At 37.2% G+C, this 72,089-nt stretch overlaps 1 pseudogene; it reads left to right on the forward strand.

Annotated features, from left to right (window-relative positions):
- The first annotated feature begins 19,491 nt into the window (after positions 1–19,491).
- Positions 19,492–21,049, forward strand: LOC148818557 (E3 SUMO-protein ligase ZBED1-like; annotated as a pseudogene).
- The last annotated feature ends 51,040 nt before the right edge of the window (positions 21,050–72,089 follow it).

Consider the following 72,089-nt stretch of genomic DNA (forward strand, 5'->3'; position numbering starts at 1 on the left):
ATGGGTTGGAGGAAGTGATGTAAAGAAGTAAGCAAGAAGCAAGATATGTATATACAGTATATACATTAGGTACAGGTAGATGTAGATGGAAGAGATTAGGCATAGACTTTCTTCTGAATTTTTAACTCTTTAGTGTGACATTATGCACTGTTAAAATATTAATTACAAAACAGAAGACTGTAGTGGAACATTCAATCTGGAAGTAAATAAACTACAAAATGAATAAAATAGGCTATTAATAAATTGCTGCACACCTCAATGAACACCAGCACTGTGCCGTTAACAACAAAGGACTCTCAAGTCACATCTCAGATACCAAAAAAACAGAACACCTACTGTACTGTACACTTACATTACTTGTTGGCTACACACGTGGCAAAACTTTTAATTTTATATTATTTAAATGATTCTTTACTACAGAAATATAAACAGGGATATTTCAGGGATGGAGTGGAGGTTAAAGATTATATTTCAAGGCAGTCTGAACTCTATGGATCAGAGGAACAATAATTTCATATTTCATTCAGTAATATCTCTAAGTTATCACTAAAACCTAATATGTAAGTTGACAGTGGTTTCTCATTAGAAGAATATAATTCAATGTCTACTTAACACAGTGATTTAAATTACAGGGATGCTTTCAATTATATAGCCAATATCATAAAAGTAAAAAATATGAAATAACAGAAGACATATTATGTTTTTATATTAAAACATTATTATATATACAAACTAATATAACAATAAATAACATATCTGCATTCCAATATCTAATTTCTACATGCATTTGATTTACAAGTCATTATTCTAATCCTAACAAGGAAAATGAGGTGGCAGTATTACAAAATAAAATAACAAAGACAAGGTTCAAGCACTTGGTCTTTGGTTTAATTTATCTTGACAGTAATCACAATAAACTTACAGTATTGTGCATTTGGAAATTATGGATGGGGGAAGGAACTGTTGTCATGAACTCAGGGTTGTGCATCTGTTCCTTGGAGGAATGCAAGGGAGCAAAGATTTATTTGAATGGTGATAATTGAGGAACTCATTTTATTCCAGTAAGGTTCTTTCAACCACAATCAATTTCACTTGCCATCATAAATAACGGAGGTCGGTGAAGTAATATGGGGACTCATGTGAGCTCTGCCAAGAAAGTGGGAATTGCAACACTGGGCAGGAAATGTCACTTTCCCTGTGTTTGGGTGCACATTAAACTTATTTAAAGAGAAGTACTGTAGTTCAAGTCATGCAGGACTTCCACATTCCACCACCAAAAAGAACAGCGCCCTCCAAAATCATTGGCACCATTGATGAGAAAAAAATGTCTTTGTTGTTTATCTGCTTGATCTTACACTGAAAGAATGAAAGAAATCTAACCTTTCAGTGAGGTAAAACTATTCAAGGAAAAAAAATCCTTATAAAAAACATTTTTCTCAGAAACATGTGTCACAATTATTGGCACCCCTACAAATTCCTATGAACAAAATCTAATTGACATTCCTATTCATATTCTACCTTTTTTAAGGTAGACTTCAGACTTCACACCTGAGTCTTTAGGAATTCTTAAGTGGTCCTCCATGACTTCCTGTTTATCTGGGGTATAAATATGAGGTGACATGCAGGCCAAACACCCTTAGTCATCCATCAACATGGGGAAGATCAGAGAATACACAAATCAAATGAGACAAAAGGTTGTTGACCTTCATAAATTAGGCAGTGGCTATAAAAATAGCTTCACACCTGAAAATACCTCCACTATTAGGGCAATAAGAAGTTTCAAACAACTGGAGCTGTGATGAACCTGCCTGGAAGAGGACACAAGTGTACTTTGCCCCCACACACAGTGAGGAAGATGGTTCGAGAGATTAAAGGCTAAACATCACTGGAACTTTGATTGGAACCAGGTTCTATGATCAGATGAGACAAAAATAGAGCTTTTTTGCAACAAACACCAGAGGTGGGTTTGGTGTAAAAAGAGTCAAGGTCATGCAGAAAAGAACCTAATCCCCACTGTGAAGTATGGTGGTGGATCTGTGATGTTGTGGGACTGTTTTTCTTCCAAAGGCCCTGGGAATCTTGTTAGTATACATGGCATCGTGGACTCCATCAAATACCAGGAGATTTTAGATCAAAATCTGGCTGCCTCTGCCAGGAGGCTAAGACTGGGTCATGGTTGGATCTTCCAGCAGGACTCTGATCCAAAGCATACCTCCAAATCCACACAAAAATGGTTCACTGACCACAGACTCAAGCTTTTGCAGTTGCCATTCCAGTCCCCTGACCTAAACTCCATTGAAAACCTGTGGGGTGAGCTAAAGAGGAGAGTCCACAAGTGAGGACCAAGGACTCTGAAGTATTTGGAGAGATTTTGTATGCAGGAATGGTCTCAGATCCCTTTATATGTGCTCCCCCAACTCATTCAGCATTATAAGAGAAAACTCAGTGCTGTTATCTTGGCAAAGGGAGGGTGTACAAAGTTCTAAATGCAGAGGTGCCAATAAGTTTGACAAAAGTGTTTTTAAGAAAAAAAAATGTTTTCTATGGATTTCTTTTCTTTGAATAAGTTTACCTCACCAAAAGGTTAGAGTTCTCTCATATTTTCTGTGTCCGATCAAGCCGATAAACAACAAATACATTTTTTAAAGCCTTTTTTGCTCATCTTTACCAAGGGTGCCAATAATTCTGGAGGGCACTGTAACTACAAAATTAAATTAGAACTGTGCTGCTTTTCACACATACAGTACAAGAATTGCTTATAACTCCAACCCCTAAAAGTCCAACTCCTCAGATCATCTGATCATCCCAAGCAAGTTTTCTGAATTTTCATCTCAGGTTGTTATATTTCAAGCCAAATATCATAGTTCTGTATGAAACAAAAGTGAACTATTCTTAGTACATCCTCATACAGTAAGTCTAGAATCCCCTTGCAAGTAAATGTTTTAAAGTTTGATATTTACTCAGACTCCCACAGGAAAGGAATTACACTGCAACATTGAGAAGGTACAGTGCTAAACAAAACAATTAATAGCAGTTTACTAGACAGTCCATTAAGCCTCCAGTCATGCCTCCCAGCATTCAGGGGAAATCAGGTCAAAAACAGCATCTAATATAATCTATTTAAGCAAACAAAGAATACATTGGTCTTCAACCTATCGTGTATGTTTGAGCAATAATTTCCAGTAGTATTGAATAAAATCCTTCTTGTGTTTAAAAGACTCTCCTTAACATTACGGAGTCTTGGGATTTCAGATCAGTATCTATTAAGAACTGGACCAGTCAACAACTGGTAAGAAGATGGAGGAGAGGGTGGTTTTTTACCTTAGCACATTCAAGGCAAAAACAAGGAAGTCCCAACAGTCCCTTTCAAATTCAAAATCTCTCCCTCTCCCTCCATACGGGACCTGCTCCAATAAGAAGACATGATAAGATTGGCCAAAGGAGAAGACCCATACTTGCAGCACAACCACTGGCCTGTCATTATCCAGTAACACAAAGTCAGTAAATATTTTATGTGATAATTAACCACTTCACAGATAAAAGAATAAGAGCTGTAATTAATACATGAACACATTAATAATACTATCAAATAAAAAACACAATAAAACTACAATTGTTTTATAAGCAGATAAGGAAAAATTGAAAAAAAGATTACTATTAAACCAAACAAAAAGCTAACAATACAATTTAATTGTACGAGGACAAGATTGTTGCATTACATTTTATTTTAAAAATGTGAATTCTGAACCATGCACTTCACATTATCCAGCTGTATAAATGGGTACAAATGTAAGCCACTCTGGATAAAAAGATCAACCAAATAAATTAAAAATAATTAATGTATAATTTCCTAAAAAACACTAAATGCAACAATATTCCCAATCTAACTTCTAATTATTTAGTTTTCCTGGGGTATGTGCAGGTGGGCATATAACTCTGCAACTCACAACGGGCAGCCCACTGAAGCTAAGCAGGTGTGAGCCTGGTCAGTACCTGAATGGGAGACCTTCTGGGAAAAACTAAGGTTGCCGCTGGACGAGGTGTTAGTGGGGCCAGCAGGGAGCGCTCACCCTGCGGTCCATGTGGGTCCTAATGCCCCAGTATAGTGATGGGGACACTATACTGTAAACTGGTGTCATCCTTCAGATGAGACGTAAATTTACACTGCTCTCCTCCCCACTGATAACTGATATGTGGTGATGGTTCCGGCGCTTTATGGCTGCTGTCGCATCATTCAGGTGGATGGTACACATTGGTGGTGGTGGAGGGGAGTCCCCATTACCTGTAAAGTGCTTTGAGTGGAGTATCTAGAAAAGCGCTATATAAGTGTAAGCAATTATTAATTATTATTATTATATTACAGTCAGCACTAAAGCAGAATCAAGGTTTCATACAGGAGAGATAAAAGGAGCAATAAACTACATTTAGCAAAAAAAAGATTGCCAGAGAGTGTCTAGGCAAGCTTATGCACAGGGATCAGTCTCAGCTTTTTACAGGTATAACCAAATGCAAATCAGCTGTTCACAGAAAAACACAACAGAGAACTCAACTAGAAAGAATACAACCCTGCTGGGGATAGAAGGACCAGGACTAGGAAGTCTTGGTTAAGACTTTCCTTCAATTCGTGGAATGAGAAATTTATCTCATGGAGCGAAAGGTAAGACCATCCGACCATCTCTGAATTGCAGGCTTTTACACATGAATACAGAAAGATCATTTTTGGCAGAAATCTAATATTGCAGATAAATAACAGCATATTCCATCTAACCTAATGTGGAGCTGTTTTAGTTTTCCTGTCAGAATTATATCTTGGGATCGATGTTCCCACTGACCACCCTTGGTAAGACTCCTTCCACCTGGGATAGTGAAAGCGAGGTGCTAGAACCAAAACTAATTGATTTCTTTTTTATTCAAGAGTATACTTGTCCCATGCAACAGCATTGTGTGCTATTCGAGATTTCAGTTAAGCTCATTGAAAATCCAAACCATTGGTTCAAATGATCTTGGTATCTGAGTAGGCACTGCCATTGCCACAATGAATACAGAGTAGTGCATAAAAGGGGGCTCCCTGTTTAAGTATTCAGGACTGTCCATCTCCCTTGGCCCCTCATAGCATTAAAAGCCATTGAAATAACACTGGAATGAGGTTATCTAAGTCAATCAGAGGCAGAGCAGTTCTTTCCAAAACCTATCACACTGAAGGGAAAAGAATATATATCAGATTGAGGAGCTTTGAAGGATAAATGTAAGACAAAACTGTTTCCTTTGTGAGATATTTCCCTGGGCTAGACCCAGACTTATGTAAGCACATGCTTCATGACTCTTTTGTGAGGTAAAAAGCTGCTACACAATAAAGAATGGAACTGTCAGGAAAAAAAAAAACCTTTAGGACCGATTTAAGGAATCTCATAAAAACATGATCTGGAGAGCAATTGGAGCAGAATACTGCTCCAAACCCTGCCAATGTCAGTGGAGTAGAATGTGAATTAATAGGTCTAAGAAGCCTTTGTCAAGTTGATCTGAAAAAGCCAAGAGTGGATTTGATTACTAAACATTACCTGCAGCACTGGTCAAAGAACCACATCTAAGAACATGAAACTATACACCTGGTAAGAAATAGATGCAACACAGGATACCTTTGTACATACTGTACTGTATCTCAGTGCAACACCCACATGTATTCTGACAATTATATTATATCGAAACATAAAAATAACTCCCATCATAAATAACACTACAACCTACATAATGTACAAGAACTTAGAATGACTAATGTAGCTTAATCAAATAATAATATTTGTTTTATGTCCATCATAGGGGTGTTGGGTGATATCTTGGATGGATAACTGCATGTCTGAACTGGTATCAGTTCTTCACACTGGGCTCTCATTCAGCTTTGAGTCATAATGAAAACTCTTATATATCTCTCTCCGCAGCATGAGCCCTAAATACTGTACCTTCATCTGCTAGATGCTTCTCTTCAAAATTGTAACTGAGATGCCCCCTTCATAGACTGCTTGTAACTTCTCTGCCCAAAGAGACCCCACTTTGGAAACTCTATTTCTGGTGCAACATTCTTTATCTAAAAAAAATCTCTTCCTGGACTCAAATTATCTTTAATGTCAATCACCACCACCTACCCTCCTCCTATTGGAAAATGCCCCAATCACCTAGGGCCTCTGCAGCCTTCTTTCAAAGTGTGAATTTTAAAGCCATCTCATTTTATTTTCTTATTCCATACTTCACTCCCACAATAACTTTATCATCACATGGTGAACTGTGAGCTCAGAGGCACCTGGTAATCTAAGAATACTGTCTTGTGAAGTCCATCAATCAGTGCATTGTTGGTTGGGGAGTCCTGGATAGCTGGCTCAAAATCTTATCTAGACTTGAACCAGATGGACATATGCAGTTCAATCAACACTCCCAAATGACACATTTATTAACAGATAACAAGCCATGATGCATTATTAAATAACTTATATAAATCTTAATAAATCATTGTATGTATTAGTATCCCACACAAATCCTCATATGCAGCACTAATTATAGACATAACTAAACCATACTGAGGGCAATAATGAGAGCTAGTGTAATATATTTTATTTTTTTCTTTTTAGAAACTCATCGTTCATTAAAAAAGCTTGTTTTTATTCATCGTCAATAACAACCAAAACATATTGTCACTAATTTGTTTGCTGTCTTGAAAATATGGAAAGCAAAACAAATTGTTCAGTTGCTTTAAAAGTCATCATCTTATGATAATATGTATTTCCTCATTTAAAATGGAAAACTGCCACTTCCCAATGATTACTTTATAATTATATTTTAAAGATAATTGTTACCTACTGTTCATATGATCTTATTATTCCTAAATATAATTTTGTATTTGTTTTCAGCATAGGACTAGAGTTATGAATTTACTAAATGTGATCCAAACAGCCAGAAACAGTACATATCTACAAACATTTTGTTTATTGTTTCATAGTTACATGTAATCAAAAACAGTTTTTGTTGTAGTATATAGTTTAGAACACTGGTAAAAATTCAAAATTGAAGTGAAGTGAAGGGGAGAAAACAGGGTTTGTCATGGAGAGGCCATACTCCCTATATACTTATTCCCCCGAGTTAACTGTTAAGGAATAAAACAAGCTGTTAGATTAGGTGGACAAATTTAGTTCACCTCTGAACTCCAGTGAGTCTGGTGCAAATTGGGCAGGCTTTGCTTTAATTTTTACGTAAAAAAAAAAGGTAAGAACCATGAAACCTATATGACTTTTCTTGTCTATTTTTTGTATTTTAGCTCTTTGACCACAAAAGAAAACTGAAGCAAATACAATTAATTGATTCATTTTGCTGGACTCCTGCCCACTCTAAATTGATGGTGTCTAAAAATGATGAAAGTGCTGTTTTTACACATGACGTTTCAACAGTGGTGTATTTAATCATCCTGTAGTATTTAGTTTTATATCATCCCCATCTTCAAGAAGTGTCACTTTTGTAGGAAAGTAATCTGGTATCTGAAAAACAACGATAAGAAAAAATAAATTCTTTATTATTCTAATAAATTCTAAAGTTAATAATGTATACCTCTGAAAAAGTATTCATGCTCAGATGGAGACGGAAATCTAAGACTTGTTATAGTTATTTAAACAGCTAAAGAATAACTTAACATTCTGTGATTTCATTGGAATTTCATCAATGAAATGCATTTACTACTAAACTAGTTGTAATAGAAAACTGATACTGTATATATTTTTTATCTACATTACAAAGAGGTTACTACATGATGAGGTTATCTAAGCCCATTCTTTGATTGTGCTTAAGCCCAACACTACACCAGGCAGAAAATCCATTATTTACTTTTTTGGTGGGTGCCGAGTTGATATTGCTCATTGCTTAGGAATGTGAGTTATTTCTTTGATCACTTGGATTTGGAGGGGTGAGGGTGTGATATGTTGTTACTGTACATGCTTAAACTTGGGAGTATTGCGTGATTATGTGATGATCATGTGATCATCACAGAACTGACTGTTGAATTTTCTGAAGCATTTTAATTTTTTAAGCATTTATTTGTGAAATGATTTGTGTTAGATCTCATCTCCCAGTGAGCCCATCAAGATTTCAAATATTTGATGGGAAAAGATGAACCATAAACCTTGGTAGAAAGATATAAACTGATCAGCTACAATTCATGCTCAGGTTTTGGAATTAAATGAGAGTAGAAGGATGTAGTGAGTAATTTTGTTTTATGAATTGTATTAGTGTACTTCACTTCCACTATCAAGAAATGGGATTAATTAGTATGATTAATTAATAAAGATGTCAACTGGCAACTTGACATTCTCGAGAATGTCAAAATACCATAAACCCTCCTGGACTAGCAGTAAAATACAGTACATTGTTCTAAAGAGTGTTAATACCAATAAATTACTTTCTCTGACATTTATTTACTGCTTTCTACCTCTGATTCCTAAAACGTGGGCATGTACACATCTGCCCTCTTTAAACTGAGTTTAAAGACAAATGGCAGATGAGCAATACTAAATTTTCTTCATTTATCTTCACAGAAATCTAAGCATACCTCTGTACAGTAGGTCTAAGATCAATTCATCCATCCATCCAAGTAAGCAAATAATGTAAGCAACTAGTTAGATTTTGGTTGTGGTAAAATGGGATTTATTGCCTTTAACAATGATAGTGGGTTACTGTAACTTCCACATGTAACACAACAGAGTAACTGTTAAGTTACATTTACATATAACATTTCTGTAACTGGATAATAAATATTTAAAGTTCATAATCAAATTTATAGAAATAAAAGTTAACCATATCTGATTACTCCTTTATTCAAGCAAATAATCTAATTTTATGTTAAGCACGCTATGTATGATTTATATTCAAGCTGCAAGCAATTATTAACAACTGTGATAACATTATAATGTGTAGAAAATAAATGCACAATCTGAATGTTATTGGTACATAATATTCTATACTTGAGAAATGCTACTTATAAAGAGATAATAAGAAACAATAAGCTAAATAATTTATTGTCAGATGGCAATGTTTTCCCATGACAATGCTTTTCATACACATTATATTCCTCCAATGGTACTGGGATGACCTTTTGATTTAATTTTTCTTCATTTTTCAGGTGAAACTGCCTAGTCTCATTTGCCCTTGGCCAACTAAAGCTTTAAACTGTCCTAGATACTTGAAAAGTTCTGAAACTATTGAAAGCGGCCATATCAATTATCTTTTCTCTGTGCCTAAATATATTTTGATGTTTTTATTGTATGGTGCCATAAAGATGTGGAACTGTTCCATTTAGATTTCTGAACAAATGTTGTGTGTTTTATAAATGGATTTAATTTCAAACTTTGGAAGCACCCATACCACTGCAGAATGTACTATGACTGCATTTGATTATCTGTACATCATACAGCAAACCACACCTTATGACCTACCAATCCCAGATTCGACCTGTATTTAATATTAAAATAAACTACTGCAATGTCTCAAAATCTCATAAGTCACAGATTTAGGATATGGACATATGTGTATTTTATATAACTTGGGGTCATTGTATTGCTGCCACTCTGTTTGACAGGAATATGGTTCTTATACTGAACAGTAATCTATCGTCTGGCACCATCTCTGAACAGAAGGAAGGAAGCCACTACACCAGGAAGACTTTTTATAGCATTTCACACAAACAAAATACATGTTGCATAATGTATTTACTAAAATACCCAACATGTGATAGATGTGGGCAAGCCTCTGCCACTATGAAACATGATTTGGTCTTTTCCCAGGCTGAATCTTTTCTGGTCTTCCATTTTTTATACTCTCCTATCACTAATCTTGAAATCGAACCCATTACTTTTATTGCCACTTGATAATCTCTGTACTAATCTCAAAAATACATTTTGACAGCCTGGCTTTTACAACTCTTTTTTGTGTTTACCAATGGATATTATATTCCTGTGTTTGTGAGGGGATCTAGTACCTACCTTCTCCTGAAAAAAGAAAACTTTGAAACACATTGTTAATGTAGATTCAAAAGATTTCAAAAGGCTGGGGGATGCCTTAAAATGGTAAACTCTTTTGGATCCTGGGATGTGATACCAGTGTCTCACCTTGAACTACAGACCTGTTACTCTACTTAAAAATGATTAGAAGACAGAATTGACCACTGTGTATTAGGAATAAGTAATAGGTTTATTCCGTGCTGAAAAGAGAAGAAAGAAAACACAATGTTTCAGCCATGGAGCCTTCTATCCTGCCACTGGGTGTTTTCAAGAAAAAGACCCCAGTGATTCATTCTGAAATGTTTTAGTTTGCTAACACAGTGCACTTGGTCAGGTGTGCTATCCATTTTTTTTCTAATCAAGTTTTCTCATAAGTTGTCGTTACTGTTATAATACATACTGTCAGCAATTTGAATTTTAAGAGGCTGGAACAGGTATTATTGCAGCACCCTAACTGTTGCAACAATCCTTTTTACTCTCCTCTCTCGGCTACCTTAACAATTCCCTTTCATCCTGAAGGACTCTAAGATATTAATTTAGAAGCTTCCTAAGCAGCCCAGAACAATGTAGTTGTACAAGATTATTAAAAATAGCCTTCACTTATTAGCATGAGTAGATTAAACCTGTATGAGACTTGAAATGCTAGTGTCGGTCTTTAACAAAACAGAGCACTAGACCAAAATATTTTGTATGAAAACTTTGTAAGTGGTATTGCATTATCAAATTCTTTTGTCTTTAGAGTCAAGCAAATCCTTTTAGGGGTCACAACAGACCATAAAAGCAAAAGTATTAAGTTTGTGGTATTCTTTGTCAAGTTACTTATTTTTAAATTTTTTGTGGGATTAGTAGTAGTAGGAGACGGAGTAGTTTGTACTTGGAGATTGAAAATTCATCATTACCAGGAAGGTCTGTGGCACACTGTAGCTTCAAGGGACATCTTTATTAGGACTTAGTATAGCTTCAGAAGGCAGCTCTTAATTTAACTTAATTCTGTACATTCTGCTACCTACCCATCAGTGCCAGTCTAACCCCCTGATGTTGGTTTTTTTAACAATTTAATTGCTCTTGCAACTTCCATTAACAAAAAACAAATATGAAGAAATAACTGACAGTCACTGTCTTCAGCTTGCTTCAGATGGCTTTTATCACTGAATTCTAAAAGTCTTTTTCAAACTGATCATTTATTTTGAAACTGCTGCTTTCTCAGCTGCTCATATTGTGTGTATTATTTTAATTTGTATCAGGTTTCAGTAGGATACATCAACAGATAGTGTAAATATAGCATTTAAAGCAAAAAGTGAAAAAGATAATATATTTTTTATATTCAATGTAATTACATATTTGTTAGATCAAGATATAAACATAAGGCTATATTAATTACACAACTAATCCCTTTGCTAAAGCCCATAAAAAATATTGTAGTGTTTAGATACAGAAAACTTGTAACTCACATACAGTTTTATGTCACTGATTCAAAACTTAATAAAGCCTAAGCTGACTTAACCAAAAAAGCCTTTTATATTGTTAACAAACGTGCTTGTTGATAATATCGTGGAGTTCGCTGTGTGCTGCTTCCACGCAGGCTTGAGGTTGAATGTAAACGGCTGTGAAAATGGTGGTGGAAACAAATAAAAGGGTCGACATTTTATGGTCAGATGTTCTTGATTCGGTGAGCAGGATTTAGAGATTACCTTCATGTCGGTGCACCATTTGCTGTTGACCAGGAAGCAAACACCTCCTCCTTTGTGTTTGCCGGTTGCTTGGTGGTTTCTGTCCATGCTATAAATGGTGAACCCTTTTGGCTGGATGGCGGTGTCTAGGACGCATGCATTCAGCCAGGTTTCAGTGAAGGCGTATACACAGCATTCCTTCAGGTCTCTTTCCACGTTGATCCGACAATGTAGCTCATCTATCTTATTGTCCAGTGACTGAACATTAGCTAACAAAATAAACGGCAGCGGTGGTCTGTGCAGACGCCTTCGCAGTCGCGCTAGTACGCTGCCTCGTCTCCCCCTGGCGTCTGCCCACCTGTTGTTGTTCGCCGCATCTTTGTCCGATCCAGCAGGTGGGGTCCGGTACGTGAAAAAGTTGTTTGATGACCCTAAGGAGTCTGTCGTTAGGTTTAAAAGTGTTTGTCTGTCATAAGTAATGACAGACATTGAGCGTCCAACACAAAACGAGTATTAACGTATAAACATTAAAACAGTCACACAACAAGAGAGCTTTCTGTGAACCGTCGCCATCTTGCCATCAAAAACAACAACAAGAGCATCAAGTCTCTGAATGTCATATTGTCATAAACGATGTTAATTTAGGAATATAAATATATTATACATATAGTATTTGACTTATAGTGGTAGCTTAAATAAAACTTACACAGTATTCTACTTTCTTCATGAACATTTTATGCATCAAAGTCTTTAACTCAGTCAGTTATTGTGGTTATTTTGGAAAAGTTTTGATGTGCTTGTTCTGACTATATTAAGTGTATATACTTTGTAAAAAAGCTATAATGCTTTAACCTTTTCTATTATTACTTGCTGTTGTTATTGCAGTAAACAAATGTGTATTTTTAGAATCTGCTTAATAGGGAATATATGCGTTCAATTCCTCCTTAGGGTACAAGTTTTTCTTCTAACGAATAAAATAGTAAATATTATGTACACTATATTAACAATTATTTATTGTTTTTTATACATCACAACCTATTCAATGTTAAATGATTTAAATAATTAAATAAAAACGTGAATGAACAAACGTGAATATTGTCAACAGTGGGAGTAAAAACTAGTTCAACCGGTTAAATTTAATTCAATTCAAAATACTTTATGCATCCCAGTGGGGCAATTTAACACAAGCCTTTACACGAAATCATATATATTATAATTATAATCAAGAATAACAAAGTACTAAAAAGACCACCGAAACTATAATAATATATCTGATTATTATGAACAGTATTCATGTATTAATAATAAATAATAATATCAAACTTCTTTTAGAGGGTAAAGACTGTTATGTCAGAATGCTGTACATATACTTTAGTTCAGCATTCAGTACCATCATCCCCCAATAATTGGTACACAAGTTTACCTTACTGGGTCTGAACACTCCACTGTGCAACTGGATCCTGGACTTCCTGAACAACAGTCCACATGGCTGTGAGGATCCATGGTAACACTTGCCAGACCATTGTTCTGAACACTGGTGATCCGCAAGGTTGTGTGCTTAGCCCACTGCTGTAAACTCTGTTGACCCATGACTGGGTTGCCAAATACAGCAGTAATCATATCATCAAGTATGCTGATGACACCACAGTTGTGGGAACAATTAACTACAACTTAAATAAAAGGAGCCATGATAACTAAATTTCAAGGACTGATTCATGTCCTTAGAAACTTTAGAAAGTTCTCGCAGTTTGATTTAGAGTTGGTCTCTAAAAGTCAGTTCCTTTCACATGGCTGCTGTCTTTTTCTGCTTTCTGAAGGAGATGGATTTTGGTAACAGGTCTGTCATCCACCATCAGGACCAGTTCCCCAGGAATGAAGTTTCGCTTCAGCTGGGACCATTTTTGGTGTCTTGAAGCAATGTTAGAAACTCCTTTGTCCATCAACGCCAGAACAGGTCTGACATGTATTAAACCTGTCTCCATCTTCGTCCCAAATACAGGTCTTCCTTACTGAATAATCCAGAAGGTAGCAATGGCTTGGTCTTCAATGACAACAAGTGGTTTGATGTTAAGGCCTCCAAATCGTTGGGGTCTGTGGATACTTTTGTTATTGGTCTGCTGTTAATTATGGATTCCATCTCACACAATGCTGTCTGCAGTGGAATTGAGAATTTTCCTTACAACTCTAATTAATCGCTCTCAAGGTCCACCATGGTCCTATCCAGTAGGAGGATTGAACTTCCAAGAGGTGTTATATTGCAGAAGAGCGTCATGTATCTAGAAATTTTTCCATTCTTGTATGGCTTCTTTTGATTCTCGCTCAGCCCCAATGAAATTCATTCCATTGTCTGAGTAGAAGTCCCTTACCTGACCTCTTCTAGCAATAAATCGAGGCAGGGCATTCACACAAAAGCTAGTGTCCAAAGATGATGGGACTTCAATATGCACAGCACGAATTGCCAAGCATGTGAAAATTACCCCATATCTCTCATATCTCTTTACTGTGCTCCTTCTGAACTTGACCTCAAAGAGTCCAAAGTAGTCCACACCTACTCTGGTGAAAGCAGGATCATCTAGCAAAACTCTGGCTGAGAGTAGGTCTTCCATTCGTTGGTTTTCTGCTGCTCCATGCAATCAACACACTTGGAGAGAATCCTTCTTAATGCAGCATTTGCGCCCAGTATCCAGTACTTTTCACACAGCTTAGAAAGCATATGGTTAATGCCACCATGCCCAACTTTTTCATAAATGTGTTGGAGGATCAAAGTATTAATATGAAGCTCCTTCTACAGGATAATAGGTTTCTTAGATTCTTCTCTACTGAGTCTGCCACCAACTCTTAGAACTCCATTCTGAAGGAAGGGATTGAGCTTGTAAATGGTACTAGTCCTCCTCTGTCCCTTAAGCAGAGTGGAGATTTCCTCAGGGAACGTCTCATTCTGAATGTGGCGGATGATTTCCAGCTCTGCCCTTGTCAGGTCTTCCACAGAAAGGTGACTTTGTCTGGCCTTTGCCCTTTCCCATTCCAGCTGTCTCTGTAGGTTTTCTCCCTTCAACTGATTAGGGATGGCTGCCAACTTTCTTCTTGCTCTACTACGACTCAGGAGCATGTCCCTTTATCTTAGAATCCACGCCACCATACGTTTCAACTTTGTCCAACACGAATAATGATAAATCAATTTCTTGACTGCATCGTTATTCCTAACGGTCACAGTGTTTACTGTTACAGTCCCTTTGGGACTACATTCAGCAACAACCTCTGGGTTGTTGGTTTCGATCCTTCAAGCATTAACTGGGATTTCAGCCCAGTTCTGCCCTGAACTTCTGAGAAAGCTTGGTCCTGAGAACCAGGCTTCGTTCCGCAAACATTTATCCACCTTCTGGCCCCTTGATGCATAATGAGACTCTATTTGCCATGAAGGTGCAGAGCTGGTGTGTTCATTCCCAGGGTATTTCAGTACAGACGTACTGTCCATCCAGAAGACAGAATTCGCCAGTTCTAGATGAAGTTCTTTCCATAACAGTCTATCCATCTGAGTGGTAACCACTGCTGCAGTCAGCTCCAGGCGTGGAATAGTTGGTTGCTTTAAGGGGGAAACCCTGGCCTTTCCAATCATAAAGTCTCCGCTTGCATCTGAAAAATGATGCAACTGGGCAAAGCTCTGTTCTCCAAACCCCTCAGGCTTGATGCATCTCAGCAACTTGAAGTCTTCAAGCCGACTGAGGTCTGACAACCACTGCAATCACTCTGCAGCAAGCTGTTCCTGTAAATGTTGGTCCCAACCAAACTTAATTCTGCTTAACTTTAGCAAAATCCTCTTTGCAGATAGGACAACAGGTGCAAGGATTCCCAAAGGATAGTAAATTGAGCCGATTACGGACAGCAGACATTACGGATAGAGTGTATCCGATTCTATACACCACCTGACACCAAGTGCTCTCTCCATGGGAAGCAAGAGTTCCAAATCTAGATCCTTGATCTCCTTGGCCCTTTCACTTCCTGGGATAGCAGAGATAGGACCTCGCAACTATTACTGACTCATTTAATGAGCCTGAAGCCTCCCTTTGCACATAAGAACATCAGCTCTTGACACAGATATAGCTTCCTCCTTATTGCTTATTTACTTGAGGCAGTCGTCAACATAAAAGTTATGCAGGACTGTGTCCACAACACAGGTCCTGAATTGCGCTCTGTGATCTTCTGCACATTTCCTGAGGGCATAGCTTGCCAAGGTAGAAGATGATGTCGCTCCAAACAGGTGTACAATCATTTTGTACTCCTCCAGTTCCTGGCTTGTGTCCCCATTTGACCACCAGAGAAATCTCAGCAGGTCTGTGTCTTCTGCAGCCACTTTAACCTGGTGGAACATGGTTTCCACATCAGCCATTACTGCCACTCGTTCCTTTCTGAGCCCGGTCAGCACACCCAAAAGGGAGACGATTTGTTCAGGACCCAGTAGGAGCTGATTGTTCAAAGACATCCCTTGGAAGGATGCTGCACAGTTGAACACCACATGGATCTTCTGCTTTACTACAATCTTTATAACCCTGCTTATAAAGATAATATAGAACTTCACTGCGTAGCCCTTGTTGAAGAGATCCTCTGTGAAGACTGTGTAATCTGTACAGAATGAAGGATTTCTGTTGAACCGTCTCCTCAAGTTCGATGCTCGCTGCACAGCAACACTGCGGTTACTTGTCTGTTTCTCAAAGGTAGGCATATGCTGTAATGTCCATCTATAATCTTGGCTGATTGTGATACCATGGCCATAAACTGATGGTCTTCCTGTGACATTTTACATTGCTCATCCTTTCCAGATTCAGGGAAATCATACTTGATTCCACAGATTCTCCAGTTGCGATTTGCAGTGACAGGCAGCACTTCTGTCAAGTGTGTTTGAGCTATGATCAAAACATCTCTCAGAGGCCCATTAATGATCCATCCTAGCTTGGTCTTAACGGCATAGGGACCATCACCGACGCTACTTTTAATCTTCCAGGGCTCCGTTGGTTTTGGTACATTTGCTCCAATTAACAGCCCAACATCTGCTGAGATTTCGGGGAAATATACCTGTTTCAAGTAAGGCCACTTATCTGCGTCTTGCTGCCTTGGTATGTTTTTTCTATTAACGGGAATCTTCTTTTGAGAGAATGCATCAGGAAAGCTTATAAACTCATTATCTACAACAGGGGTTTTCAACCTGTGGGGCACGCCTCGCGGGAGGCGCAAGCACCTCGCAACCTCGCAACCTTGCGAGATTACGAGACATTTAGGCGCAAACATGCAAGTAAAATAAAAAAGATTGAAACAACTGCAGTGAACATGTTGTTTCAGTTGTTAATAGCAATTCATTATTCATCCACTGAAGGGGGGTGTTGTAATCTGGCTCATGTCCCTGGTTCAGCAGACTACCTGCTGTCTATTCTTGTTGGGCTACACTGTTGTGATTGAGACTTTGCATTATACCATGATTACAAACTTAAAAATGGACCGGTGGCTTACTGCTGAAGTTAACAACAGCGGTGAACATGAAACTGTTAAAGCAAATTAATGAAAGGCACTAAAATGCATATTTGTATACATAATGTCAATTATATTGTGTGAGTGAGTGTGACAAGTGTGTTCGCATTGTTTTCTCAATGGGTTTTGGGTTGTGGGGGTGCAAGTTCAAACTTAAACAAACGGGGGGCGCATGTCAAAAAGGTTTTTCAAAGACAGCCTTTCTTTGTCTTCACTTGAATGGGAACCATAGTAGAGAGAATGCATTCACTCTCACTGGCCCCAGTGTGTTCACAAGATCCTCTGTCTGCACTAACAAGTGTGCTCGTAACTGACTGCCTTTCACCATCATCTGTTTTGTCTGTATTGTCAACAGGTTCAGCAGGTCTTTCCTTTCTCTTGATGTGTAACACAGCAGGGTGGCACTGAGAGCACTTCTGACAGCACAACTTCTCATTACACGTCTTGCTCATATGTCCCTGCTTCAAGTAGCTAAAGCAGAATCTTTTGCTTCTCAGGAATTTAAGCTTTTCCTTGTGTGTTTTGTTCCTTAAACATTTACAGACCTCAAGAGCATGCTCTCCCTTACAGAACACACAAGAGTTTGTTGATGCACTTGTGGGAGCCACAGAATCCCTTTTGTCCTTATTAAGAGGTACAGCTGCAGTAGAAAATGCTTTCTTTCCACCTTTCTTCTGAGAGGCTGTGTTTGTGTTGAAATGCGCATGTCCCTTCACAACACTGCTGTCCTTCATATCTCAAACACTGGCTGCATTGCTATGTTAGCTTGCTTACTGATAAAGCTAACAAGATCTTGAAACCTGGCTCTCCTACCCAGTTGTTCATGGACATTGAAAGCTACAGCCCACCACTTCTCTCTCAACTTGTAGGGTAGCTTAGAAATGATAGCTTTTATGTTAGCTGCGCTTTCCATTTGGTCTAGAGAGTCCACCTCAATCATGGCATTGCAGGAACTAGTGAGAAAGAGTGAAAATGAATTCAAAGCTTCTCCATCCTCTGGTTTAACTGGTGACTAGTTTAAAGCCTTGTCCATGTAAGCAGTGGCTATCCTACATTCATTTCGGAAGTTCTCCTGCAACAGCTTCTTTGCCTTATAATAGCCCTTCTCTGGGTCCATAAGAAGACAGCTTCTTACTAAGTCCTTGGGTTGTCCACCAGTGAGTTGTTCTAAAAAGTAAAGCCTGTCCCTGAAACTCTCTGTCCTTTCCTCTACTCCCTGTTCAAAGTCTCTAATGAACAAGATGTAATCCAAAGGATCACCTCTGAAAACGGGAACTTCCAACCATGGTAGTGTAAACGACCTATGTTGCTTCACTAAGATCTCTGTGATATCATTTTGTTTCTGCATTACATCACACAATGCACCAACTAGTCCATCTTCCCTCCGTGCAGGAGTGTTAAACCATTGCACATCACCCTGACTTTCCTGACGTTGCAAATGTGATTCAAATGGACACTCTTCTGTCTGAGAAGTCACTGTCCTGGCTGGGTGACTTAGTTGCTCACTACTGACAGAAGCATCACTGAAGACATCTGATCATGAAATGCGCATGCGCACAAAATACTGCTCGAGTGCGGGTGTGTGTTGCAGACCAGGCAGCTAATGTGCTGTCATTTACCCACACGGTGGTGGCTGACAGGATTGTAGTTAGAGTGGAGAAATGAGCGACACTGAAGCAAATGTAGTGCTGCCAACGACCAGCTCAAAGGATGATGACATCGTCGACAGAAAAGGTCATTCAATTTCGGTAATTTGGAGATATTTTGGCTTTTTACAATCAGACATAAAACAGAGCAGCGTGCACTGCAAACTGTGCCCCAGATCCGTGCCAGCAAAGACAGGCAACACCACGAACCTATTTCACCATTTAAAACAACATCACCCGTTAGAACACGCAGAGAGTAAAAAATTACAGTCACAAACTAGTGTTGTTAGTGGAAGGGGACCATCTATAAGCACCAGGCCAGTATTCAGTGTGACTATACAGCAGCAAACCATAGTAGCATAATTTTCGAGCACCGTGCCTTATGACAAAAAAACGAAAAGACATGAAGACATCACAAATGCAGTTGCATATTGCATTGCAAAAGACATGCTTCCCATTAGCACTGTCGAAAATGAGGGATTCAAGAAGCTTATCAGAGTCCTTGACCCCAGATACAAGCTACCTGGTCGGAAACATTTTGCACTGACTGCACTTCCTCAACTGTATGAGTGTAGGGAGATGGTAGAGCGGCTGCAAACGGAGCCATTCTTCGCCACTACTTCTGATATGTGGTCTAGTCGCACATCTGAGCCTTATATGAGCCTCACTATTCACTTTATAGACAAAGACTGGAATCTTCAGAGAAAATGCCTCCAAACGGCTTACTTTCCTGACAACCATACAGGTGAAGTTATTGCCCCAGGAATGATTGAAGCACTCGCCTCCTGGGGGCTGAGTGAAGACAGACAAGTAAGCATCACAACTGATAGCGGTTCAAACATGATAAAAGCCACTTCAATCAACAAATGGACACGGCTTCAGTGTTTTGGACATCGACTACACTCGGCTATTGATAAGTTTCAGCCCGCGTTCTTGAGGGGAGGGGCATTAGCGTCTAATGTCTGTAAAAAGTAATTGCTGCTTGGTTAGTGTCACGGACGTCCAAAGGGCCTACCCGAGGGCAGCAGGAGAGCGGAAAAAGACCCATATGCGTAGCGGCGAGACGGGAAAAAGGCCCGGGCTCGTAGTGCAAAGAGTTCAGGAATGCCGTAATGAAACCTATGCCCTCAGGTAGCGGACGTGGGGCGACCTGGTGCTAGGCGGGTCTCAAGACATCCGAACGTCAATGCTGAGCCCTGGCAGAGTGCAAGACCCGGAAATATATAGCCTAAGGGAAAGAGAGAGACCGGAAGGACAGCAGACCAGAAACTAGGGACAGGACAGAGAAGGAGCGCCCTCTGGCTACAGAGGGCGTGACAGTTAGATAACACCACTTTTTTGTATTATTAATGCAATGCAATTCCATTAAATGTAGCTTTACTGGTGTAAAGTCCCATACTGCGTTGCTAAAGCTGTAGTAACAACAATAATGATAAAATAATTTTAATATAATCAAATCAATTACTTTCTTTATTGTAGTCCTTTGTGCTTAAAGGTTAGTGATTACAAGCATGATGAAACAATATTTGAAACTGAAATACATGCTAATTTAAGTATTTAATATGATAGTTCATATCTCTGTTGACTCTGTTCAGATTCTTTTAACATATTGTGGATTTAGTAAAATATTTTCTCTCATATTTTGTCTTTGCTCAGAAATATTTATATTTAACATCTCTATTTCTTTTCATTTTCTCTCTCAGAGAGAGAGAGGGGGAGGACAAGAGAGTGGAACGAGCCGTCGGGCTGTGTAAAACAGTTGTGGCTGCCTTCTCCTTCTCCTGGAAAAAGAAGAGAGACCTGGCAACTGCTCAACTTACCCAAGCTTAACTTACCCAAGCACAAGCTGGTGACAGAGTCACCTACCAGGTGGGGCTCACATCAGAAGATGGTGGCAAGGATGTTGGAGCAGCACAAGGCTATTTCTCAGGTACTTACTGCTGACAAGACAACCAGGCACGTGGTGCCCACCTGGCAGGACATTGATGTGCTGGAGTCAATGAACGAGGCCTTAAAGCCACTTCTTGAGTTCACAGATTCACTCTCTGGCAAATCTTATGTGAGTGTGTCCTACCTTAAACCTGTGTTGCACCTCTTCAGAACAGAGATCCTGATACCCTCTGATGATGACACGCAGCTCACAACGGACATAAAGACAATCGTCATGGACTATCTCAATTAGAAGTATGATGACCGGATAACAAATGACCTGCTTGATATGGCATCCTTGGTTGATCCACGCTTCAAGACCCAATACATCAAGCCAGACAAGATTGAGGCCATTAAAACAAGAGCGGTGTCTGAGATTCTGGAGGGAGACCAAGGCCCATCCACTTCACAGGCTTCATACAGAACAGAAGAAGTAGAGGCAGAGGGGGGAGCTGTTGCAGCTCTACCTGCCAAGAAGAAGCAGAAGAGGTCACTGGGCAGTTTTTTTTAAGAAGCCATGCCCCAGCAACACTGGACTCACTTACATGCAGTCAGTGGAGGGGGAGCTGGAGAACTACCTCATGGCTCCAGATGCAGATAGTGAAACTGAACCCCTGGATTGGTGGAAGGTGTATGACAAAAACTTTCCAAGAGTGAGCCAAGAGTGTGCATCCCTGCCACCAGCTCCACCTCTGAGAGGATTTTTAGCACAGGAGGGAACATTGTGACCTGTCATAGGGCAGCTTTAAAACTTGAGACTGTAGACAGACTTGTCTTTCTTGCCCGTAACTTGTAGGGTAATGGCTTTGCTTGTTTAAAACTTGAACAGAAAATACTGACCACACTTGATATTTTTCTTTTGTCTATTTATTTTGTTTACATTGTCAGCTAAAACACCTATAAAATGTTGTAGGTGTTTGTACAGTCTATACAAAAGGTTTGGCATGCTGACCAAAATTAAGATTTCTTTGTCTATTTTTTTATTGATATTATCCTTTAAAGCACTTTAAACTTTGCAGTCTGTCTGAGCCATCTTCTATGTGTGTTTTATCACACTGCAGTATTTAATTTTTCTATTAAGATATTTATTTTGTAAATTTTACTCATGCATATTTTGACATAAAAAAGACTTGAATACTCTCTACCTCAGATTTGTTTAATGTTTCTGCTGTTTGGCAAGTGTTTGTTGTGTTCTTAAAATAAAGAGTTGTTTAATTTACCAATTAACTGTCTGGTTTCTTCAACTTTCACTCAGGAGAAAAAATCTGCCTTTAAACTTGAAAGAAATAATAATTTGACATTTATCGTGATAATTATCGATATCAACTGATATGAAAATTTTTATCGTGATAATGTTTTTGGCCATATCGCCCAGCCCTACTAGCAATATAAATGTGATTGCACTTTGGTGCAATTTTATATTCTATATTTATTAATATAAAAAAACTCTAATATAGAAAACCAGGAACGGTGAAATAAAACTAAGGCTATTACCGAACATGAACTAAATTACTAATCACTAAAACATTCACATTTAACATACCAAATACATGGCCTTTATGCTAACCACGAGGAATCGCGCTACTAACTTTGTTCTAATAACTCGATATAACTTAACAAATACACTCAAATATGACTAGAAAATACTTTTGTCATAATAACAAATCATTGATAACTATTTTCTGCAAGTAACAATCGTGTTTTCTACACTTTTTACCTGAAGAGGGAAATGATTAAATAATCAGTCACTCAACTCGTTGTTTCCTCATCAGTGGCTTTTAGTGTGAATGAGGAAAGGCAACGGGAGCTCCCTCTCGCTGTGTTTCACAGACATACAGTAAGTAGTAAATTATTGATTAAAACTGTAGACTCTACGGGTAGATAACAGATAAAAAGATTGAACAAAATAACATCCCAGTGAAAACTATACGAAATAACAGCGTCCATTACAACCCGTTACATATGCTTCAGGGACTCATTCATAGTATAATGAAAACACCCCCCTCTGCTGCCGGGTCGTACCTCCCGCCGTCCAACACATGTGAATCCCATGAAGATGGGACAGATATACCTAAACAGTAGCGTGCACAGCAATGAACGGCAGTGTTTTTGTATACTGTATAAATATATTGTATATATAGTATGATACCATATGATTTCAAAGCCACTACAGTACAGTATGTGTGAAATATTTTTTTAATCAAAAGTTAAAGTTAAATTTCTCATTTCTGAAATTTGTATAAAGACAAAATATAGATTTTCTTAATGCGGATGTAAACCTCACGTTCGCAACAAGCTATAGTAACAAACTATTTTTATACAGCCGGCTATGTAAAAAATATAGCCAAAAAGGATCACTCTAAAGGTTAATTACAATCTGAAATACAAGACTCAACGTGTCTTCTCTATAACTCTTTACAGCTCATCCATGGTCATTCATTATTAATATTATTAATAATATATTCCGCATTGCATTTAAATTTAAACGTTTTTCCAAATATAAAAAGGTGCGATACACAACGTGTCTCCTCTATAACTCTTCAGTTTACAGAAAAATTCCACCAGAGCCACACAACATTGTCGTGTGGAAGCTCGTTTCCGCCAGGGAGTAAAAATGCTCTATGGTATCTCGCAATTATGACTTAAAAACTCAGAATTACGACTTCATATCTCAGAATTCCGACTTAGAAACTCAGAATTACGACTTTATATCTCGCAATTGCGACTTTTTATCTCACATTTGCGACTTCGAAATAGCCCACATTTTTTTACTCCCTGGCGGAAACGGGGTTCCATATTGTCTTTGCCCTTCTTGTGTCTAATTTGCAGGGAGTAACCCTATTACAAAAAGGGAACAGTGCATCAGTCCTTGTTTGTGGTGAAACAGTACATACGATGTCTGGTGAAGTTTCAGCGTTCACTTTTTTGTGATCTGTACAGAACCGTGATGTCCCATCACAGGGGGCACTCTATGGATCTCCTTGTTTGAACAAAACTGTGCTCCAGCAAATAATGTACAGTATATCACCTTCTGCAACGCTTCTAGTTTAGCAGGATTTACGTGATAAGCATATTTTTTTAATAGGGGTGACATTACCTACGTCTATATTGCTATACGACACAGGTTTAAGTAGGAGTGTCTGTTAATAAAACAGCGCCTTCCAATAAATTTAACTTTTAAATTTAAATTTAACATTAGTACACAACAGAGTGAGTCACTGGCTCACTTAAAGGTGTAACACATCTGTCTTCACTGCCATGGTGCGGTTTCAACATATTGATAAGCTGTTCTGCGGTTACTGGCCCTCCTTTGTTTAACTTAAATAATTTTGTGAAGAAATCCTTAATCACAAAACCATTACTTATAATAATTCATCAAGATATGGACACTAATGCCGGAGCCAATTGTACCAGAAACAACTTCCCAGTAAGTCTTTGGAATGTGCAGTACTGTACAGTACAATGTACAATTTAAAGTTTTATTCAAGTTAATTTATTGGCTGATTACTGGTTGCTGAAATTTGGATTAAGACAAAGTATAGATTTTCTCACTTCAGATGTAAACCTGAAAGAGGCACATCACATTCAAAACAAGCTATAATAGTGAACTATTTTTATATACTTGGCTATGTAAGAAACAAACCAAAAGTAATGTTCTGATCGGGCTTTGAACCATCTGGGTAGGCATGCTACATTACGATCCCTGAGTGTTCCATTGTTCATTACCACTACAAGGACAACAAAAAAAAAATACGAATGTCAAAATGTTTCCAAAACATCCACTTGTGATATTTTTAGCAGCTTAGTTACACAATTCCATATTAGTTTTTACAATCAAGTGATATTAAATCAGTACAATGTTTTGTAGCAATAGCAGCAAGTGCTGTTCTTACTACTTTTTCTTAGAAAAGGATAAAACATTATAACTTTTTATGACGTACAGTATATAAACTTTATAATGTTCGAACAAGCACGTTAAAACTTTTCATAACCCACTGTATGTCACCAAGTTAAAGACTTTGATGCATAAAATATTTATGAAGAAGTTGAAATACTGTTGTGTACTTTTTTATATTTAGCTGCCACTACAATCTGCTTTGTGTACATTAGGTATGTATTACGTTATACTACTGTTTTTATTTTCCCCTACCAAAATTTACCTTTGGATTTTCTCTATGTGGATGTAAACCTGAAAGAGGCACATCATTTTTACAAGCTACAGTAAAATAATAAACTCTTTTTATATATCCAACTGAGCAATCTTGGTTTTATAAAATATAAATACATTTTAATTAGTTTAATACCTAATGTATTGAACTTAATGTATTAAACTTAACTTGCTGTAATACACAGTTGAAAATTAAAAAAGTCTAAACAGTATACAACTTAAAATCTATAACTGGAAAAAGATTGTCCCTCAGCATTGACCAGGATTTGAAACCAGGTGTTTTCTGGCGACAGCCCAAATGCTCCACACGCCACGTTAAGCTTTCATTGTTCCATCTGGTGATTTTACAAAGTAGTGCAGTCCCGCAACTGAGTATTTTAAAAAACTTGAACTGCATGGCATTGTCCCCCGCCCACTCTGAATGCTTGGATCTGTATATTGCATTGGACTGTATATGCAGTAATATTGTCCCATACAAAGTAGCACTGACTTTAACAACAGTAGAATATTGTCACACTTTTCTTTTTGGAAAAAAAATTATCTAGATGAGCACGTGTTCTCTCTTTTGTATACATAAAGTACAACACCATGTCAGTAAACATTCCCAGGTTAAATGTATATTGTTTTAGCCATTTCCATGTAGAAATGACACAGGTTTCCAAATGTATGTTGTTCTTGATTTGAAGCTGCAGAAACATGCCCTGTACATAGGTTTTTGCCTACTCTTTAAACATTTATACATTGTACATTGAGAATACATTCATGATGACTTGATGATAACTGTTATTGCTGGTAACAGGAAACAAGCAACCATTTTTATCGGAAGCAGATTTTTTAATTTATCTGTAACTTTTGAATATGATGCATTGCATAGCATAAAACAACAAGGACTGTTTGCTTGTTTCCTTTCTGGAGATTTTGGCCAAACCCTAATATAGTGAGCAATTTAGCACATAAGCCATTGAGATTCTAATTTGGCATTTATGGAAGTTACAAGTTACTTACAAGTTACAAGTTGTTTTAAGAGGCAACTAATTACTTAACATAATATCTATATGCACACTACATAATGTAGATCATTAATGACTGTTTTAAAGTAGTTTCACCCAAAATTCTTGTTAATTTTAAAAAGCAATAGATCCCTTTTCAAAAGCAGTTTTCTACAGCACTGCCAAAGCAGTAGAGCTAACCAAAGATGAGTGTTTAGGGAGTAACTACAGTTAGTATGACTTTGAGGTATGAAATCAAATAAGAATTCACAACGTAAAATGGGTAGACACATTATAAGGAATGAGACAGGATCATCTCAGCAGAATAATAAAGGGCAGGGGTTAAAAATGTGAGGTCGGGATGGGAATCAAGCATGTGTTTCTTGTTTGAGTAAATGCAAGAATTAGGAAGACACTTAATAGTGGAGGCCTGTTGCCAGTAATGCAATTTGGCTGCTTGCCATTTCAGGGACAGAGATGTATTGAATCATTTCAGAATTACCCTAATGTTCACTGCTGGACTACTGCTTGGAAAAGGAACTGCACTGTGAGTGAGTGCTGTGAAAGTGGGGGGTTAAAAGGGCAAGATTGAACATGTGTATAGTTTCTCAGTAAAATGGAGGAGAAAGGGGCAGTACAGCCACCTAGAGTGCAACATCATGAAGAATGTAGGATAGGGCATGAGATTGGACTGCCTAGAAGTGACTTGGTCAGGATGGCAGGTGTCTTGCATTCGTTTTTGTTTAATATGGAGAAAGGCTAGGCTTTATAATCTGCTATAGAAATTCAAGTAGTGCATCAGCATACGTAGGCTGCAAAGGAACAAGTAAAGGTTTATTCCATGCTGAAAAGAGAAGAAAAGAAACACAATATTTCTGCTATGGAGCCTTCTTCGGTTATGTTTCTTTTCTTCTCTTTTCAGCATGGAATAAACCTTTACTTGTTCCTTTATAATCCTCTGTTTATTAAATGCAAAGTTTTACAGTAGTTACTTCAGTACTGTGATATGTAATAGAGTATTTATGTTCTCCCAATGTTCACATGGGTTTCCTCCAGGTGCTCTGGTTTTCTCAATAGTCCAAAGCCATATTGGTACAGTAGGTTAACTGGCTGCTGAGAAATTGGCTCTGGTGTGATTGTGTGTATTTTTTGTTGGCTGTGTGTACACTGCAGCGGACTGGCAGTCTTTCCAGGATGTATCCTGCCTTACCGAATTAGGCTCCAGGATCCCCTGTAACCCTGTACTGGATAAAGTTGTTAGAAAATGGATGGATATGTCTAATATGTATTCTCATAATGAGAAAAAAAAATCCATCTAACCACAGAAACTGAACCCACGTGAGTTCATAGTTCTTTAGCTTCAAGGAAACATTGATCTTCCATAAAGTTAAACAATCTACCTTTGAAGTACTGCAGAGTAATCCCTTTTTTGCTTGTTTGCGTTTCTTCAACTTTTATTACATCTTTTTGAAGCCTTCCCTGATGGAGTCATTTGTTCATTTACATTTTGTGTACAGTACATCATGTGGATGATTAAACTGACCAGAGATAGATGAGTGACTTTGGGCCTTTGTGGGAATGTCAGACAGAAAAGTTTGACAAACCATGGTGAAGCAAAGTTAAGATCAATGGTGGCAACTCCTTTTTTAATTCATTTCTGATCGGATCACTGAAAAATAGATTAGTGGTTTTTGAAGGCTTTAAAGCTTTCACTTCCCAGCTAAATCCAAACAGATCACTTAATCACCAAAGGGCTGTTTATCTGACTGCATGCCATGCTCAATGTAACTGAGCCAAAGCTGATTGGTTTCCCTGCAGCCCAAGTTAATCATAATGAAAATAAGATCAATGCAAATAAAACAAAAAGCAGTAGAGCAAGCCCTTAAACATGTTATTGGGTTTTGTTAGTGGTCTAAAATTGCTTACAGGACACTGAGTATTGAGCTATGCAAATTGCAGTACAGCAGCAGTACTCAACTCACAGCATGCAGAAGTAAGATATATAGCCTTTGGGACACTTAACGCACCCACTGATACCACTTACTGAATGTTGTTACTATGTTTTTAAATGGACCATTATCATTGCTCTGAACACCATTGGTGTTAATCAAAAGACCATTTTACCATTGTCATTGCAGTACACTCTTTCCCACAAGAAAACAGAAAATATAAAAAATTATTCATAAACGTTATAAAGATTATAACAATGATAATTGTTTATACACAGAACATCTTTACAAAAAGAAAGAGTGCAGGTTACAAAATATTTAAAATCAAATATCTAAATCAATCAATAAATAAATACATAAATAAATAAATTGAATCCCCAAGTCAGCAGCAGCTCTTAAACCTGCAACTTGCAGGAGGCCATCCCAGCATTTTTCAAGATATGTGGAATAGTGGTCTGTGAAACGTCAAGCTTAAAGGTAACTTTTGAGCAATCCTTCATGGTGAAGGCGTGGCAAGAACACTTTCTCATTGTGTTGTCATTTTGGCAAATGGAAAATGCAAACTGAATTCTTAAAAAAATAGCATTGCAGACTGCAGTATAAAACCCCCAATATCCAAGATAAAATAAAATAATAAAATGTTTATTGCCCTGCTGGTGTCATTCACTGCATGTACAGTATAGTTCTATTCTATATTTATCGTCTACAAGACAAAAATGTGCAATTATTTTTCATTATTTTTTTATGAAATTTATTTTATTAATTTCATTAAATAGTTGATCAAATCAACAGCATATTGCATTTTAATATTTTAAAGAGAAAAACACTGAAAGGACAGTTTCATTTACTGGACTATAAAATGCAACCAATTTTCAAGGTCATCATTATAGTTCTAATTTATTACCAAAAATATTTCTGAAATGAAAATTAAACTGCAAAATGTATTTTTCTTCTGTAAACAATTGAGGAATATTCTGAAAACAATATTATGGAAACTATTCTGAGAAGACAAATGTCTCATCAAAAACCAACAACCAGAAACCAACCAGACAGACTTTATGGCAAAAGCATTTACAGTACACTACTGTCAAATAATGTCTGATAACTAAGTTGTAAACAGTAAGAATGGAAATCACTTTTTAATGAAAGAGACTGAAATTCTTAAAGATATTTTTTATTGGCAATGCGGGTAAATAGATGGTTTATTGGACCATTGCAGGTTTTGACTGTGCATTAAAAATTCAAAGCATTATTTCACTAAAAAAAGTACGGTCTTGCTTGCCTTAGAACCTCAGGCTGTCTGCTCAACCCTGCAACCATATGTACATATTAACTATGTGCAGAAATGCATGCAAAACAGTGAAGCAAAAACTGAATTTACATCTCAAGTCTGACAATCCTAATATTAATTATGGCTGGAGAAAATAGTAATAATCTGTATACATCACCTAAATATCTATCTGCTTTTTACAGTGGTTTGCTAATCTTTGCAGACATATTTCTTGTATATATCTTGTCCAATGTACAGTACACAATAATTAGAGAATACCACATTTTTCTTACTACCGGTGTGATTTTGCCATTGTAAGTATATCTAACACAGATCTGTGCTGTCTAACACAGATAAATAGTTCTAGTCACACTTCCTTTCTGAATTAAACTTTGTATTTTGTAATTAAATTGCTTTGATCCATTAGCCTACTTTAAGATACGAATGGTAAATATCAAATATTTAAAAATATGCAATGCAGACTTCCCCGACAGAGTAAGACTGTTGCCTGGCAACACTTCTCCTTTATCATCCTGTTCTTTGTTTTAATAGATGAAAATGTTGTTGTTAGTCTTTGACACATGTAAACAGCAATTAATTTTCTATTCTTTTTAGTCCTCCACAGCAGGAGGCTCTGCTTTTTCACCATTGAGCCATCCGGCTGCACCTCTGAAGCAGAGAGACAGAGATTTAATGGTCACTGCTCTTGTTATTCTGCACTGTTAGGAACTAAGTGTTGTCCAGTTCTGGATGTAGGACAGAGGTTAAACAGTCACAGATTTTACAGTGCAAGTGTCTACTAAGGAAAATACCATACAGTACATACAAAAATGGTACTGGCTTGGTTTCTAGAAGTAAAAAATAGTCTGACTACCAAAATGAGTCCTCTTATAGCTTTTTCCATTAAATAATGGCTGCCTTAAATTATTTTGTTCAGGTGTAGTTTAAAGTTATTCTAATGGCAGTACCTAATTAATTACATTTATATAGCGCTTTTCATTCCAAAGGATCCCAAAACACTTAGGGATGTGGTGTGAGGATAATACTGCCATGGTGCCTTGTGGTAATTATGCATTACTATCAAGTCAATAAAGCTTTAATAATCAATTTAATTTATTTCACTTGAAGCTTTACTTTTAAAAAACATGCCTCAGTCAAACTGCTCAGGAATAACCTAATGTGGCCACTGAGTAATATTAGTAGACTTCATCAGAGATCTGCAAAACATGACAGATTTCTTTCCTCAAATGTGTTTGATACCTTAAGAAATGAGACTTTTATTTTAGAGTATGTCATATTTCTCTATGATTCACTTCATGAAAGTTTAGATACATTATTCATCATTATCAAATTAGGTATTTGATTTGCATATGCAAGATTGTAATTCCATTTAGATCAGTCTTTCTTCTTTTATTTACAGGGAGCAATTGTGAAGCAACAACAACATGATAAATTTGGAACAAACACATTACCAGTTGCATCTGAAGGTAGGGCTTTAAAAATGTCTCTCCATATGGCAGCATCAAGAGCACTGGTAAGACAAGAACTGTGAGAACATGAACAATGTGAGATTGTTCTGTATAGTACTAAGCAGATCCAACCAGGACTAAAACTTCCAATATAGATTACACCTTTAATGTGAAAGAAAAAAAAAGATTATTCAAAAAGATGTGAACATCTAATAGGTGTAGTGTAATGTATTCATATGCTACTGTATACACCAAATAATAATAAAGTGTTTAATTCCGTTTCTCTCATAATTTTATGAAAAACTGACTGTGAAAATTAAAGGATGACCTCAATGGTTTGCCATTGCTTGTTTACAAACCTATTGACTATAAAAATAAAAGTGCACAATATTGAGTTTTTAAATATTACTTTAAGTACTATTAACTCTGTGTTGCAATTGACACTTCTTTTATCCACCATCTTTCTAGATGTAATCCTAAATTTAAATTAGACATTAAAGTGACACAACAGGGGTGAATAGATTATTTGCTCCAAAGCAAGTAATAGCTCTAGTTTGCTTGGCATGAGAATGATGAAAGCAAATTTTGCATTAGAGATAATCGTTTTGAATATTGTCTCACTGCATGACTAAAAACACATTTTGAAACAAATTACATCACAGACTGTCACAAAGAAACATGATAAATGCTAAGGACATGAAACATTATAAAAAAATAAAATTAAAAAGGGAAACATGTACAACTAATTCATTCCAAGACATCTATCCTTGCAGCTACACACTACTCCAATAAATCAAGACTTCTCCAGAATATTAATACTGCAGATGCATGCCTTTATTTACTGGAATGAAAAATTATTAGTACAAACACTGCAATAGAAGGATGCATGCTATTCATTGCAACCAAATAATTTTATTAAATGCTGATGTCAATAGGTATTCAAAGAATTTGAAACGCAGTGAAAGTATTCAAAGGGGGTTATTTATTAAGATTCTCAATCAGTGGTTTCTAAATCTTTTTTTCTTTTGTATGTCTATATAAATCAGAAATTGTTCATTTTTCCTGGAAATCTAAAAAAAATGAATCCAAGTAGAAATAGTCGTGATTTGCATTTTAGACTGATAACATGAGCAAGACCTCACAAAGATTCTTATTATCACACAAAGATCATATTTTCCAGTTGAAGCTGATCTTTACAGGAAATCTGGAAATCATACTGATCATACATGATTCTCATGATCTGAAACCCACAGAAAGTTACAGAGCCTTGCTTCTGGTTTCCAGCTGATGGGTTCCAGCTAATGAGATTAGTTTAGAAGGTGCATGTAAGCAATTTTTAGTCGGTTAATTAAGGAACGTGACATGACAGATGTATACTGTTGTGGGATAACACCACTATTTGAATGTGTTGTGAAGCATGACATGAAGCTAAGTAGTTTATTTTTAACTAATAGCTAATGTACTAAATTATTTCATTCATAAGTTTATTAAGGAACAAATGTACAGCAGTCCCCAGGCAAAAACAGTTTGAAGAGACAGGAGTATTACAGGTAGAATTTCCAAGGCTTGAGCAATATTTTGAGCATTATTTATAGACCATTGACAAAACTCTTTCAACTGTGACTTGACACAGGGGTAATAGTCTTTAACTGAAAAACAGGGTAATTTAGCAAACGAGAGGCCATATGATCAACCCAATGTACTGTATCAGCTTTAGCAACATGGGTAGCTTGTTCCAGGTACCTACTTTCCTATAGGTAAAATAGTGCCTCTTGTTCTGATTTTTTAATTAACTTCCTCATAGTTTCCACTTGTGTCTTCTTAATTAATAAACAAGCAAATTCAATGAATGGCAAAGAAGGGGCTTTTGAGGCTGCCTCAGATACCTCTGCATTTGAATGCCTTTCTTCTACTACCCCCGTGCCTAATGCTATGAGTTGGGGAGTCTAAGATAAAAGGGGATGCAGAGGGAAGGAGCAACACAAAGGACAGGGCCTGATGCAATGTAAGAATGTAATGTGTAGGAAGCACTTATTCACATTAATTCTTCCGACAGAAATACAGCATCTGATGCATTCAATAAAGCTCAAAGATCCCCCCAAAAAGAAAAAATGGTACTTGTAAAGGAAATAAAATTCCCTAAATACTACTGATAACACGTTATCATTAAAGATAAAAAAGATTAAAAATAGGAAAAAACAAAGATGTAGATAATATACAGTGAATACCCAAAGTGATGCAGTGATTGATATTTGAAATGTAAGACCCTCATACGTTTATCATTAATTTAGCAGTAAGCAGTGCTCAATGGAAAGTCTAATCTTATTCTTTGATTAAACGTCAGATAAATTCTTCTTTAAATCTTCACCTTAGTGTTCATGTATTGGGCTAGTCTCAATACGTAATGCCATGGACCTAATAAATGTCATACACTAAAATACAGTAACATAGGGGCTGTTTGAAAATTTACCCACTAAGTACAACATATCAAGCATAATTTAGAAAAGTGGCATGTAGTTAAATATTAAAACTATAGTAGATAGACACACAATGATGGCCAACAATTTTTACTTATACTGTACAGTACAGTATGTGTTGTAAAGGCACATTTTAGATAAAAAACAGTATATTGCCTCTAAAACATTTTGTAAAGGGTTAAAGGGCTAAATGTATACCATGCATACATTACATTTTCATTCTAATTAAAATCCCTAATTAGGTCTTCTAACGAATGTTGCACTGTCAAAGAGCAAATACATAGAGGAACACATACTAATAATGCCCTTCTTTTACCTTGCTTATACTCCAGGGCATACTGTGTTAGCACATGAGATGTAAATTAAGAACTGCTTTTATTTTGGGGCATTTTAAGTCCAGTTGGTTGTGATGGAAAACAGAAATTTTTGGGGGGTCATATTTCATTTTATTGAGAATTACAGGAATTAATTTGCACTTAATTACAATAAAGTCTTAGAAAATGAGCTCTGTCATTGTATTATCTGTAATGGCTTTTGCAGGCATTCTTCAAACAGTCAAGCAGGAAGTAACAAAGCAGATAATTTTTTTAGAACAGCATTGATGTTATCAGACAGAAAGTTTTAACGACGGGCATTATAAAACAGAAGGATTGCTTTATGAACCCCAGGGAATACATGTTATTCATTCCAAATATAAATGAAAAGAAATCATTTATCTAATTCCTTTGCCCTTATTTCTTTAGTTTAGTTTTATGGTTTAAATTTAACACATGCAAGGATGTCAAAGCCAATGTACAAGGTCTTCTGGAATGGGTAGCAATTTAAGTTTCCCAGTCTACATCACTGTTATAAATATAAAAACATAGAGTGCATATGAAGTTAGCTGGTTTAATTAATCAACAGTGTGAAAACTGTGCAATGTGGAGTGGAATTTGGTGTATATAAAATGTTCCTGTGGAAAGCAACAGTTTGAGCTATCACCACTTGGCGCTGTAGTCAGGTGATCGTGTTTGCACATGATGGCTCTGTGCGCAAATATATGGGGCCCACAGCTCCATGAAGTTATTATATATTACATGGTACCCAACAAACTTTAAAATCTTTTTGTTTTTGTTTGTTTAGAGTCAAAACTAATTTGGTTAGTTAAGGCCAGTTTATTTTTTTTTGTTGGCTAGTTGAGGTCAGATTATTTTTACTTGAGATCATGCAGTCATTTAATATAATGGAAATGATCAACTTTAATACCCATCATAAACATAGGAAGGAAAATACATGATTTTCTCTGCTTTTAATATGTGTTTAAGAAGTAGTTTTCACAGCTAAATTGGACCGATAGTAAATTACAGTTGTATTTTGTTTTCTCTTCTAAAATGCACTGGTGTGTTGTCTAACAGTGAACAGAAATGTAGAAAAATAATCTGCAGTTCATATCCTCCAATTTCACTCTTGAACCCTTGCTGTTATACATAAAAACACTTAAAATATTGAATGATAGTGTCGTGTAGTTTAAATCATTTTCATTCTTAGAAATGATCAAACACTCGGTTAAAAGCAAGAGAGATTATGTCTGTTATATTTATAGTGAGAGTTCGCTACGGCGTTATTGGAAACCCAATTTTAATGACAAAGCGCTGGACTGATATCCTGACAGGCACCGAGACCAGCACCAGTGGGAGCACTCCCGCAGTGAAAAAGAAAATGCCTGACAAACTAGGGACTGGACAGTTTTTCAATGCTTGTACGATCAATGGAAATGTTCAAATAAATGTACTGAAGAAATAAAAAACAAGTCATTTATTCCTTTATCATATTGGCTAGCTAATGTCCTCTCTTTGCTAGTTAATGTTGTTTATGGCTGTGTTTCTGCATTGTGTAACAAAAGCGGACTACAGATGCAGCCATTCAAAGTGCGCGGCACAGACACGTACCGGAGTCAATTGGCTACGGCCTCGCGCATCATGACGCGCGTTGACGCAAAATACCGCGGTACGTGATTGGTTGACTGACAGGGGCACTCGTGGTCCGTTGGTCAGTCGTAGAAAGATTTAAATGTCTTTACTGTGCCTGTTTTAGTATTGAATATTTATATGGAATTTTACCACTGAAGGGAAATCTTAGTAGCTGAGCATAAAAAGAATAGGAGCATACTGTAACGCGTGTGAAGGCCATATACGATATTAATTTTGGAACATAACCATACAGTATATGGCTGGTCTCGGTACTTTAAATAAAAAATACACACCAGTATTCCAGTTCTCCCTAAACATTTTAAGCATCGAAGTCTTTAACTAACGTGATACCAGAGTCAACAAGCATACTTTTAGAATTTGATTAAAAGGGAATATAATATGGAATCGCGTATCTAAAGAAATGAAAAACGATATAATTATATTCATTGTCTGTTGATAATGTTTCTGTAGGGCTTTTTCAGCACTCCATATGTGACCTTGCTGGTGGTGCTGTGGGTTAGGTTCCTGACTCCCATGTCACATGGTGAGTGTTTGAATCCAGCTGAAGCCATGACTTTTTTTTTTAACAAACATTTCTTTGAAAAAATAAAACTTTTCCCTGGGTCAGAGATTAAATAAAACCTCACTCGCACCAAACAAATTTATATTTCTAAATATCACAACATGATCGAATTTAAGTCATTTTAATAACAATGAATAGTCACCTATGCGTTACAATATAAACATTTATATTGATTTAAATCGCGTTTTGATTTAAATCGCAAACACGTGTTTAAATATATTTGTTTTTTTATTCACAATCAGACAAATGCAACATAAATTGATATCTTTGTTTTCTAAGTATCTTAATAAACTTTCAGCATAGCCTTTTCCCCGTTTAGATTTATTTTTCTTGGGATCTTGGGATCAAACGTGGAAAGATTAGATTGTAATCGTTTTTATTTTTTAAATTCATTTTAGAAAAGTGTAATCTATACTAAAAAGCTGTACACCACCTGCTATAAAGATACATATTGTAATACTTTCGGGTTCGGATAGGACAGACACAAGAACTCAGACTTGCGGAGTTAAAGCAAGTTAAAGCCTTGATTTTATATATCACCTTTAAAAGTGGCATCTCAAAGCAAAGTAAATACCCAACACTGATTGTACCCATCTGTCATGCTAATAAAGCACCTTGAATTGAATTGAGAGAGAGGGGGGGGGAGGGCGAGCGAGAGAGCACAGCCAGGACAGACAGGCAAATAAGATACACTCCACAGACATTCACAACAGCGACATATCATAAAACGTTTGCACATATAGTTAAATTATTACTTGTTTTTCAGGAAGTTAAAAAAACACTTGAATTACTTATCCAGTCTCTCGAAATAAAATTATTTTTCAAGCAATGCCACTAACGTCGGCCAACGTGTTTTTTTAATCCAACATTGACAGCCACATCTTAAATCTTGTCAGTCAGCTCTTTTTTCTCTATTTGAGTTGTGGCGATTCAAACAACCTGGGATAACAAGTGGTCTCAAAGTCACCGAGCTCACAGAGCTTCAACAACAGATGACAATTCCCTTAGTCCTTCCTTAGTCTTCCTGAAATTGTCAGATTATGAGTGAATAAAAGCATTTTATTAAAAACACGTTTGCGTTTGTTTGGGAGCTATATTATGTATTTTTCATATGTAAGATATAATGATGTGTTCCCGCTTACACATCGCATGACTTTAAAAGCTAGAAAAACAGGTTTTGGACAGCACAAAAAAAACAGACAATATACAGGGGGGGGGAGGGCAAGCGAGAGAGTTTTTTGCCCTCTGTCAAAAAAACCCAAATCACCCGGGGCAGAGACTCTGGGGGGATCATTGTGTGGTACAGAGTGGAGCTCAGTCACTCCAAACAAGTAGTAAAGAGAGAAGAGTCAACAATTGATTTAAGGACGATCTGTCAAAGTGCAATGAAATACAATATTATTGTTGTTGTTGTTATTGTTGTTTTTATCCTGTAAAGCGTTTTGAGAAGCCACCTTTAAAGGCAATATATAAAAGCGCTGATTCTTATGGAATGTGTTTTCTTTCTTCTTTTTTTCAACTGGAATAAACCTATTACTTGATTCTTATGGATGCCCGGTTCCGCCGGGGATTCAAAAAAAATTTTTTTTTTAATCGCATATCTAAGGAAATAGCAGTATAACCTTGTTCATGCACAAACAGTGGCATGTTACATTATTAATTTGGGTGTCTCCTCTTGCCAGAAAGCTCTAAATTGCATTTTGAGTGCGGTTTTTGACTTTTTTTAAATTGCAACCCATAAATAAAGCTGATAATGTTTAGACTTTTAATTATTTTAAACTGTATTACAGCAGCACAATGCACAATGCAACGTAAATTGCAAAAATGCACTTGGAATCTGTCCAAGCCCTACTTTGTCAGGCATTTTCTTTTACTGTAACGGACATAAAAACTCCCTTGCTTTTAACAGAGTGTTTCATAATTTCTAACCACGAAAATTATTTAAACTGCGACACTTATCATTCAACAAGAGCTCGAAATATCAGAAGGATCCTAAAGAGCACAGCAAAGACTGTATTAAAAGAATCGCGTATCTAAAGAAATTAATAAGATATAATTATATTCGTGTACTGCGACAGGGCTGTGTAGGGCTGTTTCACCACTCTCTTCATGTGACTCTATTCAAAAGCCATCTAGCAAAGAGGGGATGAGAAGAGTGACAAACTAGTATACTTTAGATCTTTTTTTCTGAACCGGGGAAAATCTGATCATGTTTCTCTATAACAATAATAAAAAACATTATTTTACATATCACCTTTATGTGATATCACCTTAAGGACAGCACATACAAGGGTTAATTGCACAATTGACCGCGCAAAGAAATTTAAAATAGTCTTCTTTAGGTGTGAGGGCAGGAGTGGATCGCAGCAGGCATAATCAGCAAATTAGGAAAACAAAGAACAGGACAGGTGAGACGTGTATCCAGAGAGAGAGTGATCAGAAAAAGGAACAGCTGTTACGCCCAGGTTTTCACTGAAAGACTATGTTCGGAAAACTGCTAAGCCCATCACAAAGCAGGAACTGATCGATGCGATCTATAAATTCTATGTGGAAGAACTGACCGAACAAAATTGTAACAATTTTATTAACAGGCTGTTTCGTGTTCTTCCTAGGATTGTTGACCGGGGCGGGGGACATTCGGGAATGTGAGTCTGAGAAAGACAGTCTCACGTTTGTGGACAGTCTGTCCACAAACAAAACATTCCTGTTAGACAAGAGGAATGTAAAAAAAACAATTACTTTTTGTCAATGAAAACCGGTGTGTGTGTCTCTCTCTGCTGGATGTCTCTCTCTCTCTGCTGAATGAATAAAAGCATTTTATTAAAAACGCGTTTGCGTTTGTCTGGGTATTTACTTTGTAATCAAAGTTTTTTATTATTGTTATAGAGAAACACGATCAGATTTTCCCTGGTTCAGAAAAAAAGATCTAAAGTATACTAGTACTAATCTGATCAATCTAACTGCCTGTTTCCTGTGCTTTCTCTATCCTTTAAAATAAACTATTATTCCACAATGCAGGGTATTACATAGCCAGTATCACAGGCCAGTTCACAGGTTTGCATGCATAATTTAATTTTGAAAGCCACTGAGACATCAGGTACTACTGTTGTATTTATGAAAAAGAAACAAAACAAAAAGCATACTAATAACTGTGCCATCCTACTCCTTAGTTAATACATTTGATTATTTATAAACAGTTAACATTGTTAGCAAAATATTTTGAATTATATTTTACCCTGTTTTTTCTTTGGTTTTGTATTTAACTTATTATATGATAGTCAGATTTAATGTATATTTGAACAATGAAAATATATTTTTACAAGATCCGGGGGAAAGTGCAACAACTTATTACAGTGCTAAAATCAATATTATTGATTACTAATAGTTTATGCTTACACCTAACTTTCTTAATTAGATGTATTTAAAACAGTGAACTACTGTAAGTGTAACATTACATTCAGAAATACAATCGAGAATAGTTTTGTGGTGTTTGTATAGATGAAACGTTCCTAAAACGTATAACGTAACAAAATTAAAGAAGATTAAAATCTGTAATCTTTCCACTTGTATGTCATCGGAAAATACAAGAAGTTTCTACTTTGTCTAAGGATGGTATCAAAAAGTAATCTAAGTGGTGAGAAAGCTGTGCTTAATGATAATTAAGGGACTTAAAAGTAAAAAGAGATGCTTCATATTGCTTGACTAATTTTAAAAACTAAGTTATAAATGCAGACGCTCTCTTGGTGCCACATCGGGTCTAAATAACTAAATATACATTCGTGGTGTACAGCTTTTTAGTATAGATTACACTTTTCTAAAACATATTTAAAAAATAAAAATGATTACAATCTAATCTTTCCACGTTTGATCCCAAGACCCCAAGAAAAATAAATCTAAACGGGGAGAAAGCTATGCTGAAAGTTTATTAAGATACTTAGAAGACAAAGATACTGTATCAATTTATGTTGCATTTGTCTGATTATGATTCAAGAAACACATATAACTAAACACGTTAACACATATAACACGTGTGTTAACATGTTAACACACTAAACACATATAACTAAACATATAACTAAACACGCGTTTGCGATTTAAATCAAAACGCAATTTAAATAAATTTAAATGTTTATATTGTAACGCATACTGTACAGCCTCCATTTCTCTTATCAAAAATGACTTAAATTCGATAATGTTGTGATATTTAGAAATATAAAAGTCAATTAATTGTCCATAATATTGCTATTCTATTTTTTCGAAGAAATGTTTGTTAAAAGAAAAGTCACGGCACCAGCTGGATTTGAACACACAACCTGCAGGTTAGTAATCAGGCACGTAGACCAGTGGGCTACTAGGGAAGTCACATGAAGAGAGAGGCGAAACAGCCCTACACAGCCCTGTCGCAGTACACAAATATAATCATATCGTTATTAATTTCTTTAGATATGCGATTCCATATTATATTAGCAGAAAAGCTTAAAAGTACCGCTTTTTTACACGCTATTTCACGTTAGTTAAAGACTTCGATGCTTAAAATGTTTAGGGAGAAATGGAATACCGGTGTGTATTTTTTCTTTAAAGTACCAATTCCTGGAATCTGACTGGCTGACACCCTTCTGAAGTGGTTCCATAATATCTGGTATACGGAAAAGAGAGCGTTGATAAAAAAGCCTGGATTCTCATGTATCTGATACAAGTATCTTTTAATACAGTCTTTGCTGTGCTCTTGAGTATCCTTGTGATATTTTGAGCTCTGGTTGAATGATAAGTGTCGCAGTTTAAATAATTTTCGTAGTTAGAAATTATGAAACGCTCTATTAAAAGTAAGGGAGTTTTTATGTCCGTTGCAGTAAAAGAAAATGCCTGACAAAGTAGGGCTTGGACAGATTCCAAGTGCTTGTACAAATGTGCTAAAGAAATTATACTTTGAGTTTACAACTTGTCCAAAGTCATTCATTATTAATACTATTAGTAATATCTTCGGTAAAGGCTTTGATGCATAAATATTTCTGATAAAGGTAGGTTGTGTACTTTTGTCCAACTGAGCAATCTTGCTTTCATAAAATATACCAACTTTTTAATGACTGATGATTAACATGCTGTAATACACAGTTTAAATTTAAAAGCTCAAATGCTGTACATGAGAGGTTAAGCTTTATTGGCTCCTCCTGGAGGTTTTACAAGGTGATGCCGGATACTTTCCGGCATGACGTCAAATGACGCGATATACCGCGTGATACTGCGTTTTGATGCGACACGCCCACCGGGGTATAGCGCGAAATACCCCACCCATTTTGAATGCCTGCATCTGTATATTCTCAGACGGAGGAACGTAAACAGCTTAATTTTCATGTTAAATAATTTTTTTAATTAAAATTTATTCTATACAACAATCGCATATTTGGGGACCGTTTTATAAAAGCAATAAGGCATTTGAGGCCTGTGCTATATCGTGAATATAGTCACAGTTAAAAGGGTTGCCGGCCCTCTGCATCACATCGGGCCTAACAACGCCTTTTAACTGTGACTTTATTCACGATATAGCACAGGCCTCTCGTGCCTTATTGCTTAAATATTTCTACAATAATGTCCCATTATGGGTTTGTCCAGAGAATTCTGTTGTTAATAGATCAGGGCTTTCTACCCAGGGTGTTATGTAATGGGATAGGTCTCAAGAACAAATTTCACCAACCACCGATGGCTGACAAAGTGTGGGTGCTTGAGCAAAAGGTATTCGAAGCCTTCATAAGTCCCAGATGAGAAAGAACAGAGGACTTTTCAAAGAAGGAAGGTCTGTGGCAAAGGTTACAGTATTGGACCCAGGAGAGGACCGAAACACTTGGGACTCTATATGGAGCAGCTGAAGAAGACTCCAGTATCATCTCCCCCACCTGACATTGGACTTGCAGAAAACAATGTGGGGGTGGAATGAAGGAACCACATTGTTCAGGGAAGCCAGGACCAGAGAAGGTGCCTAAGAATTACCGAGGATACTACTACAGTAACACTGGACTACAGTATTTTGCAATATTTGTTTTTTAACTGTGGTTTTGTAACAATTGAGTGGTTGGGGCCTGGTCTGCAATGTTTATTTTTTGGAGTTGGTTTTGTACGATGTGCCCTGCGTGTTCGGTGTTGTGAAAACTGTTGTGATCACTTGAAAATAAAAAGAGCAATGTATATACTAATAAAATCAAAACTAATGTTTGTTTCTGGTCTTTTTGTGGACTGGTGACTCTGGGAAATGAATAGAATCTGTGGCAGGGGGAAAGGATCCTAAAATCCTTTATTATTTCTAGATTGTGTAGTCATCTAAAAAATAAAGTAATTCCTGAATCTGGGGGTCACACACTCCATGACAGTATTCTCTGATATTTGGCATATTTAGTATGCTCTCAGGCACACCGTTTAAATCCAAGGCCTTTCACTCAACAGTCTTCCACTGACAGCTCTCACAGAGAGACAGCACAACACATTACTTGTGGCCTAGCTTTACTTGAGATAATTGGTGTCAAGATTTTATCATTATACAATGGAAGACATGTTGGCCAATTAGTAATGAACTGATCTGACAGCCTGATCTGGGGATCAGTCTGTAATGACAGCCAAGGAGGCTCAAACTCCATGTAGTCTGAATGTATCTCCATCTTTCAATGCCAGACTCTGTCACAGGAATATGCTTTTCTCAGTTCTGTACATCATTTAATTCTGTTTACTTAATTCCTGGTGATCTTTGAATTATATCTGTAATGCAAGTGAGGTTTTAATATATTTATTTTAAAACAAACCTCTTAAGAAATCTAAAAGAGATGTTGATTTTTTTTAGATTGTTGAGAAACTCAAATAATAACATTACATTTTTGCTTTAGCTAATGAGCAAATACTAGAAGAAGTCTTAATTATCTTTTGTGTTTACACTTTGTGTCAGAGGTATCAGAGCATTGTGTAAAGATGGGCAGTTGATGGGTTTACCTGCTTCCCTTTTCTTGTAAAGTGTACTATATTTTTTGTATACTATATTCTTGCTAGTGTACTATACAATAAACCTTTAAATATTAACACTGGTCACTACTTTTATTCTTATTACTGTTAATACGACGTAACACTTTAAACGTTCGCTATAAACGTTTGCTTTATCATGTTGGGGGATCAATATTTTATGATTAAGAAATAAAAAGGTGTTTTAGGTGGAGAGAGCTAGTGCATTCAAATTGTTCATCCAAAGTGAAACACTCAGGATGCTCCACACATTTGCAGCTCTTTCCACTGGAAAGGAAAGGGAGGGTTTTGATTTGTAGAGGTTGGACAGGGTATCAGTGAAATAGACTCTTTTAAAGTATTTGCACTTTTGAACACTTCTTAATAATTGAAAAATTAGCTCAAAACATGTAAAAGCAAACAAGCAGCACAATATACTAATACTGGTAAGAAAAAAAGTTGTTAGTATTAATTCTTTATTAAATATTACAATTGTTTTATGACATATGGTTCAATTTGCCAGCTTCAAAGTTGGTGTCAAACATTTCCATCTATCTCATCCCTACCCGCAACCAGCCATGTTTGTTTTTCAATTTTTACTACACTGAATGTGAAGACACCAGCAGTATTGTGCTTTCACTCTGTTACTGTTTTATTTGATTCTACAACACTTCCATTTAAAAAGCAGTGGAATGTCGCATTACATGCAGACGAAATTCAGTGAGTTCCAGCCTGACACAAGAACCATGTTTGTTATGCTGTCTGTGATAGAACTGCAATAATCCCATAGCAGAGGAATGTGCCACAGACATGTAGCAAGAGTCTTAGAAAGAGTCCTCAAGTATCACTAACCTCAGCAAATGTCCACAGTTATACTGTACCTTACTGTAAGTTAACATACTGAGTTTTTGACTGCAGGTGGACATATTGTGGATATTGTTAGAATTTCTCACATGCATAATTTGCTTCTCATTCTCTCCTGCTAATACACCATAAATAAGTTTTCCCAATGAGACATAACTCCCCCCTTTAACATGCACATTGGAAATGGTATATTTATAGAAATGGCATTTTTCTTTCTTTGGCACAAAGTACATACTGAAGTATTCTGTCTTAGTAAGTCATGTTGTGTTTTAAAAAAATATCTTTGTGTAACCATGAAAACACTTCTGGCAGATCCTCAAGACAATAGGCCATATTGATTAATTGTCTGAGAAACTTAATTGTACCACTTAGTTTTAAAATAGAAAATACAACTCCAAGTGTATGGACTAAATTTACATTCTGTCTTCAGTTATTAAAATGTAAGCATTTTAATCTCAGCATAAACAACACTTCTTGGTACTGCCACAGCATTTTAACTTGGAAGCATTGCAGACGAGAAGATTTCGTCATTATCTCCAGCTATTCTCCTGCTTCACGTGCCACAGTACATGCACAGACTCCCAAATAATTTGCTTAATAGTAGTATAGCAAAGGAAAAAAAATAGTAAAGCACAATACGACATTTAACATGCTTCAAGAGGACTACTATCATGCCACTGCCTAAAGCAACCAAAGTGTCATGTCTGAATTACTACCACCTGGTGGTACTCACCTCAGTAGTCATGAAGTGCATGGAGAAACTGGTGATGGGACACATCAACAGAATTGTCCCAAACTCACTGGACCCCCTGCAGTTTGCCTATAGGAATAATAGGTCAGTGGACGATGCTATCTCACACCACTCTTGAGCACCTGGACAAAAGGAACACCTATGCCAGGATGTTATTTATTGACTTCAGCTCAGCTTTCAACACAATTGTGCCAGGCGGGCAAATGGTCAAATTCAGGGGTCTGGGCCTCAGCAACTCCATCTGCAACTGGGTCCTGGACATTCTGACAGGCAGATCCCAAGTGGTGAGGATTGGAAAGAAAACCTCATCCCCTCTGATCTTCAAGACAGGGGCCCCCCAGGGCTGCTGCCTGAGCCCACAGTTGTATTCTCCATTTACACATGACTGTGTGGCTAGATTTAACAGCAACCACATCATCAAGTTTGCTGATGACACAGTAATCGGTCTTATCATCAACAATGATGAAACTACCTATAGGAGCGAGGTAGCAGAGATGGTGGAGTGGTGCTACAACAGCAGCCTTAACATCGGTAACACAAAAGAGATTATTGTGGACTTCAGGAGGCACGGAGGACGTCACACACCCATCATCATTCATGGGGCTCCAGTCGAAACTGTCGGCACCTTCAGATTCCTCGGCCTCCAGATCACTGAGAGACTGAGCTGGTCAGAGAACACTGCTGCCATCCTCACTAAAGCCCACCAGTACCTTCACTTCCTGAGACAGTTAAGACAACACTCACCAATTTTTATTGTAAAGGAACAAGTAATAGGTTTATTCCATGCTGAAAAAAAGAAGAAAGAGAACACAACGTTTCGGCCATGGAGCCTTCTTCAGGTGTGAGAGAGACAGGGCAGTAGGGAAAGGTAAAGTAGCGGGAGAACAAAGGTTGGGAGGGAGGAGGAGTGAGAGGCGGGAGTAGGGGACAGAAACAGAGGCCAATCAAGAGGTGTGAAGTCAGAATGGGTGCAGAGAGGTGTGAAATGAAACTTCCAATGAATGGAGAAAATTTAAAAGAACAGTAGTCTGTCGTTAAGAGAAGGGAGAATGTGTGATCCTAGCTGCAGAATAATTTTGGTTTCGGTGGTCTTTCTGATGTATGAGTTCAGAAAACCGTCTTTGAGAACACAGACGGAGAGATTAGAGTGGTCGTGGCCGTCAGAGGTGAAATGAGAAACAATGGGCTTGGAGAGATCTTTAATCTTCACAGCCTCTCTGAAGCGGTCTCCGAGTCTCCTTCCTGTTTCTCCAATGTAGATGGCTGGGCATTTACTGCAAGAGATACAGTAAATAAGGTTGCTGGAGGTACAAGATGCTGTCTGGGTGATCCGGAATTGCCCTGTCAATCACACTGCTGGAGTATCCTCTGTTGATGAAAAAGGAGTACATTTCGAGGGCTTGGTTCTCGAAGTCGATGTCGTCGCTGCATAATCGTCGTAGCCTAAGGAACTGTGAAAAAGGAAGAGAGTTTTTAGTGTGGTTGGGGTGGAATGAGCTGTACAGGAGGTAGCAGTGTGAATCCGTGGGTTTGTAATAAACTAAAGTGGACAGTCGGGGGTAGTTGATGGAGAAGTTGATGTCTAGAAACGGAAGAGTAGTGGAAGATACGTTAACCGTATATTTGAGGGACGGGTGGAAGTGGGTGAAATGGTGCAGGAAGAACTCAAGCTGATCGTTGGAGCATGTGGCGGCACCGACGCAGTCATCAATATATCGTTTGTAGAAGTCAGGGACATAGCCAGTGTAGGAAGCGAAGAAGCGTTCTTCTACCCAGCCGACAAAAATATTGGCATAGCTGGGTCCCATTCTGGTGCCCATGGCAACTCCACTGACCTGTTGGTAAAAAAGATTATTGAAAGAGAATGCGTTCAGTGTGAGGACCAATTCTTCAAGGCGTACCAGAGTGTGGGTGGGTGGATCAAGCACTGTGCGTTTGTCCAGCGTGTGCTTGAGGGCTGTAAGGCCGTCATTATGGGGAATGACGGTGTACAGAGATGTGATGTCCATGGTAAAAATGTAGCATTCGGTACCCTGAAATTGGAAATCATTAAAACGTTGGAGCGTGTGGTTGGTGTCTTTGATGTATGAGGAAAAATCTTCAACCAGCGGTCTCATGAGGCTGTCGAGAAAGGCTGAGATGTAAGTAGTTGGACAGTTACATGCTGATACGATGGGGCGTCCAGGGGTGTCCGGTTTGTGGATTTTGGGGAGGAGGTAAAATTGAGATACCTGTGGATGTTCCATGATGAGCCGGTTCGCCTCCTGGGGGAGCTTATTACTGCTGATAAGAAGAGAAATGGTGGATACCACTTCCTTTTGGTAGTCAGTGGTAGGGTCCTGTTGGAGAAGGAGGTAGGCAGAAGTGTCAGTTAGTTGTCTAGAGGCTTCCAAGATATATAGATCCTTACGCCACACCACAACAGCGTCTCCTTTGTCCGCTGGTTTGATGTTGATATCATCCCTGTTGCGGAGAGACTGGAGCGCCTGATTTTCTCCTTGGGTGAGGTTAGACCTGTGTTTACTGGGTATAGAGAGTGCCTTGGGAGCTTGATTAGTGCATTGGTTGATGAAATAATCAACTGGTGGAAAATGGCCAGAGGGGGGAGTCCAACAGCTCTGTTTGGGATTAATGTTGTTAATGACATCAATAACCGGGTTGTTATCAGCTGCCTGTGAAGAGGAATCGTCGGCAAAACGTGCTCTGAGACGGATCCTGCGGTAAAAGCGGTTAAGGTCGACATTGGTCTGAGGGATCTCCAGCTTCCTGGGAACTGGTACAAAACTGAGCCCTTTGCTGAGGAGGGATCGCTCATCCTGTGAAAGGGAAAGGTCACAAGGTATGGTGACAACAAGGTTACGGTTGGTGAGGGTGTTAGGGGTGTTGATGGTTCTCTTCTGTAGAAGATTGTAATACCATTGAGAGTGTTGTGACTGGTGGTATTATGGCGTGGTATGGTGGAGCCACAGTACAGGACAGAAAAGCCATACAGAGGGTTGTGAGGTCCACGCAGAAAATCAGTGGGACAGAGCTACCCTCCATCGACCAGATATATCTTGACCGCTGCCGCAACCGGGCTCGAGCTATATTTCGGGACCCAATTCAACCTGGCCTTGATCTGTTTTCACCCCATGGTTTTGGTAGGAGGTATTGCAGTATTCAGAAACAGTTTCTTCCCCCAAGCAGTCCGCATCATAAACAGCTCAAATTAGCACCTGCACTTTAAGGTACTGCACTATTTGCACTATGTTCTGTCTTAGCTGTATTATAATGTCTATTGTCTAAATTTATTGTACATGTCTGTTTGTCATTTGTGCCTATTTTTTTTCTCTCTACTGTTACTGGGTACAGCTGAACGAGTAAGCATTCCAATACACTTGTTGAATATGGCAAACAAAAAATCTTGAATAAGATGCTACTGATGCCCAAAAATGAATAATGCTCCATTAGATGTGTTCTTTTTGTTAAAATAGATTTTAATTTCTTAAAGTAATGAAACTGAAACTAGAGCTGATGTGTCAGCAAGCAGAAGGAAGGGAGCAGTGTGGATCTTTGATAGACAGCCACAAATATTTTTGTAATGGAAACACCTTTTTTGAATACCAGCGAAGCCTTCCAAGATGCTTAGCAAGCCATTATGAACAGAAAATTAAACTGAACTCGTTATTTCCCCATAAAGATCGTGCTTAAGATACAAAAAAAAAAGTCTGCTGAGGCATTAAATAATAAAATTGCAATGAATCAGTGCTAATCTTGTAGTTTTGCCCATTTCGTAATGGACATTTAACTAGCTGGTTTTCTTTGTTTCCGTTGGCAGTGACAGCTGAAACTGTTTTCTATTACTTTGACTCTACTGCTTAAATTAATGAAAAACCTCAGCATTGAATCCATCCATCCAAATTTAGGGAAGCCAGAGCCTATCCCACTAACCAACAGGTACAAGGTGGGGTACATCCTGTACAGGACACCAGTCCATTGCAGGCCACTCACAGACATAGAAGGAAGCCACAGCACCCCGAGAAAACCCATATAAACAGAGGGAGAACACACAAGCTCCATGAACATAGCACTCTAGGTCAGGGATCAAACCCAGTGTCCCCCAGTGCAAGGCAGTAATGCTTACTGCTGTACCCCTGTGCTGTCCCAACAGTGAATTGTTTTAGAAAATTATATAGATTTATATGTATTTTCTATATAGGGCTCAAAAGAAGTAATTCTATAGGTTGAACTATGAACTGTTATTACTAGCTTCTAACTAACAAATGGATTAGGTGCCTGAATGGCCCTCGCTCCTTACTAAGCTGTCTTTGGGTTCTTACAGTATTTAGAAATAGGTGTAGAGACTCTTTCAATTACAAGTATTGCATGGCTGCCTTGATGAGCATGATTTAGACTCTGGTTGGAGCAATCCCCAGAATTTTTTTCCATTCATTTTTCCATTCATTAACAAATGAGTTTGAGTACCTGTCTGTTGATGTGAGAAACATAGGGACACAGTGGAAACTATTGCCAAATGTCCTTTCAGCCCAAGAACACTCTTACTGTATATACAGTGTATGTACAGTACAGTATATACCATATACAGTATATGCCATATACTGTACATGCTTTCTGGGTCCTTAGATGTTTTAAACAATTGCAATAAATACAGTCAAAGAAAATCGTTCCTGCACCTGGGTGAGGGCTGTCTGGAGTGAAACCAGCAGGAGCAGGGCTGCCAGAAGTATTGGTCAGTGGGTGAGCTGGGTGAGGAGTCAGTGAATGAAGGAGAATCTCTGCTGGATGGGTGTTTGTAGTGAACTTTCAAGTCAAAGGGGTGAGAAGGCTAATGCAAAGCAGAGTGCTTGACAGTTCTTAGGAACTCAAAAACAAAAGCACCGATCTAGTGGAGAGTTAAGCTTTGAATAGGCTGATTAATTGGCAGATTGATTTGGTGATGGTTGCTTGATTGGTAAGCAGCCAGTCGAACGGACAAGCTGCCAAACAATTTTTGGGAATAACAGGTGGAGATAAAAATGGTGAAAACAGTTAAGCCCTAAATATCACAAAGTAACAGAATACTACATCTTATTCCATCATCAAAGATTGCTCATTTTCTTTTATAATAAGTCGATTGTGATGGTGAAAGTCACTGCTGAAACAAATGACTGACATTTTGTCTTGATTGAAATAATTCGGTAGTAAAATAATAACAAGCTAGCATTTTTTAGGAAGACTGTAATGATCACACTGATAGACCTGTGTTAAAACCTGATTTTCTCCAGCAAGTACAGAGTACAGGAAAGTCTATGAAACTCATCAATAATTATAGAGTTTTTTCTGAAACAAGTTCCACACAGATATCGACTACTGCACCCAGATGGGCAGTCTGGTTTTCATAACATTCTTACAGAGATCTTCATCAAGGGACGACCAAGCAGCTCTTACTGTTTTTCAGAGGGCTTTTACAGCCTTCAGCCTTTTTCACAAGTGCACTTATGAATGTCCTAAACTGGACTGTGGTACATCATAACACTGTAGTCTAAACTGATTCTACCTAACAGATCCCTTTGCACTGATAGATTTCTTAATGTTAAGTAAAACTGAGGTCAAATTAACAAAACTTCAATAGGCTGTCTTTTTGTGCAGGGCTCTGAGGGGATTAACTGAAATGAGAATTAAAGATAATTTAGCATGATAAAAAAACTCCTAAATTTTAAATTTCACATATATACAGTATATTCACTAAGGCAACAAACAGCAAATTTTGCTGTTACTGACAGTGCATGAACATAATATAATTGTATTACATGCGATATTGAAGCAAGTGAATAATTTGTTGACCTCTTAGTATCTGATTTTCCAGTATGTGATGATAGTATTTGTCATGTAAAGATGATTGCCACATTTACAGAGCTCGCAGAGCAGAAAGACATCAGGTTTGTGATGAGTAAAAGTGTCAATTTGTGTGATATTTATCAATATGAAGTATATCTCGCAGAAAATTAACCTTGAATGGTTTTGTAAAAGTGATTAATTTTTTGTGTGATGAACAGCATTAAATCAAAAAGAGACAAAATTAAGCATATAAATTAGTGTTAGTTGTTTATTTTTTACACTTCATTTGTGAAATTAAATTTTTAAACACAAGACTTTCATATGAGTAATTTACATATACAGTATGCACTTCCTATGTGAAAATATAAGTAAATTAAATCAATTTGCATTGAAAGAAGCGCTGTGTTAAGATCTGGTCTGTGATTTGTCTCATTAGATGCAAGCTTCTATAAGGGTCTAACATGTTCATTTCATTTTATGTCTTTCTTTACAATGAAGTTTGTAAAGTATGTTGGAAGGAGTTTTATTCATTTTACTATAGGACATATGGAGATACTGGCTGCCATGAAGGAGCAGCTGTCACCTTGGATGTGCAGTTTAAAAAGAGGAAAGATAAAAAGCAGCCGTGAGAGTCAATTGTTTCTCTCTGAAGATAATAGAATGCCATTATGCTGAAAAATGTATGATGTCATGGCATTCCAAAAGTGAAGAACAACAGAAGACCAGGAAAGCGATCGTATTAATAAGTCAGGAACCATAGCAACCAGACAAGAAACAATGACATGTAAAAAAAAGTATATTTGCAGGATAATACAGAAGAGGTCTTGCTGAATACTAGTCACATCAATTTGCATAAAGTATTAAATAAAAATATTGCTAAAAAATAGTAAAGAGTGTATAGAACTATAAAAAAGTAGACAATCCTCCACTTTTGTTTCACAGATCTCATTGCAGTTTTGTATGTGAAAGCTGACAGCAATAGATTTTCACCATTAATACATTCAGCTAAATGGTCAACCTCATGTGTTCTCTCAAATATTCATTCTTACTGGCAGGTTCTGGTGCAGATGTGCTCACCACAGAGTATCTACCTATGTATCTGCTTGTCTATTTACTGAATGTATTCTGTTTCCTTATCTGCAAATTCACAGTAAAAAGTAATTTGATGTATTTATTTTGATTTATATATCTACATTTTCCTCCATTTTGGGAAACTTGCTCCTTAAGTCAGGGGTTTTTGTAAATGAAACGTAAAGGAAAGGATGATGCAAATATTTGGATTCCAAAGAAATGTTACTACTGTATGAAAGCTGAAGTTTGGAATACTGAGCAAAGTCTTAGATTTAAATCAGGGATTACAGATTCCTTAGACTGAAATAAAGTGAATGCAGAGAGAAAACTTTGAGGAATGTCTTAGACTGAAATAAAGAAGAGTAATAATTATTTTAATTATTAACCGTCCCCTGGAAACTGGCATAGGTCTGAACTCTTTGTATTTGTTGACAGCTTCATCATTATAGTTAGAATAATTAGCTTAGCAGATTTCCTTATCCAGGCTAACTTAGAACGAACTTGGACTTTATAGTAAATGTAGTGTACAAGGAAACAAATTAATACAATTTCATTAAGGCAAGCACAACAATGTGGAAATGACATATAAACACAACACATAAAATTGAAATAAGCATGAAATCAGCAGCACATTAAACAAATTGATACAACGTCCTGTAAAAAAATAAAATTAAAATTATGTTCAATTTGAGCACCACTTTATCTCCATTGCATGTTTTTGAGGCAATGATTTAAATTAAAGCTAATTAAATTATTTCAAAGAATAGGAGTGAGGCTGAACTAATTCTGGGATTTGATCTTTTAAACTTGGTCTTTAAGTGATGTTACTGCATTGTTTTACAAAAGATTTGAAAAATAGGTTATATATCTAGATCTTACTTGTACTTTTTTTAAACATTTTTGTGTATAGATACTGAATTAGATTAAACATAATTTGGAACGTGCAAAGGGTAACACATTGGCACAGTAGTTAGCAATAATTGCAATACTAGGGCCCTGGGTTCAATTCCTGGCATGGAATATGTGTGGAGTCTGTATGTTTTCCCCGTGTTTACATGGGTATCCTCTGAGTTCTCCAGTTTCCTTTCATAGTCTAAAGACATACTGGTAGGTAATTGGCTTTTGGAAAAACTGGTCCTGGTGTGAGTGTGTCCCATCTAGGGAATATACTGCCTTGCACCAGTTGCTTGCTGAGATAATGTCTGGCACCCCAAGACACTGTCTTGGATAAAGCAGTTAAAAATGCACGCATGAAACCTACAATGGAGCTCATTTGCACTTTTTAAGCTTGTTCTGAGGGTTGCTGATGTATGTGTGTGTATCATGGCCTTATTTGTTTTTTTAGGATGAGGCTCAGGAGGAATGTTGAAGATACTTTTTGTGTCTGTGTTATGAGATTTTAGATTTCTTTGAATAATTGTATTAAAGATTCACCCATGGTGGCTATTTTTAAATAAAGATTTACTGTATTACATGTTTCATTCTGATTTTTAATTATTCTGATTCTTTATGTCAGTTTTCAATACAGTAGTTTTATTTCTTTGTTTGTATACATTTAACATTAGAGTAAATTTTTTGTTTTATTTTTCAATCGTTCTTGACATATTTACCTCTTAATTCTGTTTGAAGTACTTTGAACTCTGGAGCTTGGAAGACTCTCAATAAATAAAGTCTGGTGAAAGGGACTAAATAAAGCTTGCTTTGTGTAACTGACCTTGGAATCAGACAAAACTGATATTTTACACTGACAAGAGTAGTTCTTCCAAATTTACAGTGTAAATTACACTGAAACTTTAGTTTTGGACCAGTTTAGATCTAGCAGTCCTGATTATAATTTATAACTTGGACAACATTTATACATTGTACATTTGAAGGATATTGACAATGAAAACAGCTGCTGTGGTAGGACAGTTCACAAGAGGAGAGACTCCTTCACCTGCTCTGCTTCCCCCTAATTCACCCAATGTTTTCACATCCAACAATTTCCTCTGCAGTCCAAAGTGCCTCATTAAAATATATTTTCCTTCTGCAGAAAAGTGCAGCCCTGACAGCCTGGGGACTGTATTTCTATACCACAAACTGAGGTATAATATTTAATTGAGCACTCTCTCCTGTAATGCTTCAGTGATCACCACTGCAACTAAACCTTCAGTTGTCCTGATCGTACAGTATCTCTTTCACATAACCCCTGGTAGACCTTCATGTAAATTGTTACGTTTGGGAGCTGTTAGTATTATTCTGCAGGGGGAGTCATGTGTGTGTGTGTGTGTGGATGGGGGGGGGGGGATAGCAGAAACAGTAGCAGAGAAACTCCAAAATAAATATAAAAGTTATTGAAATATTTTAATCCGCACAGCACACTTCTTGGGAGCAACAGGGGGATGAATCTCATTGACTGAATCAGTGATGTTAGTGTAACAAACTACAGTATGAATTACAGGATTTAGCAATCTGAGAGCAATGATGAGATATGAAAGCTGGCTCCTATATCAGGGATTGCTAGACGAATGAAAGGTTAGTGTAGTGGTAAAACATGAAAGCAGGTTGAATGTAATCTCAGCAGTGGATAGCAATCAAATAGACAACAGCATGTACATCCGGCTGACAGACATGTTAGCACATTGAATGCTGGGATAGGCTGGATTAAAGTCTCAAATTTATAACTCTCATACCCTGCTTTTTTCAACAGGAATTTTAAATCAAAACAGTTTCTCTCACAAACCTTTGCCATTATCTAAAAAAAAGGAACTGCTATATAAGGTATAGATTTGTAATTTTGTTTTGATGAATGTACAGAATGATATAGGGCTAATACAGTATATGAAGTTGGAGTAATACATCGGCCTCAGCAAGTCATTGGACATCACCCCTGTTCATTTCATTTTGTCTACAGTTCTTGGATGCAATTCAAAATGTCTGGGAAAATGATGAAAAGCAAATTATAATAGTCTAATACAGTTTAGAATAAAATAGTTTTTAACCTTGCACTGCAAGACCAATTTACTTTTGAGTAACTGAATGCAGAATTTCTCACGTATGCAACAAAATTGCTGACCTGCCACAGAGGCCATTGTGAATTGAGATTATTTTTCCTAGTCTGTGTACAAAAAGACCTTTAGCCCGAGGAGTAAAAAAATTATAAACAGGTTTAAAATTTTACTTCTTCAGGGAAAAAGGACAAAATCCCTGTCAATAATTGGCTATTTAGCATTTCCAAATAACTGATGATGTCACTTATCCACTCTCTTCACCAAAAATGGAAAAAATCCACACAAACACAAAAAAGTTAAGGTGCTAAATGTGAAAAAATCAATTGATAACAAAGAAAAGAGAAAAACAAAGATTTTCACAAGGTTGGTCCTACACTGAGATAAACACAAATCGGGCATCCAATAGCTGTCACAAAAGGGTCAGTGTGACCCAGTTTGATTCACAATAAAACAGTATTCTGAATAGATGTTAATTTCAATCTGCTTTTCTTCCACACACATCTGAGAGAACTGTGTATATTGTCCTTCATGTATTGTATAGTATGTCCTATTTAACTTTTTTTCTAAGCTTCTAGCATTGAATAAAACCCTTAAGGCCAAAAACTTTTGCTTTGTGTTTTTTATTAAATTACACTGAGAATGCCAAGGCTGAGCTGCAAAAAAAAACAACAAGGAGGAAAACATGAAAAAGCTCACCCAAGAAACCCATGGAGACTAAGTAAGGGACTCAACTCAGCAACAGAGCCATGTTTCTTTGATTATTCATATTATGTTTTTTAGGACAGAGTTAGAATCACACTGATTAAGACCTAAAAGTTGCCAGAATTTTCAATAATTATCCAGCAGCTGGTACATGTTTCTGTCTGTAACCAGTCTCCAATTCACTTAGCAAGACAGGAAGGAAATAACTAATATACTTATGTTCTTAGATTTTCATTATTATTCTGTAGTAAATGTGAATTGCAGTCTATTAATCATTTTCATTGGCTTGCAAAACTACATCAAACATTTTCCAAAGACTCTTTTGTAACTCAGCCTTTTCAATAAACAGAATCTATTTTTGATGCACATCTACTAATAGAGTGTCTACAGAAAATGTTCTTCATCTAAATTTATCCCAGAGTATAGTAGAATTACATTTTTGCTTTCGGTGTATGAACTCAAAAAGCAAACAGATCTATTATCCAGAACCCTAGAAATAACCATGTGGAAAAAGTGAAAGATAGTGTTGCCTTTTGTTACGACCCCAAGTGTCTAGGGGAAAAGGGGTGTAACATTTAGGATAATTCTTTTGGAAGCAGGGGGGTTTTGGTGAGGGACTAGGAAGCGTGATAAGAAGGGTAAGGAACTAGAGTGGTGCCAAAGGAAAGAAAATAACAAACAAAATGGAGCTGGCTAGGACAGTGAGGGAAAGCTAATCTGACTACAAAAGAAAACCCGAAACACACGGTCTTCGGCGTCTTCAACACCCTAGCTAACCTGCACTGACTACCCAAAACCATACAAGACAAATGTCACTCACCCGTACTAGTCTAGTGTACTAATACAAAATCAACTAAGTGTGTAAGTGTACCCAACAACCTAAACTAACCTTATATACAAGAGTTCACACAAAAACACAAGTGAACCAGGAAGACAAATAAGGGAAAACAAGAGTAATAAACAGGAGCAGGGTACAAAAGAACACAAAAGTTGAACATGTAACACTGGGGCAAGGTAATGGCAAAACAAGGATGAACACACAAACAAACGAAAGTACAAAGAAACTAACGTAAAACCAACAAAACAACAAATCCGAAGCTATACGAAAATACACACACACAAAGCAAAACAAACCAACAAACAAAGCCGAAGCAATAACCAGAAGCGAAGCGAAGCGAAGCAATAACCAAACGGGACCGAAGTCAAACGAAAGGCCTCTTCTTGCTGAAAACCTCCATGTTACATGCTGAATAAGATGTGTTCTGATTGGCTGAGAGCTAACTGATGATGACATCAACTGAAAGTGTGGTGTAATGGTGGGCCAATGGGGAAGGGAGAACAATCAAGGGTCAGCAGTGTGGACATAACAGAAAGAACACACACAGAACACACACTGGGACGTAACACTTTTCAAATGGATTATCTTCTACATTGAGTGAAATTTAATTTGAATGTCTGTGGAAAAAAGGACTTATTTATAAAGACCAATCATTTCACATTCTCACCACATGGGAGTATTCTCTGAATATTCTATTTAAACAAAAGAAAATAAAAATTGCTTAAGCCTTGAAGATAGACTTGGATAGTGATGACTTAGTCTTATTATCAAAAGCAAGATATTTTTTTGAGCTACAGTATCCTAGCATCCTAACCTTTGTATTAAAAAGCATTCAGAAATTCAGTGCTTTCACAAGCGTCTGCAAGTCTGCAGGGGGCAGGCTTGCAGATAGTGCAGAGATTCTTTCTCTCAAATGCAGTATGTAACATTCTATTAAACTTTATTACCAAATGCCATTATTTTCCTGTGCTTAATAATCACAGATGGATTTTTAAGAGTAATACATTTTACTGGACTTTGACAGGAAGACAAAACTAGAAACAACAACTCAAGAAATCAAGGTTCAGAACCACACAGTAGAATGTGGATGGAAACAGAGGATGTGGGCAGCTCCTTCTCAACTGTTCCCAAGCAATCAACAGTTCAAAAGACAAGCTGTTCTCAACCTGATATTGACGAGCAATTCCCAATCATGTGGAAATAAGTATTTTTAGTCTGTAGTATTTTTATTCTGTTTATAACTTTGTGAAACAGTCATGGAAATTTAGTTTGCACAGTTCCAATTACATACATATAGTCATGCTTGATATCGACTTTCTCAGTTAGAAATAATGAAAGTATACATATTTTAAAGGAACAAGTAATAGGTTTATTCCATGCTGAAAAAAAGAAGAAAGAGAACACAACGTTTCGGCCGTGGAGCCTTCTTCAGGTGTGAGAGAGACAGGGCAGTAGGCAAAGGTAAAGTAGGGGAAGAACAAAGGTTGGGAGGGAGGAGGAGTGAGAGGCGGGAGCAGGGGACAGAAAGAGAGGCCAATCAAGAGGTGTGAAGTCAGAATGGGTGCAGAGAGGTGTGAAATGAAACTTCCAATGAATGGAGAAAATTTAAAAGAACAGTAGTCTGTCGTTAAGGGAAGGGAAAAGGTGTGATCCTAGCTGCAGAATAATTTTAGTTTCGGTGGTCTTTCTGATGTATGAGTTCGGAAAACCGTCTTTGAGAACACAGACGGAGAGATTAGAGTGGTCGTGGCCGTCAGAGGTGAAATGAGAAACAATGGGCTTGGAGAGATCGTTAATCTTTACAGCCCTGACGTGTTCTCTGAAACGGTCTCCGAGTCTCCTTCCTGTTTCTCCAATGTAGATGGCTGGGCATTTACTGCAAGAGATACAGTAAATAAGGTTGCTGGAGGTACAAGATGCTGTCTGGGTGATCCTGAATTGTCCTGAGGGGCCTTGAATGAGTGTGGTGGTGGCTGTGTATTTGCAGGTGATACAGCGAGCTCTGTTGCAAGGGAAAGTGCCTGGTGTGGATGGTTGTTGAGGGCGGTCAAGGGAGCTGTGAACAAGGAGGTTACGCAGATTAGGTGGTCGGCGATATGAGATGATAGGGCGATCAGAAAAGAGGGCCCCAATGGAGGGATCATCCTGTAGGATGGAAAAGTTGTGGTTAATGGTCCTGGGGATAGGAAGTGTGTTAGGGTGGTAAGGAAGCACCAAAGGAATGCGGTTGTTACGGCGGGAGTTCCTGATCGGGTTGATGGTCCGGGGGGTGTTTTATTTTAAATGCCTTCATGGAGAAAAAAAACATTTTAAGTGTCTAAATATCAAAACTGTATATAAATGTCTATTACAAAGGAAGAGTAATGCAAAATATCACATGAAAAACATGTCTCTACAGGGGAATAATTCCAGGAAAGATAAAAAGGCATCCATGGCAGTACCTGTTATCTGTAATAAGCTCTCAGCATTTAAGGTTAGTCATTAATTAAGACATTAATTAACAACCTGAGATCAATTCTCAGTGTCAGGCCCAGTTTGGAAACATAGGGAAAGCAGAGAAATTTGTTTTTGTTTCCAAGATAGGTAATGCTTGTTCCTGATCACCCATAGTTCAAGCTCAGGCTTTGAAGTTTTCAAACAAACCTGAAATTATGGCAGTAAAACTACAGTGCTTTTTGAAAAATGAACTCTAATGTCATACTATGGAGGTTAATTGTAATATCTTGTCTGAAACTTGAGTCATCCTGGATTGTATTGATTAAAAATGACCAAATCCAATTTAAGCAATTTACAGCAGTGTATAACATTATTTCTCTGAAGACAGCCAATTTACAGCACCCTTGGGTGATGTGGGTTTGTAATTATGTGCTGATGCAAGTGCTTAAGGCTCATAAATTTGGTTTAAATGGATGTCACTTAGCCAAATTGTGCCATAAATTTGTCATAAGTGTTAAGAAGTATGAGGCATGGCAATGCAGGACTGGCTGCTTAGAACAGGCTAAGAGATGTTAAATAGAAAACATGAAAATCATATGTCACATCTTAACCTTTTACAGCAATAAAAGAGGTTTCAGGGTTAAATCATCACATGTGTCATCAGCACAAAGAATGAATCTGATGTACATATTTTCTTTTGGTAAGATATCATTTTTAATAAAGATTTTACTGTATTTTATTTCTGAAACGAGTGAAGAAAAGCATGAGCTTATAAGTTGGGTGGGGTGGGGGGATTTCCTGTTATTCAATATGCCATCTGTATGTACAGTACATATAATAATAATAATAATAATAATAATAATAATAATTGCTTACACTTATATAGCGCTTTTTCTGGACACTCCACTCAAAGCGCTTTACAGGTAATGGGGACTCTCCTCCACCACCACCAATGTGCAGCATCCACCTATAACTAAATATACATCATGTGGAAATAAATATTTTAGTCTACTCTTTATTACATTGTGAAACAGACATAGAAATTTAGTTTGTACAGTTCCAATTACATATATACAGACACGCATTTCAAAAAGAGCTTTCATGAACAGAGCAAGTACGATAAATAAAGAGAAATCAATTAGAGGACTGCATTACTTCTCTGCCTTTCCTGTAGGTGGTGTCATGCCCAGTACACCTAGAGGGCGCTTTACTTTTCTCCTGTTCCTAGTTCTGTGATTATTCATGTTTTTCTGGTGTGTCTTGTTGTGTAGCCTATTTACTTCCTGCTTCTGCTCTGCTACTCACTCAGCATTGAGGTTCAGACGTATAGGGTCTATTTTTGCTCTCCTGCCATTCCACGGTTCGTCCTTTCCGACATCCGTGACAGGTGGAGGGAATTCTACCACAAGCTGAGCAGTTGCTTTAAAGCATCCTTGAAATGACAGTCATGTAAAACTTAATTCTATGATATTACGTACATAGGGCCCATTCACAGACACCTTAGGGTTTAACTTCATTTGCACAAGGTCTGTCACCTTGAAATTAAAATGTAGCATTTATACCGATAGGTGATGTTCTCTCATGAGACCTCATTAAGAAGCAGATGCTGGTGCAATATTTCCACATCCAGTTAAAACTGGTAGGGCATCTCAATGTCTTGTTTATCTTAAGTAATAACTCGAAATACCAAGTGTTTTTTTTTTTGGTTGACAAATGCAGCATCCCACTATGAAACATGATAGTGTCATCAAGCAAGCTCTTCACTATGTATTTATTTTTTAGAACTGGTAATGTACATGTAGACAGTGAGCCAATATGTACACCTGGAGAGTAATTATGTTCTTTCTTTAAGGTATTAAGTATAATCACAGAATCCATTCAGCTCCACAGCTTTACTTCCCCTCTAGCGTCCCTTCGTGAGAGCCAATAATTCAATAACATCATGCTGATCTGTAAATAACACACAAAATAAATGTTTTTATTTTCTTTGCCAGGATCCAGATAGTTCAGTCTAGTGGGAAAGAACAGCACAGCTAAGCTGTCAAAGTGAGGTTTTACCTAAAAATTAAAAAAAAACAACATAGTCATTTCTACCATGACTAATATGAGCCAGTGTTCTTTTGCAAGGCTGATACACATGCATTGCCATATTAGGAGGTTATGAGGAAAGCAAAACTAGAAATTAGTTTCAGTCTATATCTTTATGATCAATATTGTAGTGCTTTGTATATGTAGGTATTTTGTATATCCCCAGTGAGTTGTTGTAAATGGCTGGTAATACACTACAATATACAGTATACTGTATATACAGTACAAATGGAAGTGCAATGTCGCGTGGCACTACAGATGGGTTAAAATGCTCTATGTCAGTGATATCAATGTCTCTTTCCAGACCTGTTTTACCCATGGTACAACTTTGCTGAAAGTCAAACTGGCTTCTTTCAAGGCATCACACAGCACCACTCTGCGAAACAATAACTATTACAACACACTAAGGAACCTCAGGGCATAGAACAATGGATTAATCCCATCTTCCATTAAATTTAAATTTCTAAAATACAAATTTATTTAATTTTAATGCCACAAATAATATTAAAGTAGTTCATTGTTTTCTGAGTTAAAATTGAGATCAGACATAATAAACTGCATTACATATAATGAAAATGAACCAACATACTGTATGTACTTTTAAACATAATAAATAATAAATAGTAATTTTTAAAATACAATTAATCTTTAATGCAATTTGAAAACAATTCTTGCAAAATAATAAACCTTTTGTGTTTTATAAAATGCTGCAGAATGCAGTTCAACCTGCCGATGCTGCATTTAAAATCTGATGACTAAATCCGTGAATAAGGGATTTTAGTATGAGACAAAATTCTAAAGAAAAGCTCTGAAAATCATTCCACTTCCTACAGACATTTCTGCAGACATGAATTCCTGAGCTCTGACAAGCTTGCAGCCATCAGTTTTCTTTAATTAGACAAGTAATATTGGATAATTTAGTGTGTTTGGAGTCTTAGGCTATTCATGTTCATTAAAAGATGGAATTACAGATTCCATTTTAATGGATAATTATAACATCCTTCAGAAGATAACAAGATACTGCATACTGAGTATTCAGAGATGAAAGTATCCTATGATAGGAGAAATTCATACTTAATGTAGTTCAGACAATGGGCATTTTCAGTGATTTCATTCGAGTGGTACTGTACATATTGTGTGCAAAGAGAAAAAACATTATCTTTATGGACCCAACATCACCATGGTAAATCATGATTTCACTGTTAAATGATTTCACCATGATCTACCACTTTTAAATTTTAAAGGAAGGCATAAGTAAAATAAGAAAAAAGTTGGGGAGTTCATGAAGACTGCAGCCTAATGAAAAGAATTCTAAATATTTAGATTTTTTTTAAATTGTAAAAATGTATGTAATGTATATATTGTATATGTAATATATGTAATGCAGAGGCATGTAAAATATAATTAAATGTGATGTACAGCAGTCTATCCATCATTGAGTACTGATTGGATCAAAGTCTTTGCCAATGTATAAAACTACAGTAACTAGCAGATGATTGCTTTAAGGTTGTTGATGCCTTATATAGTGAAGGAGTATTGTAACAGAATCAAGTCCAAGATGCTTATATGCAGTAATTATTAAATTAGTTGTTTTCTTTTTCTGTGTCATTTATTTTACTAATCATGGAGAACTTCACAAGAGAAAATGGTTGTGAAACCTAAACCAAGCGACCTAACCATGTTGTTGAAGTTGTGTTTGAATGAGATCCTCAAATCAATTAGCTACTACCAGCCGCAAAAAATAGGGTAAATGGCCTTCTCTTTTTTGAAAACTTGTGTTCTTTATACAAATATAAAAAGCGAGCAAAGGCATTTACATTTAATTCAGTTAAAATACATTCAAAGGCTAGAGTGTTCATTTATACATGTCTCTTAAGATTTGTTACTTTACTCAACTCATATGTAAAAAAGGATTTTCATTTTGAAGAGAAAGATTACATACGCAAATTCCAGGAGAAAATGAATATTTTTTAGCTACTAAAAGAAGAACATTCTGAACAGTGGAGCTGTGTAGGATGTAAATTGCAAAATTTACATATTCCCAGAGGCTTCTCCTACCTCCTACATGTCTTCTAACTCTAGCTGGCTGTGTTGGATTGACTGGGGGCATAATCAAGACAGTGGCTACTGAATTTGTATCTACTCTATGCTATTACCCTTTCTATGCATTTGTATGGTTGATTTTAATTATAGTCTAGATTTGAGAGAACACCTTTTCTTTTCATAGCCAGCAAACATCTCTTTGTATACACAGTATAGTGACTACTTCCCTTTTTCTTCTCGATGACACTGATTTCTAATTTATCTATTTTCATCCGCTTCACGTTATCCGCTCCACGTTACAAATTCACAAATGCGACTTCCACTTGCATTGTGAATTTGCTCAACTGAAGACCTTCACCACTTGCTATCGCCTTCTCTGGATTTCCTTCCCGTCTTGATTCATTGATCATGTCTCTGAGGTACACTGCACTGCAACTTCTTCAACTAAAACAAAGCTACTTCCTGGTGAAAGACACATTCGATTACTGCCGTTTTACTGAGATTTTACGACCGAGTCGCTACATGCATCGCAGCACAGGACACTGTTTTCTTCGTTTGTCTGCCAGCAGAGTCTCTATCCCTGCCTTTTGGCGCACGTCTGTAAGTCCATCACGTACCGGCGCCGATCTCAAAAATCTCCTCTCACTACCGCACCTGGAGCGCACTCTGCTTCCCCCTGAATCCCCAAGACTGGCCAGATCAGCGCTACTCAACACCCGCTCCATTAACAACAAGGTTCTTCTTTTATGTGACATTATCAAAGAAAAAAAACTGGACCTTCTGTGCTTAACCGAAACCTGGCACAAACAAAACGATGGATTCCTGTTCAACCAACTAGTTCCTCCTGGATATGGTTTGTTTGACCTTCCGCGTCTTTCAGGCAGAGGCGGGGGCATCATTGTTATTTACAACCTTTTTTACAGTCTAAGTCCTATTACTATACAGTACCTCCTCCCTCTTCTTTTGAGTGTCTTGTTTTAAATGTTTCTATCCCTCAATCTACTATTATTGACACAGTTTATAGACCACCCAAACCCAGTGGAGCCTTCTTAGGTGAGTTTGCTGATTTTCTCTCATTCTTATGCCTTAGGTTTAAAAGGATCCTTATTCTAGGGGACTTTAATATACACATCGATTCAGCCTCTTGCAGTCTGGCTAAAGACTTCCTTTCTCTTTTGGGATGCTTTGACCTTACTCAGTTTGTTTGTACCCCTACACATAACAAAGGACACACCTTAGATTTAATTATTGCAAATGACTCCTTTGTCTCCCACTGCTCTCCCCTTGATCTAGGCCTCTCTGACCACTTAGCCATTCTCTTCAATCTGGAATTACCTGTTTCTAACACCTCCCCCCCACGCTCTGTACATTTCCGCAACTGGCGATCAATTGATCACCCAAGGTTTGCAAATTCTGTTCTGTCCTCCTTATCTTGTTTCTCTTCCTCTGACCCTCTAGAGGACAAAATACAGTTACTTGACAGTGCTCTTTTATCTACCCTTGACACCTTTTCTCCTTTAAAAACTCGAACCATCTCCTTCTCTCGCCCTGCCCCCTGGTACAATGACCATCTGCAATCCATGAAGGCAGCCTCTTGCAAACTTGAGTGTAGGTGGCGTCTTTCCGGCCTAAATGTACATTATTAGGCTTGGAGAGATTACTTATCTGAATATAAGGTTACTATAGAGTCTGCTAGATCCACCTACTTCTCTCACATCATTGAAAATCACCAAAACAACCCCAGACATCTTTTGTCCACCATCAATAGACTGCTCAAGCCAAACTGCCCTACCACATTACCTGCCTCATCACAACTTTGCAACACATTCTTAGATTTCTTTAGTTCTAGGATTGACAACATCCGGCATCACATTCTCTCCACTATGCATATCATTTCCATACCTCCTCCCTCCTCATCCAACTTCTCTGGTTCCCGTCTCTCCAGCTTCTCTCTTCTTGACTCAGCATCCCTCATTAAACTAGTTACATGCATGAAACCCACCACATCTATTTTAGATCCCATTCCCACCACTTTATTCCAGTCCCGTTTCTCTTCTCTCTGTCCCATTGTCCTCAATATTATATAATATACAAAATTATACCAACGGTCCTCAAAACTGCTGCCATTACTCCCGTGCCAAAAAAGCCTAACTTGGCTCTCGACAATCTTAACAACTTTCGCCCCATCTCCAATTTACCCTTTCTTTCTAAAATTCTAAAATGTGCTGTCACACTTCAGTTACATAACCACCTCATAACAAACAACCTTTTCGAACCCCTCCAATCTGGCTTCCGTCAACTTCACAGCACAGAAACTGCCCTGGTCAAAGTCACCAACGATCTTCTAATAGCTTCTGATTTTGGTTCTCTTTCTATACTCATCCTTCTTGATCTCAGTGCTGCCTTTGACACTATTGACCATAACATCTTACTTTCTCGTCTTGAGACTGTGTTTGGAGTTTCTGACACTGCCCTCAAATGGTTCAAATCTTACCTCACTGATCGCTGTCACTTTGTCTCTCTCAATGGGTACAGGTCTGAAATTGGTCTGGTTAAGTCTGGTGTCCCTCATTGCTCAATACTGGGCCCCTTGCTCTTCAGCATTTACATGCTCCCACTTGGTCAGCTTTTAAGATCACATGGCCTCAGCTTTCATTTTTACGCTGATGATACTCAAATATACATCCATACCAAACCTGACACTGATGTGGCTGTCTCTATTCTATCTAATTGCATCTCTGACATAAAAATTTGGATGACTCAAAACTTCCTTCATCTTAACTGCAACAAGACTGAAGTCATGGTTATTGGTACCCCCCATCAACTTCGTAAAGCCAGTCCTGTAACCCTATCTGTAGATGGCTCTGTACTTGAGCTTCAATCAAAATTGAAAAACCTTGGGGTTATATTCGATTCTGGCTTAACATTCGACCCACATGTGCAGCATACTGTCAAAACATATTTTTTTCACCTTAGAAATATCGCAAGACTACACCCTATGCTATCATAAACTGTGGCTGAAAAGCTGATCAACACATTTGTATTCTCTCAAATTGACTACTGTAATGCTCTACTTGCTGGGGTATCTAAATCTACTCTGAACAAACTGCAATATGTCCAAAATTCAGCAGCCAGAATCCTGACCAGGTCTAGTGCAAATGATCACATTACTCCTATCCTGGAGTCCTTGCACTGGCTTCTGGTCAAATTCCGTGTAGACTTTAAAATCCTCATGCTCACCTATAAGGCTCTGCATGGCTTGGCACCTCAGTACCTGTCTGAACTATTATCGCCCTACTCCCCACCTCGCAACCTCCGCTCTTCAAATTCTGCCCTCCTTACTGTCCCCCAAGCCCGTCTACATTGTATGGGTGACAGGGCCTTCTCCTGTTATGCCCCCAAGCTCTGGAACTCTTTGCCCAAGGATATCAGAGAGTCACCTTTTCTAAACTCCTTCAAATCCAGACTCAAAACCCTCTTCTTCATAAAAGCCTTTACTTAACTGGTTCCATTCTTCTCCCCTCTGCTCTTCTTAGTACCACCATCCACGGTCTCCTCTATTGTTATTGTTGTATTGTTGTAATTGTATATTGTAATTGTGTCTTATCTTGTGTATTCTTCTTATTTATTCTTGTATTCTTCTTATTTATTGTTATTGTCATCCTGTAAAGCGCTTTGAGAAGCCACCTTAGAGGCGCTATATAAAATAATGTTTATTATTATTATTATAATGCATAAAACAAGCATTATAAGCAAACCAAGATTTATGTTCTTATGTTCAATAGATTCCACTTTTTGACCTTTCATGAACACCAAATAAGATTCCAAAAAATCTATATTATTCAGTATACATACACTGGTTCATTTCAGTGAGACAATGTGAAGGATGACTAAATTTTCATTTATTGTGACCTCGGTAAAACAATGGTTCTATTGTCTTGTATTTTGTTCAGATGCATTGCACCTTCAGTGAGGATTCGAAAGCCTTTAACATGGCAATCCTAATGCATTGTGCTCGTTCAGTTATTCCTTAAATCCTTCCTGGAACTCATAATGCACACATGAAGGTAACTGCACTTTATTTTGAGAACACAATGCCTTTTCCTTTAGGGAGAACGCCATGGTAAATTGGTTGATGTTTCTCATATTATTTGGAATGCTTTATTAATTAGGGAGAGGAAACATTATTTCCTGGAATGTATTTCTTTGACCATAATGAAACATCATTGGACACACACATAGTTCAGTCTCATAAAAGAGAAGGCTGGGAGGCAGGGACTGTACAATATGACTCAGAGAAAAGAATGCATTAAAGTAACATTATTCTATACATAATTAATATTTTGAGTTATCAAAAGGTTAGTGGCATATTTGGAATGCAAATAATTCTCATCCCTGAACAGTTAGATTACATTTATGTAATTATACACCTGAGTTTAAGGAAGTACTTCATTTAGCAGAGGTGGATGGTTCAGTGTGAGATTCCACCTTTTTTTCTCCTATTGACCAGCACTCCTAAGAGAGGATCTTTGTAAAGGAAATGCAACCAGGAAAGTCTTGCAGTGAGGTAGAAAGCCTGATATATGTATTCATTACAGTATATTGCTGATTATATTGACTAGTTTGGGGCATAGACGGATCTGATTACTATAAACAAGGTCAGTGGGGTCTTTGTAGTAAAGCTTACCAAAGAGAATGAATTTTTCTTTTGCATCTTGCACATCACAGTGGACAAGAGGACAACTCATAAAAGACAGAGATAAAGCTGCCAAGCACAATTAAAATTCTGAGCAGTAAGCACAAAGTATTCAGACATATGAAAAACTTCTATACATTACAGAAGTTTGTAAAAAATAGCTACAAGATAAGATGCATAAACCTGGAAACTGTGAGAACTGATGAAGGAGTAAAAACAGATGTGCTTGTTTTTTTTAATATGTTTAATGTTGAATATTATAAAACAAGTGGACAAACATAACACATGTGATCTTCCCTGTGCAGATCTTATTTTTGTAGCTATTCTATGTGCTGGAAGTTGGGCAAAATGGGGAAAAAAGGATCAAATCAAGCACAAAACGTACACATTACTATTCAGCTAGTATGGCCCTTAGCTGCCTATTCACAAGAATCCAAGTGGAATACATACAGGGATTATGCTGAGACTCTTGTTTCTGCAGTGATAGGATCTTGCTTATTTAGTTTTTCAAGCTGGGGTACTTCTCTTTCAAGCTCTGCAGCATAACAAAGCTCTAAGAGAGATATTTGGGAAACAAATCCTAGTTCTATGAAAAAAAAGAAGAAAAAACTCAAGTTGTGATCCTGCACAAAACAAAGCTCTATGTGTAGGGGTTAAACATTCTTCTATGGATAATATTTCTGCCTCAGCTGTATTTGCAAGGTTGTGAACAAGAAGAATGGTCAGCTTGCACAAGAAGATCAACACATGCCAGGGACACACAATCTCCACAACTCACACAATCAATACAGCTGCAGCTGGACTGAGTGAAAGGAGGGAACAAAGAAAGACAAATTAAATAGGCAATCCACACCTTCCTCTCTGAAAGCTACAGCACTTAACGGAACACAATGTATCCTGGCTCCCAGGTGGCTGGCATAAGGAAAATAGATTTTCCAGTGACTCATATTGATGGCAAATACAGGCCTGTGCTGGTGTTGATGGCACCACTGTCAAAACCATGGAAAAATATCAGTCAAAGGGAGATACAATACTTATGGTCTAGGTACATACTGTGGTAACACTTTATTCTACAGTGCTATTACATTTGAGTAAATACAAATAATTACACTTTTGCTTCACTTTAGTAATAGCTCAATTCAACAAAGCTCATGTACAGATCCAGCCTTTCAAAATGCACAGAGTACGCTGTGTTAAAACACAGTAGGCGTGGCGCATCATACTGCATTATACCGCATTTTAATTGAATTATGACAATAGTATCCGGAAGCACCTTATAAAACCTTGTAAAACTGCCAGGTGGAGCTAATGAAGCTTAACGTCTCATGTACAGCATTTGAGCTGTCGCCAGAAAACACCAGGTTTCGAATCCCGGTCACTGCAGAGGGACAATCTTTTTCCAATTAAGAATTTAAGCTGTATACTCTTTAGACTTTTAATAATTTTATACTGTGTATTACAGCATGTCAATCATTAAACATTAAAAAGTTGGTATATTTGATAAAAGCAAGATTGCTCAGTTGGACAAAAGTACACAACCTTCCACCTTCATCATAAATAATTTAATTATTCATAAATATTTTACGGATCAAAGTCTTTAACTTGGTAACTTAGTGGGTTCTGGTTTTAAGGTGCTCCCAGTGGGCAGTGATTCGTCCAATATACAGTACGTATATATCACAGCGAGAATATGGCTATACGGATATATACATTGCCGCGTATAATGTATAATCAACGTTGAATTGCATCCGTAATATCAACAACATTAATAAATGCATATATAATGTCTAAAACATATCTAACACAGTGCCTCTAATATGAGGCTTTTTATATATCGTGTGTGCCGCAACTAGGAGTATGACCGTAATCTGCATAGTGTAAGAAGTAAATTATTTTCGCAGTATGTAATTTATTTACACAGCTTTGCATAAAGGGGTTTTGCGGAGGGGATCTTGCCACCTGCCTGAAAAAAAGTAAAATGTTGATTGTTTGAATGTCTACAGATTTTCTATTTTTATTTTCCTAAGAAAAGTTGATACTATCTCCTGGACACTCCAGGGCCGGTGCCCGGGGAAAAATCTGGAGGGGCCTCTGAAATTCTGAGGGGGGCATTGATATTTCGGTTGAAACGGAGCAGTACGTTGCAGCTAACCCAACTGAAATCTCGCAACTATGCCATTGATTAGTGCTTCATGATAGAAGATAACGATAAGCAATCTGGTATTGAGTGATGAAGTACAGTTTCATGTTCATCAGCACTCTTGCGATTATTGCCTGGAGCGACAAAAGACCATACGCGTTCATTTTTGCAGCTATATCGACGGTAACGAGGTTCTGAATCAATAAGAAAAAATAGTTGTAAAACCAACAGAAAGCACAGGCTGCTATAACTAGTCCTAGTTATATAACGATTTAAAGCGTAAGGATAAACTACTGCAAGGAATCGGTCCACCTGAGCAAACTGGATCGTAATGTTACACCCAGTAACGACCCTGCTACAGTATGTGCCTTTCCTGGACAGACAGTTCTCCTGCACATCAAACAGTCTGAGTGACTGTGAATTTGGGGTTAGTGTTATCTGACCATTGACGAAGTACAACTATTTTTTAGGGCGCATGTTAAATAAATACTAAGGGGACGACACCCCTTCCCCCCCCCCGTGGCGCCAGGCCTGTCCCCATCCTATTCCATAATGTCATTAATACCTTACATACAACAGTGATTATTTCCTTACTAACCGCATGTGTTAAAGTTGCACTTTAGCACATAGCAGGGGGCACATTGCCGCGATGTATTATCAATGTTAAATTGCAACCGTAATATCGACAACATTAATAAACGCATATATAATTGAAATTGAAAACATATCTAACACAGCATCTTTTCCAGCTATATACCACAATGCATTGCTGATATTCGTTGGTTGCCATTTTGGTTATATACTGTCACATTTTTCAACAAAGGAGAAATCTGCAAAAATCTCAGCAATCCTCTTTTGACGAGTAAGTATAAATAATAATAATAATACTATTTGAATACATACAGGTCTTACTTAATATTATTTTGATTAAAAATAGTATGTTAATAAGCAATAAATGGCAAATGTGGGAATTTTAAATTTGTAAGATTATAAATTGCATGTAGCACATTAGCATCACTACAGTTATGCTAATGTAACAATAGTGTCAGAAAATCCTGACTTAATTCCTTTCAAATGCTGATACAAAATGTGAATGATTTCAGAGTTTCAGAAGCTGGGTCTCCTGATGGAGATCAGAGATGAACTGAGGCGTGTGGGTAGGTCTACTAATGTAGGTCAGCTAATGTGTGGTGAGCGTTCTGGCGCAGTATGGCTGCCGTTGCATCATCCAGGTGAATGCTGCACATTGGTGGTGGTGGAGGAGAGTCCCCATTACTTGTAAAGCGCTTTAAGTGGAGTGTCCAGAAAAGCGCTATATAAGTGTAAGCAATTATTATTATTATTATTATTATTATTATTATTATTATTATTATTACAGAACCGTTTCCACATCAAGAGGATGACAACATGGACAATCAAAACTTGCTGGTATGATATTATATTCTCTCTGTGGTGTAGAAAATATTCACTCCTAGTATTCTAGGTTACAGATAGGTCATAATTTGACAGCATACATCTGATTAATAGGATCCATCTCTGGCATACTTTCTTTTTTTTTAGTTTATAATGTATAATCTTGCTAATGCCAAAATAAAGTGTTTTACAAAAAGCTCCATGTTCTAAAAAGTAACTACAACTTTTGAACTTTGAAATGTGGTCACTTTGTATTCTAAGACTCAGCAAATACTTCAGAAAAGTGCAGTTAATACGTGAAACTGTGTCCGTTCCATTGAATGGTTATGTGTAATGGGTATGTCTGATTAGTTGATTAATGAAGATCTAGTAGTAAAAATATTTTCTAATATTATTTCTAATATAATATTATTTCCATTATTTCTAAGAATATTATTACTTCGGAGAGTAGGCGGCAGTGATGTCAGAGAGAGCGTGTTCTCAGTGTTGTCAAGGTATTGCTTATTGATTTTTAAAATGTTTTTACGTTACATTTTTACTTTGATCAAGTTAAAATAACCACACAATTTAGCTTATAGATACCTATGTGTTAACTACTGAATTTGCAAGGTGTAAAACTTTTTGTCTTTTAAAATATAAGGATTACAATACTACATTTCATCCTAAATATTTGAGTAAATAAATGTTGAGTGGAAACTCGTTTGGAAAATGTCTAAGCTCAGTGAGAATTTGGTTTTCAGACTTAAGACAAATGAACTGATGATGGAATTCCACTTCACTGGCACAAACTGGAAAGATCAACAAAAGAGGGGCCTGGGAGACACAAATCTTTATAGAGCAATTAAAGGTACTCTTATTCTATGTTGTACTTTCCAACTTTGGGTACTCTTTAATTAGGACAGATTTTATTGCTCAATTACTATGATGCAAGCTATATTTAATACATTGATTACAAATTTAATACAAACCTTAATGGTTCTTTTTTGAGATTATATTCAAGAAGATATTAATCATCATATATTTGAGTTCTAATATTATAAAATTTTCTCCTAGCTGCGGTGCTGAAGTCCCACCGAACAGCAACAGAAAAATAAAGGAGCACACAATGCATTATTTGAAGAATGTGTATGCAAGGCAGGGGGCCTGGAAGTCTGGACACTGAAAATGATAAGTTGCTGGTTCTAACTGTTAGGACAATTAGGGTTTTGCAAATGATGGACAGTAAAAATCATCTTAACTTCACATTGTTATAATATTTTCTTGGAAATATAGTTGTAAAGTTGTAAATTTTAAATATCACATATTCAAAGCTAAGTCATTTATTAATAGCAAAGAATAATTTCAAACTGCTACTGATATTATTACTGACTAAATTTTATCGACACTATATTGAATTTGTTGGTCTTTCGAAATATCACAAAACATTCAAAGTTAAGTGATTACCATTTTCCATGAATACTTGCGTTCATTATCGCAGTAAAAGAAATCATACTGTACTTTTCAGAATCGAATTATTTAAGCAATAAGGCACGAGAGGCCGTGCTATATCGTGGATATAGTCACAGTTAAAAGGTGTTGCTTTTATAAAACGGTCCCCAAATATGCGATTGCT

This window comes from Atractosteus spatula, chromosome 18 (genome assembly GCF_055471065.1).
Source record: "Atractosteus spatula isolate fAtrSpa1 chromosome 18, fAtrSpa1.hap1, whole genome shotgun sequence".
Taxonomy (NCBI): domain Eukaryota; kingdom Metazoa; phylum Chordata; class Actinopteri; order Semionotiformes; family Lepisosteidae; genus Atractosteus; species Atractosteus spatula.